The sequence below is a fragment of the Coturnix japonica genome, chromosome 20 (genome assembly GCF_054131305.1).
Source record: "Coturnix japonica strain WE chromosome 20, WE-NBRP24, whole genome shotgun sequence".
Classification (NCBI taxonomy): domain Eukaryota; kingdom Metazoa; phylum Chordata; class Aves; order Galliformes; family Phasianidae; genus Coturnix; species Coturnix japonica.
The window spans coordinates 8,134,504-8,205,320 of NC_140682.1; the positions used below are offsets into that span (position 1 = coordinate 8,134,504).

General features: G+C 44.0%; 3 protein-coding genes, 3 long non-coding RNA genes and 1 pseudogene across 6 annotated transcripts; 2 read left to right on the forward strand and 5 right to left on the reverse strand.

Moving 5' to 3' along the window:
• The first annotated feature begins 5,404 nt into the window (after positions 1-5,404).
• Positions 5,405-7,977, forward strand: LOC146757549 (maestro heat-like repeat-containing protein family member 7). Its single transcript, XM_085520751.1, has 5 exons — positions 5,405-5,456; positions 5,608-5,709; positions 5,827-5,929; positions 6,168-6,227; positions 6,494-7,977. Exons 1-5 carry the CDS (start codon positions 5,427-5,429, stop codon positions 6,640-6,642), a joined length of 444 nt encoding a protein of 147 aa, XP_085376877.1. The 5' UTR covers positions 5,405-5,426; the 3' UTR covers positions 6,643-7,977.
• An 18,862-nt stretch (positions 7,978-26,839) lies between these two features.
• Positions 26,840-28,153, reverse strand: LOC146757550 (uncharacterized). Its single transcript, XR_014936140.1, has 2 exons — positions 28,015-28,153; positions 26,840-27,000 (listed from the first exon to the last, which is right to left on the reverse strand). It is a non-coding gene; the product is annotated as an uncharacterized LOC146757550 (long non-coding RNA).
• Positions 28,154-28,605: 452 nt separating this feature from the next.
• On the reverse strand, positions 28,606-41,879 carry LOC146757551 (kinesin-like protein KIF20B). The gene is made up of 10 exons (XM_085520680.1): positions 41,870-41,879; positions 40,412-40,473; positions 39,277-39,472; positions 35,635-36,838; positions 35,056-35,194; positions 34,207-34,329; positions 33,647-33,808; positions 32,532-32,696; positions 31,778-31,897; positions 28,606-28,821 (listed from the first exon to the last, which is right to left on the reverse strand). Exons 1-10 carry the CDS (start codon positions 41,877-41,879, stop codon positions 28,621-28,623), a joined length of 2,382 nt encoding a protein of 793 aa, XP_085376806.1. The 3' UTR covers positions 28,606-28,620.
• A 295-nt stretch (positions 41,880-42,174) lies between these two features.
• On the reverse strand, positions 42,175-46,390 carry LOC146757552 (kinesin-like protein KIF20B; annotated as a pseudogene).
• Positions 46,391-47,079: 689 nt separating this feature from the next.
• On the reverse strand, positions 47,080-50,119 carry LOC146757553 (uncharacterized). Its single transcript, XR_014936105.1, has 3 exons — positions 50,003-50,119; positions 48,514-48,698; positions 47,080-47,130 (listed from the first exon to the last, which is right to left on the reverse strand). It is a non-coding gene; the product is annotated as an uncharacterized LOC146757553 (long non-coding RNA).
• A 207-nt stretch (positions 50,120-50,326) lies between these two features.
• Positions 50,327-52,341, reverse strand: LOC146757554 (uncharacterized). The gene is made up of 3 exons (XR_014936099.1): positions 52,243-52,341; positions 50,573-50,659; positions 50,327-50,450 (listed from the first exon to the last, which is right to left on the reverse strand). It is a non-coding gene; the product is annotated as an uncharacterized LOC146757554 (long non-coding RNA).
• A 1,283-nt stretch (positions 52,342-53,624) lies between these two features.
• LOC146757555 (zinc finger CCCH domain-containing protein 11A-like) lies at positions 53,625-55,389 on the forward strand (the record flags this gene model as incomplete). The annotated part of the gene is made up of 4 exons (XM_085520681.1): positions 53,625-53,793; positions 54,091-54,369; positions 54,683-54,753; positions 55,201-55,389. Coding segments are annotated over 4 exons (579 nt in total), but the record flags the coding sequence as incomplete, so codon positions are not given.
• Positions 55,390-70,817: the final 15,428 nt, after the last annotated feature.

Below are 70,817 nucleotides of genomic sequence, written 5' to 3' on the forward strand. Positions count from 1 at the left end.
CAAAGTGAGCATTTCTCAACTGGACTTTCTAGAAATGAGCTAGGCAGTGAAAATGGGTTTGAAGCATTCCTAAGAGCCCCGCAAGAGAATGCTGAGAGTTAATCTGGCACCCTCCTTTGGAAACGTCCGTTGTCTGTCAGCTCTTCAACTGTGCCCTAACACCTCCCATTGCGCTGCCACACCAGGATAGAATTCCAAGCCCACACTGAGTCCTGGAATGTTGTGGTGCCGTGTTGGAATCAGATGTGACCACGTGGTCTTGGCTCCCCGCCTTGTGGGGGGTCATGGTGGACCAGGCTGTTGGCCGTTGGTGATGTCATAAGCGGCTGGAATGAGGGGAGGAGCGGTGCGTTCTGTGTTCCTTTGTGGGTGAGCTAGTGGTCGGAGTGGTTGGTTGTCTTGTTGGTCTTGTGCCTTTAGTGCCGTTAGTGCTGTTAGTTAGTGTTGTTAGTGTTGTTAGTTAGTGGTGTTAGTGTTGTTAGTTAGTGTTGTTAGGGTTGTTAGTTAGTGTTGTTAGTTAGTGCCTTTAGTTAGTACCTTTAGTTAGTGCCTTTAGTTAGTGCCTTTAGTTATTGCCTTTATTGCCTTTTTCTTCACACCGTCGTGTGCAGCAGCTTGTAGGTAAGTTGAGCTGACGTGGGATGGATGGGTGGGCAGTGAGGTGTTGAGAACTGCTGGCTGTCGGAGCTCACAGCACCGTATTGCTTACTCTTGACCATCAGACGTAATTTTCCCCTGGTACACACGTTCCAAAGGGGGTATCAGTAAAGTTGGCACCTGTCCCGTGCTTCTTCCATTGTCTTTGCTCAGTAGTGGAAGCATTGTAAAGTTGCTGGGCGGACAGGCATCACGTAGCCTGAGACTCAGCATGTCTTGCAGCAAGTGGATGGGACGGTTGTGCTGTGTGTGTTATTCCATGGATGTCTTAGCCCTGCTCACTGACCTGCTCTTTCTCTCTCCTCTCCTCACCCTCCGCCCACTGCCTCGGTGCAGCTTTTGCTCTCATTCCATCTGAGCAAAGCGACAAGGAACTGCTGCAGATAGCTTGAAGTGATCTCACTGCCAGGTACGTGCCATGTTTTGTCCCCGCACATGGTTTTGCCGCAGGGTATGCGAGGGTAGTTCTGACGAATTGTACCCATACTGTGCTGTGTGAATACAGAAAACAGAAATGTGTTTCCGTTCTGTTCCAGCACGTCACAGCTGCTGTGATGGGCGTCGCGTGCATGGCCGGGGAGGAGAGTGGGGCTCCCCAGGACAGAAGATCTCCAGCAGAGCCCTACCAAGTTACGGAGGTGATGCCTCTGCATGCTGGTGAGTGAGGTTCTAAAGCGGGGTGGGCAGGGCTGGGGCAGCGAGTGCCCCCTGCTCCACACCAGGAACCCTTGTCACGGGCAGACTGTGCCAGGGGAGCGAGCCCAGGGCCGGAGAGGGCAGAGCTCCTTCTGCTCCCGCCTGCCTTTGGCCCCTCTATAGCACTGCTCTCTCTCCTTGCTCAGATGCTGAATTGCTGCCTCTGTCTGATGTGGAACAGGAGGCAGTGGACTTCATCCAAGCCAACACCATCAGCATGGAAATGGTAAGAGCAGCCATCTCCATCGTGGCTATACCTGCATCTCCAGACGGTCCCTCTGGCTCTGCCTTCAGGCTGCAGGAGGGCTGATGGCCGGGCAGAGCTGCTGCTGTCCTGCAGCTGTCCTGTGCTGCTCCACACCCCGCAACGCCTGGTCCCCCTGGCCATGGCTGTCCCCACTCACACTCCTCGGTCTCTGTGTGCTTGCCAGGATCTGGTGCAGAAGCTGCAGTTCCTCAATTCCATTTGTATACTGTGCAGCATGGCTGGACAGACGAGCCTCACACTGAGCCATGATATCTTCTGCTTGCTGAAAAATCAGTGCAAGAAGATTGAGGTGAGGGGACATGGCACCCAGGTAGCTGCACCCTGTGAGAAGGACAGGACAGGGGGAGAGGGAGGCAGGGAAATGATGCACAGACACCCAAGTGCCCCAGATGGGACTCCAGGTGCTGCTGAGAGCTCAGCAGTGGAGGTGGACAGCAGCACCAGTGTGCCAGTGTTTGTCAAGGGCCACTGGGGCGACTCAGGCCCTAGCGGCCGGTGGCAGGTTTGCTGTTGCTGGGTGCTGGCAGCTGCCAGGTGCCATCCTGATTGTGCTTTGCAGGTTCTGTTGCGTGAGGAGCCCATGGAGCAGCTGAGCACCGGCCTGAGATACTGCTGCATGAACACCATTGCTGCCTTGAGGTACCTGCCCAGCCCCTGCTTTTGCCAGCACATCCCCCAGGCACCATCCTGGTGGCCCTGATGCAGCTCCCCACTAAGTCTTGGCCCTCGCCCCAAAGCTGGTGACATCAGGACTGTCCTCTGACCCAGAGCAGCCCCGTAGGGGAGGAGGCACCTCCTGGCAGGGCTCCCCATCCCTCTCAGGGAGCCTTGCCCAGGGGAGGACCTGTTCCAGCCCTGCCTCAGCACCCAGGCACCGCTCCTAGCATCAGTGTCTCTCTAATTGCAGCACAGTTAATGCAGTTACAGAGGAAGAAATACTCCATCTCTTCAAGGTGTGCTGCAGCATCATCTTCTATCTTCCTCCAGCCAGGGCCTTGAACATTTCCCTCTACAACCAGGTATGTACTGGGCAATCTACTGTTGACCCCATGCCTCTGGGCTGCCGCTTGCATTACTTGTGTCCAGAGATCTATCAAGATGTTTGTGGGACAAGGTAGCAGCCTTGCTTGCCCTCACCCCTCTCACTCTTGCCTTGGGCTTGGCAAACACCCTGTGTTGTAGCCTGCTCTGAGTGCAGCAGCCTTGCAGGGTGCCCCTGTGCACAGATCTGTGGGTATCCTTCCTTGGCAGCCAGAGGGGTTCACAGCAGTCTACTGGGTATGAAAGGGAACCCTGAAAGACTTCCACAACCCACTGTTCTCTTTACAGACCCTGGAAGCTATGGACGACATGCTGCAGATTGTGCTAGATGTCTGTCCCATTGCCAGTGTCAAGAGTCGGCTGCAGGGAATCTTGGAGGTCTGTCTATTGTGAAGTTCTGCCCCCACAGCTCCCTTCTAGTAGTTTATCCCACTCCATGGAAACGGCACTGGCAGTAGTTGGAGCCAGCAAGGGACCCTGGCGGCAGTAGCCCCATGATGGGCTTGGCTTAAGCTCAGGGGAAGCCTGGATGGATGCTGTGATTCCAGCTAGGAGCTCAGCAGACCTGCAGTGGGCATCAGCAGCTCCCAGGCTAACCAGCAGCTCCTCTCCTCACAGGTGCTGCTGCCTTTCAGCATCTCCAAGACACAGGCTGTGTGTGAGAGGGCTTTGGGGCGCATCTCGAAGCTTAGTGGCTTCATGACCAGCAGTTTCTGGCAGCAGGTAAGGAGACATGAAAATTGTGTACCTGTGAGAAAAGCTGCGGCTCAGGTGTGAACCCTCAGAATGCTTTTGACATGAAGGGAGGGTCTTTATCCTTCCTTTTGCCTGTGCTCATCCTGCTCCAGATGCTATTCTCTCATTCTGTTTAACATGCCTTCCCTCCTTTTTTCCTTCTTACTGCAGCCCCTTGGAAAAAACCTTGCCCCTTCTCAGAGGACAGACATTGCCCTTGTAACCCTGGAGAAGATCATTGGGGACTATGGTTTTGATGAGAAGAAGTGGGCTGAGACTATGCTGGATGTGCTTCGGAGAAACCCTGGCACCTGGCTGATGGATGTAAGCAGAGTGAGGCAACCCTGCCCGCCACAGCTCTTGGGAACTGAAGCCATTTGAAGGCAGCAATGAGCTGTGGGAAGGGCAGTAATAACACAGCCTGGGAGGCAAATGGCTGCAGTCCAGTGGCAGCAGCAGTCTCCCTGTGTTCTCACAACAGGTGCCAGAGATTCTGGGATTCATCCACGCCAACCTGAAGATCCAGAGCACATCAGTTCAGCAGATCCTGCTCTCAGTGCTGGATATGCTGACCGTCCAGTTTCCCAGGGATGTGCTGAGGAGTGTGTTGACCGACCTCCCACAGAATGACAGGTATCAGCCCAGACAGCCCCACACATTTGTTCCATGTGAAGAGCAGGGCTCAGAAATGGTCTGGCTGCCAGAGCCAAGGAAAGCTGCAGGACATCCCAAGGAGCAGGCCCTCCATCCCACTGTGCTTTCCAGTGCTGGTGGGCAGCTCAGGGCTGCAGCAGCCAATACCAACCATGGCAGCCCAGAGCCCCCCATCAGGCTCCTGCCTGAGCCATGGTGCTGTGGCTAAGGCAGCCCTGCTGACACAGCATTGCTCTCTGTTTATAGCACTACCCTGGACATACTGAAGAGTGTGCTGACCCTGCTGGAAGCATCCAAGCGGATCTGGGATGAGCTCAGCAGTGTTCTACAGGACCAACAGCTGTGTGAGATATTGAGCATCAGCACAGAGGAGTTGGGCCTCCTTCGCTTGACTGTGAGTTACTGGACAATGCACCGTGCTCTCCTACAGAGCACTGGTAGCTCAGGCTGGGCTGTGTCTCCCTAGTGCCCTGCCTTGAGCTGCCAGAGCAGCCAGGAGCTGCAGGGTGCAGGATGTCCTGCTGCCTCTGCCTGCCTCTCACTGCTGTGTTGGTTTCAGGCGATGCCTCCCACTGAAGAGCTGGTGAAGGAGCTGTGTAAGCCAGCACTGCTCCAGAAGCTTCTGAATGTGGAAAGCCTGCCAGTGCTCTGGCTGGTGCTCAGACGTCTCGTGCTGCTGTCTGATAGACCTGAGACGGTGAGCAGGACCTTGTCAAACGAAGGCCTCATGTTGACAGCCTGGCGCTGGGGCAATGGGCAACACTGTGCCTTGGCATCTGTCCTCCTGATGGAAAGGAAATTGTGTGTTTTGTACAGGCAATTGAAATCCGGGCCCTGCTTCCAGGCGTCATGGAGAACCTGCTGTTTGCCAACACAGCCATTACTGTGAAGGTGCTGAATATTTTCAGGAATGCAATGCACCATCTGGGGAAGAGGCATGCCAGTCCGTTTGCTCTGGAGCTGGCTGAGAAGATCCTGCCTCTTTTTAATCACGTAAGTCTGATGAGGGAGGCTGAGCTCTGCGGGTGGGTGCTTGACAGGAGCGTCTTCTCCTTTCTTTCCTTCTCTGGGCTCTCAGGAATGACATGTCCTGTGGGCTCTGTAGCACTGCTGGCTGTGTCCCTGCTAGTGCAGCTTGGTTGTTCTTGGTGATGTCAGGCCCCTGTGCTGGGGCTCAGCCTACACTCATGCTCACCATGGGCAGTGAGAGTGTGCTGCTGAGGTCTGAGGTCCTCCTGTTCTCCCTCAGGCATCATCTGAAGTGCGAGAAGGTTCCATCCGCCTCTTCATGGATGTGATGGATGCTGTGCTGTGGTCTCAGAAGGGAAGCATGAAGAAGATCGTGCACAGGGCCCTGCTCCCTCTGCTCTTTCACATGAGTGACGAGACCCTGAGCGTAGCACAGGTACGAATTTCAGAGCTGAGCAGTGTGCAGGCAGTGGTGTGCTGACAGTTCAGCTGTGATGTGCAATTGAGAGCAAGTTCAGCAAGCATTCAGACACTGGGATGTGTGTCTGTGTGTGTGGTGCCATGTCCCTGCATCTGTTGTTCTGCAGGCATCTGGGGAAGCCCTTGTGTCCTGTGCAAAGTTCCTGAAGTGGAAGGAGCTCAAGCAGCAGACCCAGCAGAAGAACACAGTGGGGATCATGAAGTGTTTGGTGAGGACAATCTCACAGCCCCCACCTTTTTGCTGGGGGAAAGGGGATTCTGGAGGAGGGGTTGCAGCAGCAGCTGTGGCTGCTCTGCAAGCCCCATGCTCTTGTTCTCTTCTTCAGCTGCAGCAGGACAGAAAGGGAGTGGAAGGGTACCTGCAGCAGAGCCTGCCATACCTGGAGGATTCTCAGGCCTCCTTGCGATGCGAGGCTGTCAGATTCATTGGTGAGCCCAACCCCTGCGTCCCTCTTTGGGCCCTGCCCTGGCAGGAAGGCACAGCCCTGAAGCCCCCAGGTACAGCCTGCCCATGCCGGTAGCCACAGTGGGTGCCTTGCTCAGGTCCCCCCTCAGGTGCCGTCCCTGCCTGCAGCATGGAAGGGGAAGCAGCTGGGCTGGCGGGGTTGGGGTCTGAGCTTCTGGCAGCATGTTGGGGAGTGGGTGTCTGACAGAGCTCTTTCCCTAGGGCTGATTGGGAAGCACGCCAGGGAGCAGAGTGAGGAGATGCTGAATGAACTCTGCAGTGGTGAGTGAGGGCAGTGCTGTGTGTGTTGGGGCTGGGGGCAGAGCTGGGCAGCATGCAGCTGTGCTTTGCCCTGCTGCAAGGAAATGCTGCAGGGGCAGAGGAGCATTCATGGCAGTCCTGAGCAGTGTCTTCCACTGACCCGTCAGTCTCCCGTGCTCCTCCTGGCCAGGAAAAGCAAGGAGTGGGGCTGGCAAGGCCCAGAGTGGAAGCTGGTGGCTCTCTGTAGACTGGGGGTCCCATCTCTGCTCTGTTTCCTTCTGTTGCAGCCCTTCAGCCTTTGGAAGATGACCCCCATCTGACAGTCTGTTCTATGGCATCTGAGACCATCCAGAAGCTGAGACACCAAAGGCAGAAGGCGGCACCAGCACGGAGAAGGCTCCCAGCACTTTTCCGCTGGTCCTGCATAGCCTTCTGAGGGATAATTCTTGTTCATTAACGTTGCTAGGACACCTGTACAGCAACGTTGCTGGGACATGTGTTCCTGTCACGCAAGACAGACCCCCTGAACAACAGCGGGAGCCTTGGAGCACAGACATCTTGGAAGAAAGAACAGGAACCAAGCTGGTTAGAACTGGGTCTGTAGTTAGCGATTAATTAAATTGAAAAGCACAATTGAAAGCCTTTGGAAGGAAGATCTGGAGAATATGACCACTAGAGAGCAGCACGTATGCACACAGATGCAGAACTGATCATAATTACACTGACTAAATTGTAACTCCTCATATGAGTTCTTGGAACTTAAACAAGCAAGCAGAAAAGTTGTGGTTTATTCTAGCTTTTGCAAAGCCGGAATGCTGGGCAGCAAAGCTCCTGCTTGCTTATAGTGCTGTGTGCCTGGACATAAGTGTCATGTGGAAAAAGACAAAGAAACACATTTTCTTTGCCTATGTCTTGGAGAGCCAGGAATCCAGAATTCAAGATCTTTGCTTTTGAGTTTGCAATTCAAAACCGGATTAGAAAGGATTCTGCAAACTTTCTTTGATGACATTAGACTCTTCATTAACAACAATACTGTTTCTAATACTACTAATAACAGCAACACAACAACAAAATAATGGAAGATGAAGGAAGACATGGGGACAAGAGTCACTGGAGGAAATTTCTCCTTTGAACTGAATTGGTGTTAGTGTCCCCGTGCACAAGAACCAAGGAGAGAGCAAGCATGTTTTGTACTCTTCAGAATGCAGTGTGGTTCATCTTATTGTCATCCAAATGAGACCGGGATTTCACTGCATGGTTGGAAATGGGAAAACAGTGCCAAAGTTGCATGTTTTGAAGCGGAAAAATAGTAATTTTAAAAACCCACAGCAATAGAGTAGAGAAGATCACCAGCAAAGCCTGTATCACTTGACCTCAGAGTAAAAGCAACAGTCAACCAAAGAAGCGGATGCTGATCCATTTCATGCACTTTTGTAAGGATGTGAAAGCGAGCAGACTTACCTGAAGGTGGTGTAACGTTAGTGGTAAACATCACCAAGCTCCCTCCAAAAGTGGACTTGACCTTTTGTCTCTGCGACCATCTACGTACAGAGGGAGCTACTGGAGAGCTGTGCTCGGATCCTTCAGTTTTCATGTCTCTTACCATCTCTCTTCCAGGAGATCTTGCGAAGAAAGGCTTTTCCTGTGAGGATGAAACACAGATAGGAAATGTTACATCTAGTTTTGCTGTGGGAGTTTACCTCTGTGTGTGACACATTCATTCTTCTGACAGCTGCTAACACTCAGTTTATTAATAAAAATCATACCTTTATTACTTTGTGCCTTGCAGATTAATCTGAATGTAAGAAAATCGGGTTGACTTTGTTTGCTTCACTCAACACTGGCCACATCAAGATAACAAAGGACATTGTTTTCAAGAATAATTGCAGCTATCTTCCAGTTGGCTTGTGCTTCTGTGTTTCTGAGAAACACCATCTAGCAATTTCTTTTTCTTCTTTTTTTGCACGAGTCCTGGATGCTGGTGTGTGTTGTGCTCTGTTGTTTGCTGACCAGCAGGTGAGAGGACTGTGTTTTGTGTTGGGTGTTGAGTTTTGTCTATCTCAGGGGCCATCCAATTGGATCCATCCTCTTTTTGCAGTGTTTAGGGACAGTTAATTTGCTGTTGCCTGGAGCTATGTGTGAAGTGCAGGACTAGAAGCTGTGATCGCTGAATCTCCTTGGATGAGCCCCAGCTCAGGTTCTCTCACACCAACCAAGAACATTTTTGCCAGCCCTGTTGTATTGCTGCAGCTCAGTGACCCCGACAATCTTCCCATGGAGTGCCGAAGACGGAGGTGGGAGCCTCCTTGCTGAGATCTGCTAGCAAAGCCCTGAGCGGCTCTAAGGTCGGAGCCTGTTGGGTCGGTAACACTGTGTCATGGTTTTGTGCTGTTGCTGTCCATATTCCACATCATAACATCACATGCAGTATGAATCATTAATTGAGGGTATAAATAGTGGAATCATGTACAAAGGAAAAAGGGTTAAAGAGAAAGTAACTTTTTGTTTATAACTGAACAATACGGATTGCTAAGGGAACGTTATATGGTATTAAAGGTGTTTGAATGGGACAAACTGTTCTGATGGTATAAGAAAGTGTAACTGAGGGTATGTGGAAGTGTAATAGAGGGTATGTGGAATTGTGATCGAGGGTATGTGGAAGTGTGGAAGGAGGAAGGCTGAGGGACCTGGTCTAGGTCCTGCTATCCTGGAAAGGCAGCCTGGGGATCTGGCAGTGTGTGTGCCAAGTGGCTCCGTGTGCCTATGGTGTGTACTGAAGGGCACCCAGAACTGCCACTTCCCCTTGGGACATAGGCTTGGAGCATCAGTTGCTATGTTACTCTCTGAGAAGAGGATTCAGGCCCCAAGTCTTGCGTCCAGCTTGGTGATTTGGATTGACTCTGGGGCAGCAGTGGATGATCTGCAGCCCTGCAGCTGAGTGCATGAGGCTGATTGTGATCTCTGCTCTGCCATGTACCTACAGCAAATCCCAAGAGCACACAAAGATTGGGTCTGTACCCTGGCCTTCATCCCTGGCTGCCCCATGTTGTTGAGTGCGTACCAAGGAGGCGTGATCAAAGTCTGGAACATGGATAACTTCGGCCCAGTTGGGGAGATCAAAGGGCAGCCCCATCAACGCCATCTGCACCAACTCCAAGCACATCTTCACTGCCTCCAGGTGAGCCTCGGGCTTGGTGCTCCCCAGATCCTGCAGGAGGTGAGAGTGCCCTGTGTTGACTTGTCATCCCTGGGCCTGGGTGGGTTTGCACTGAGTGGGGCCAGGAGCCTGGAGGGCGAAGAGGGCAGAGGGGATCTTGCAGCTTTCTGGTCCCTCAGTGCCTTCCTCTCACCTTGCTGTCTTAGTCTGTCCCCTGCCCGCTCTCTGGGATATCCCCATGCAGGGTCCCCTCTTCCCTGGCGCTGGGCATCCCCTGCTGTTCTTGGGGAGCATTTTGGCAGCAAGACTCTGAAATCCACTCTCTTTTGTTTGTGCAGCAGCCGGAGCTGCGCATCTGACCTGGCTCACCCTGAGCTTCCCTGCACAGATCTCTGAATCCCAACTGCAACGTCTGCTGACCCTCTGCTCTTCCCTGGGTACCCACTTTGCTCTGCAGTGGGGTGGGGAAGGGCTGCAGATGGGTGAGGATGGAGATGGTTGTGCCAGGAGCGGAGTGTGGACGGGTTGGACCCTGATCCTGCACGACTCCCCCACGGCTGCACACCTGAAGGACAATCCTACAGAGAACGATGGTGCATGGCTGGAGCCCTTCAGAAGGCTGAAGGCTCAGCCCAGGAGTGTCAATGAGGACGCAGCCTCTCCAGCTGCCCTGCTCATGTTTCTCTGCTCAGGGGGCCGACGAGGCCCTGGTCTCACACTGGAGCTTTCTTCTACCTCTCCTGTGGTCCCTTGGAGCATCCCCTGCTCTATCCTGCCCTGCCCCGCGCTGGGCTCGTGGGGGAATGTGGGAATACAAGAAAAGCTGTTCAGAGCAGCAGCTGTGGAGCCAGATCAACAGCCTGAGAACCAAGGACACCTCTGGAAGGAGAAGAAGGGACTCACGGCTCTGATTGGATATGTTAGGAAAAAAAAAAACTTGTGAAGGTTTATAATGGATGTGAGAACTTGTAATAAAGGATTTGGATCATTCACATCTGAGTCCGTGCTTCAAATGCTGCAGGGGAATGGCTGCGTTGAGCCCTGGGAGTGGTATTCTCTCCTTATGCGCTCTCACTTCCCTTTGGTCACTGAAGAAACGACTTTTGAACTCGGACTTAAGGATTTCTCTGCATGATCCCATTGGTGCTGAACTCGGATCTCAGAGGAGCTCCAGGATGTGCCCCATAAAGCACAGACCAATTTCTTTCTGCTTTCTGCAGCCCCGTTTGTTTCGTGTCACCAGTCCTTGTTCAAACCACTGAAGGGTGGGAATTTCTGCACACCTTGAAACAGGAGCATCTCTATTGACTTGATGGAGTCTGTCTTTTATCATTCTGGGGATGGGGGGGGGAAGAAGAAAATGCAGTTTCCATGGCCTGGTGGAGGGCACGATGGCATGCGCAGGGTCACCCTGCCATGGACAGGATGGTGGCTGCTCCTGGGTCACAGCTGAGCCCCGTGCTGTGGGGCTGGGCAGGATGGATCACAGGACCCATGGTTGCCCTGTGACGCACAGCACTTTTACAAAGTAAAAGAATCAATTTCCTTAAATATTGAGCATCCATACGTAAATTGCAGCCTAGTGGAATCTTTTCCTATCCAAACAGAATTCTTTATCTATTTCTGTTACATAAGAAAAGCAAATAATTTTTTATCGGTCGACTTTGAAATTCAGGCAAGTGTTCACTTGAAGTGTTATGAAGTGTCAGCTTTTCTAGAGCATTTACTTTTCATGCTCTTAATTTCTCATTATCTCGCCTTATTCTCTTGCCACGTCAGTGTTTTCATTCGATGGCTTCCATGTGACAAGAGCTCTTGCTGTGTGAGCGATACAAATGTAGCTTTAAAAGTGGTACAACTTGCTATTAAGGCAGCTCCCCTCGGGAATTCCTTAAAGCTGCAGTGAGACAAGGGACACAAGAGAAACTTTGCTATGCACAGCAGGCTGAGCCCTCCTGCAGTCCCAGCTATGGAGTGCTCTGCACAATCTGTCTCTTTTTGCTCCTGATGTGCAGAGGTTTGATCTGCTTTTGCACCAGCAAGAGAGAAGTGGCACCTCACACTTATATTTCTGAATATTCTTGCTGCATTCAGTGGGATGTAAGCAATAAATAAAGAAATAAAATAAAAATATTATTGCTTTGGTTCTCAAAAAAAAAAAAAGAAATGCCCAGCTTAATTTTGCTCCAGATCCTTCACTGCTTTGTGGCCTTTCACTGGACAAGATTTAGGGCCTCAATATCTTTCTTATAGTGAGGGGTCCAAAACAGAACACTGATAAACAGACCGGTACTGTGATCAATAGAACTTGAGGAAGAAATTCATCTTTCATGAGGAGCTCCTCTTTGAACAGCACCAGGAACTAAGACAGGTGTTTGATTATTTCCTGCTATGAGGCAAAGATGGATCAGCAGATACAGCTGGAATCTATCTCTCTCCTCCCCACTTTATTCCCCACCTTCAATTCTTTTTGGAAAGGAAATGCTGCAAATCTGGACTTATTTGGGAAATCACCGTGCACACAATGAAGTGAGAAAGCACCGTGCACATGAACAAGGCAAGATCCTGGATCAAGCTTTCAGTGGAAGGGAAATGCCTGAAAGGATTGAGCAAAGTCCTGGCGAAAAATACCTGGGGTTCCTGTTGGTGGGAAGCTGAACATGAGCCAGCAGTGTGCTCTCACAGCACAGAAAGTTAACCATATCCTGGGCTGCATCAAAAGAAGCACGGCCAGCAGGGCAAAGGAGGTGATCCTGCCCCTCTACTCTGTGCTGATGAGGCCTCATCTGGAGTACTGCATCCAGATGCAGAGTCCTCAGTACAGGAGAGACATGGACCTGTTGGAGCATGTACAGGTCACTGATACATGCCATAGAACTGATTCAAGGGCTGGAACACCTCTCCTATGAGGACAGGCTGAAAGAGCTGGGGCTGTTCAGCCTGGAGTACAAAAGGCTCCACGGTGACCTGAGAGCAGCCATGAAATCCTTAACAGGGGAAAGTAGAAAGAAATACAAATAAAAGAGATTTCCATTAGGATATTTAGCAACACAGTCAGTAAGGGAAGTCAGTAAGGCACAGATGATTTGCTACATACTACCAGAAGAAGAAATAAATATTACAATTCAATGGTAAATTCAGTTGTATTCACTTTTACTTCTTCATAGACTAAGATCTGAATACATAGAAAACCAAGAGAAAATTTATTACAGAGATTATAGCTCTTTCATTAAAAATGTCTGAAACTTAATAAAGAAAGTCAGCCAGGGATGGATTTATTGACCATATCAAATATGACCCCTGACTTCAATTCTTTGTGTTGCTTTTTACAAGGAAATGTTCTCTTGGCAGTGGGGTCAGCATATTTGGTGTTGAAAGATGCTGTAGAGCAAGGACTGACTCCACTCAGACATCAGGATGCCCAGGACAAGTAGGGTTCCCAAAAGGGGAAACTACAAGCTGCCATCAACATCTCAAAGTAAAATCTCTTGGAGAAGGCAGGTTTGTGCAGAGCCAGAAAGATCATGAGGCTGCAAACACTTTCAAGGCATATTATGGTAAAAGCGAAGTTCTCCAGCACATGTAGATACCAGGAGGAGAGAGAAGGGGGTCCATGCACTGTCACTGTCTTTCCTCTGATATTCTATATAGTTCCATAGCAAATTAAATTCTTTGGCAGGTGAATTGCTGTAATAACAGAAGTAAAATAATAAAAAAAGCCATCGCCTGGGCACAATGAGGCACACTGAGAAACAGTGAAGGGACAAGAAGGAGAGACCTCAGCTTCCTCTGTTGTGGGTCTTCAAAGTGCACCTGCAGCAGTCAGCTATTTTCCCTTATTATTTGGCTCTTTTCAAGATTTTCTTTGTGATACTGTTTTTATTTTTTTATTATTTTTATTTTTCTGTTTCCTAAGAGTCTCTACATGTTGTAGGTACTTCCCTCATCCAAAATTTCCTTTCTTCTTACGATAAAAGAATACAGATTATTCCCTCAATAATGGGAAAGGACAAATAGAAGCTGCTTCACCCCATCTGAGGTCAGGCTGTTTCCACACATAGGAAAATTGCAGGTAAGTGGAGGGGATTTTATCTAAGTGTAGGAACCAGGGGTGAAAATGTTGATTTTCTCCTCTATGAGAAGGGCAGAGCCAGCCATGCACACCCACAGAGCACAGAGCTTTTCATTGCTTCTTCATTTTTAAGTAAAATCATAGGGAAACTGTCAGACAATCAATGTGCAGAAGTGGTACAATCTCTTGAAAAGCCACTTACAGATCTGCAAAACTTGCAAAAAACAATTTTCTGTTTATCCAATTGTTTTCCCATCTCCAGATAAGACCCCGTGCTCTGATCCATTTTTTGTGCGTGCATCAACAGATTTACAAAAAGAAACAAGTCAGCAACTGGCAATTTATTCAAGGTGTTGAAAGTATCAGACAGTTGGTAGATTAGAAAGCAAACTGATTCCTCCAGAATTTCTTGGGGGACTCTCAGGAAATGGGATCCAGTAGGAGCTGGTCTGAAGTGGGGACTACTCCATTTCTAAGGAACTGTACATCAATGAGGAACTAGTTCAATGCTTTCTCAATCAAAGAAAAACCTGACTTCAGTACACGTCTGACCAAATGCCCAAGCTGTACAAACCTAAGTCAAGGTGTGAATGCAACTCTCTGAAAGGAAATTTTGTCATTTATTTCATTTATTTCATTAGTAAACATGGAAGTTTGGTGGCCCTTCCAGGCAGGGGGGCTGGAGCTTCATGATCCTTGGGGTCCCTTCCAACCCGGGTCATTCTGTGATTCTGTGATTCATTTCTCTGCATTGACAAGACTATCTTCCTTGTGTAAGCAGAAAGAAGAGCTGCTGGAGAGGAGCTCTGCTGAGAGGGACCTGGGCGTCCTGGTGGACAACAGATTGACCATGAGCCAGCAGTGTGCCCTTGTAGCCAAAAAAGCCAGGGGTGGGTAAAAGATCTAACACACATCTCTATGATGGGGGTGGCCCAATCACAAGCAGTGCTGCGCTCAGTTGTTCTGCTTGCCTGCTCCTCGAGGAGTTAGGAGAAATCTATGCCTGTTGCGTGTTCGAGTGCATGCGCAATGCCATGTGGAGGGCTTATCGCAATAAAGATTGGCGGATTTGCTGCGTAGACCGGTCAGAACTCAGATCTGCGTTGTGCTTCCTGCGGCACCAAACGCCCAACAGTGGCAGTTCCGAGTATTGGCCAGCAGGTGGGAGCAGAGACCACGGAAAGAACGTCTGCGGGACAGACCCTGGGGATCCGTTCTCTTTTGATTATAGGGGAAATATATTGAAAGCTTCAGATTTCATTAATCTTTGTGGGAATCATATAATGTGCAACTCAAATCTACCTCTTCGTGCAGTGACTGCCTGTAAATTTGCTAGAGCCTGATATAATATGGCCTTGTGCTTTCCGCTAACTCACCTTCATTTCATTTTCATTAAATTTGCTTGGTAGTCAGATTTTGGTGTGTGGATATTTTAAAACAATCTAACTGACATTGGCAAAAAATTAAAAATAAAATTAAAAAAAAGTGCACAACAGCATCAATTGTATCAATTTTTATAGATAAGATAAAGAAGAGCAGTTTCCCTTAGTTTTCTGTGCCTCTTTACTTTCTTACCCTCTCCCCTTGTGTGAGAAACTCTCAAAGTCAAAGATTTCTAGTTAGGCAAAGATGGCAGCGATAGCAGCAGTGCTTATTCATTATTGTAATACTGCGCGCACATCCCCTATTGGCAAGGGAGAAACTGCACACCAGTCAGTGAAATCAATTCTGTTCTATGTCCTAAACCCAATGCAGGTGATGCTCTCATGGCTCTCATTGGTTGAGCATCTCAGGCTCACAGACTCCTCGAGACTGTTGCTAGGATTCATTTCCATAGAAGGTCAATTACCAACCTCTTGTTTTTAGGTCTGCCTTGTACTTTTCTGCGGACAGAGAAGGGCAATGTTTCCAAAAGTCAGTACATTCATTCTGTCCTGTGCTGGGCTCTACCCACCCTGCGTATTTATCTTGTGCTTGTCTCAATTCTCCCCATGTCAGAATGCCCCCAGTCTGAACTTAACTCTGTTCAGCAACTTTCTTGGTGCAAAAACTACTTATACAGCTGTTTTACAAGAGGGTTATACATTCAGTTAGGGCCTACACTATGTACTGAAAATACTGGAAACTTCCACTGCAAAAACACAATCTACCTCTCCCATCTGTGCAGCCTTGCAGACCCAGAGCATGCCAGGTTATTTCTGCTTTCATAGCATTTGCATGCTGTAGGGTGAGCAAAAGGTTCTGCTGCTTGATTCTTCTGCAAGAGCTGCCTACCGGCAAATGGTTGCAGGGATGGAGGATGTGACAGAAAGCATTTGTCTCCACAAGAGCAGAGTTACATTCAGTGCAGAGTGTGAGAGTCAGGTTGGTGTGGAAAAGCACTGACACGCTGGGGATGATGCAGTGCTCACATGTCTAACACTCACAGACATTACTGTCAGAAGGATGGTGCTGTGTTGTGCTTCTACCTTTGGCAGCCCCTGGAGAAATGCTGTGGCACACAGAACACCTTTGTATTGCACTGACTGCTGCCATGCAGCATGGATTTAACACACCAAATCCAGAGGAGCATGACTGCATCTAACTGCCCTGAGAAAAACTACTGTAGCTGAAGAGATGAGGAGGCAGCTGCTCATCTGCAGAACAAGCAGTACTGCCAGACATTGGGCCAGGTGAGCACCTCCTGCTGCAGCGTGATGATGACAGGGCTGGAGATGATCTGCAAAGCCAGCTTCAAAGTGGGAGACATGAGTCAACATGGCAGGAGGACAGAGGTGTTAGGGAGCAGCCAAAGCATCAAAGAGTATCAAAAGGCTTTGAAAGGTATCACAAAGCGACAGCCAGGAAGACTGGGATTATCATGAGCAGCAACCTGGATGCTAGAGATTATTTGCTGCCATACAAAATGGTAGAGATCTTGCTGCAGACATCCCAAAGCCAGGCAAAATGGGAACCCAGAGCTCTGCCTGCACGAACCCCACAGCCAGAGTGTTGCAAGCTGAGCTGCCTTGCTGTTTGTTGCATTCATCCCAATCCCTGTGAATGAAGGCTCAGAATGCAGTCAAGGCGATGATTGAGCATGAGAGTGACTTTATTCAATAAAAGACAGGAGGGCTTGAGAGGTCAAGGGTGAAGATGGGACTCCTCTTGTCAAGATGAGAGTGGCTCAGAGCTTGTGCTGCTGCCTGGTGCCTGGGACTGGCAGCCTGACTCTAAGTCCCCATCTAAGATGCTCAGCTTCACCTCACTGATGCTGCCCTGCTCCTGCATGGTGGTGCTGCTGCTGGGGCACTCGGGCTGTGCTTGGGATGGGCAGCACTGCAAAGGCGCTGGGTCACAATCCAGGCAGGTGACTGCTGTGTCTGGCAGGCTCAGGTCAGCATCTTCAGCAGAGCCAGGAGATATGAGAGCATGAACGTGGATGAGCCCCTTGTGTCCATCACTGTTACCATGTAGAAGGCTGTCATCCGAATTGCAGTGATTCGTGCTTAATAAGAACTTTCCATTGATGGAAACACACTGCTCGTGTGTTGTTTCACTGTAATCTGCTTCTTTGGGTCTACCTAGTGGGCAGCAGCACTCGAGCTGTTACTGATATCATTGAAAAGAACTGGAGACGATTGTACTATTCCTAAGAGCTTCAAGGTGCCTAGAAGCACAAATAGAAACCAGCAGTATTTCATCACTTCACCAAAAGGAAGGTCAAACACCTGAGCTGTGAAGAGCAGTTACAGAACCTATGCATAAGATCACACCAGACATACTTTGTTCTAACAACAGTTATGGCACATAGTCCATTTCCTTCAATATTCCCAAAATGAAATGATGTGGAGCATTACAGGGAAAGAAACACTGCACACAGAACTATGACTCTGATTATACTCAAGCAGCAGACTTAAAACAAGTCAGAGTTTTAGATTCCAGGATATTTCAGGACCTATCATGTGTGAAATTCAGTTACACAACAGTGCCTAGGTGCCTGCGTTTCAAGCAACTTTCAGATCACAGCCATGTAAAGTAAAAACAAATTCAGTGCAGAAATAGCAATCCTGTACCTTAATACTCATGAGATTATCCATTTTTTACAGCACTCTGACTAAGTTCTAAAACTTGCTCATCCCAGTTCACTTCAACAAGTTCCACCAGTTCAAGCAACGCAGTTCTGAGATCCTATGTATGTTATGCAGATAGAATTGAACAGTGCAGAAATAATCTCTGACAGCTTTAAGAGCTCCGTTCTGCTTACAAACTCTCAGTCCAAAACTATTTGCAGGTTTAAGGAAATGAACACCTGAAGCAGTTGGATCATCTGCCATTTGCTGCATTCTGCTTCTTGGCATCATGATTAGCACAAAGGGTTTTCTGCTGTCCTGCAGAAATGGACAAAGTCCTGCTTACAAATGGACCAAGTTCCAGTGTACAGCAGAGTTTGTACCAGACTAACAAGCCACGTCATTCAATTCATTTGCTCAGGTTGTTATGCACTCAGAAAGGAAACAGAACTAACTGTTGAATTCTGAAGGTAATCTGTGGGGTCCTGTAGAGAGTGCTTTTTCCAGCTAGTTAGCTGAGAAGGGTCGTAAACACGGTGCGGTTAATCAAGCAGCCATAACACCTGCAAGGACAGTGAGAACATCAGGATGCCCTGTGATGGTGAGAAACTAGCCATGGTTCTGGGAACTCAGCAAGGGAGTATCTTTCAGGATGATAACAACAAGCTGTTAAGATACTCGGGGATGGTATGTAATTGGGAACCAATGATGAGCTCCACTTTTGCAATATGTATGAGCTAATTATCCGTATTATAAAGGTACACACAGCCAAGGAATAAACGAGATTAGCTGATCATGTCAATGACAGGTGTGGTCGTCTGCTTTTCTCCCGCCGTTCTGCAACATCGTTGTTGTTTAGTGTCACAGGGTTCGTTAAACTGCTGTTCATTCTCAGATCGTTGGTTTTTTTTCATTATTTCCCTCCTAGACCCACTCACAATCTCCCTTCCCCTCTCGGCCGCGCCGCACCGCGCTGTTAGAGAGGGGAGGTTCTTTGTTCCTTCTCTTCCCAGGTTTGTTCCCACTGTCACCGAGTGAGCTCTAGAGAGAACTCCGTGACACAAACTCATTGCAAAGTCTAAGCTAGAAGAAGTGTCACCTTATTGTATCCCAGAAAAAGAACAGCGTTGAGATTTTAATTGTTTTTGGTTTTTTGTTTTATTGAGGGTGGGTTGTTTTTTGTTGGTTTTTTAGGGTTTTTTTAGGGTTTTTTTGTCTTTTTTTTTTTTTTGAGGGGGGGGGGTCGGGGAGGGGGGGGGGGGAAGGGGTGGAGGGGAGCAAGGGGAAGGGAGAGGGAGGGGACAGTTGTTTGGTTGTTTTTAATATACAATAAACCTATGCAGTTCCGCTGTCAGTCGCCTCAGAGAGTTCCCGAAGGAGCTCAACCACATTCTGCTCAACATCGAGTTGTTCCATTGAGTGGAGCAATGGTAGTCTTGCAGATGGAGCAATGCAGGAATTCTGACAGGATCTCCAGGTGTATCCAGTTCATCATCTGAAAGCTCCGCAACCAAATTGGAAGGGACCAGTCCTCTTGTGCCATCTGTCAGCTCTCCCTGAAATCAGCCATTCTCACCCACATCTCCAAAGACATTACGCATTGTCCGGCAGTCAGAGGAAGCTCGTTTTCTGGGTCCTCATTAGGACCCTCAACAGGAATGTAGCTGTGTCGAGCTAAGAATCTTCAAACTGCTGGTGATACCTGTCCTGGAGTATGCAGGATGAAGGACAAAAGCTCTGCTCTCACATTCAGGGCCATCCTCTGACAGAAGGCAGCACTCAGGACTGTTCCCAAGGATCTTTTTCATGGCTTTCAGTTCAAGCTCCTGGTCTTCCAGATGACCTTGAAGACTTCGGGCCTCTTCAATGGCAGAATGGAACGGACTGGAGCTATTACGGAGATTCTTGTTTGACTGGGTCAGAGTCTGTCTCGTTGCCTTCCCCAGCTCCATCTGCTGCTTCTGCTGCTCTCTTTTCCCTCTTGCGTGCTCTGTGAGAATGAGTTTCAGAAAGCACTACTCAGTGACAGGAAATAAGGGGAAACTTGAAAGACTTTGCAACCTAAGTCCTGGCAGTGTACTGCCAGCGGCTGATTTGGCCGTCCAGGATCCTGGCACCACAAATGCTTCATTGCCAAATGCAGCAATAAGGTGTTCTGGGGAAAGGCCAACTCACAGGTAGTCTTTGAGCACCCATATCACAACACCAACGGCCAGCACCAGCGCAGGCAGCAGCATCGCTGAGACCGTCACCGGAATGTGGCGCTTCCGCACAGATGTGTGAGCAGCAGCCTCTGTGCTTTTGCCTGTGTTCATCCCTGGAAGAAATGAGACAGTGTCCCACGTTACCTTCAGCTGTGCTACAGATAATCTCTCAGTGTGCTTCATGGACCCAAGAGGTCATTTTGTCAGTGGGTGCCTCCGTCTCTGGTGCCGAAGCACCGGAGGACAAGAAGGATTGCTTCCACCTCTCGTTGGGTACGGAGAGGCTGCACAGGCACTACCCGTGTCCTCCTCTGGGCCGAGAGCTGGGGCTGTACCCTGGGGTCTGGGCTTCGTCTGTGGGGAGAGCTACAGAGCAGAATCCCTCACGCTTTTCCCGGCATGCGTGTCCTGAGCTCTCCTGTGGGACGCCCCCCAGGCTGAAGGTCAGGCTTCAGCCAGCACAGGGCACAGCCAGAGCCAGCCCAGGGGAGAAACACTCCTGCTTCTTTTACATGTGCTCTATGCTCACACGCTCAGGTCTGGCTGCTGACCTGGTGTGCAAGAGCTGGCAGCAAGAGCCTGCAGGCACGCAGTGACTCTGGTTCGTGACACCGTATGATCATGGGACAGAAATTACCTGGCATGCCAGTTGGTGCTGCCTGCATTCCTCTGTCCGGGACGGGCAGTGTGGGATAACCGCCTTCCTGCAGCGCATCCGGGACCGGCAGTGTGGGATATCCACCTTCCTGGAGTGCATCCCTCTCACTTTGTTGGTCCGTTCCTTTAGAAAGAAAGCAGGGCAGTAGGATTGGGATGTCACGTGCCCTCATCAAAAACTGAGCTTCTCCAATCCCGAACTCAGGTAAAGTCCAGGGCCCCCCCCAAGTACACTGTGAGCCCCTCTGTTACCCAACGGCATTTGGGCCCTCCCAGCTATTGGACAATGCTGACTCCCTCACACCTCTTGAGGAATCAGCTCCTGTGCAAGGCCCTCACATACTGTGCTGTCACCAGCCCGTCACAGCCAGGTAGCTGCAGGCTGAAATCCAAGCTCTAACACACAGTCCAAGCCTTCAGAATTAGCATCTCCACCTCATTTCCAGCATTAGCAAAGGCAGCCAACCCTGCTCGGGATGCTCCTCCTGCCTTGAACTTGCTCAGCTGCACGGAGGGCTTTGGATGAACAGAAGCACAGCGCTTGCCACTTTGCCACTTGCTGCCATCTGGGTGCCAACGACTGCACAAAGCAGCTCTGACAAGTAATGGTTGTGCTGGGGGAGCAGCTGCCTCTGGGTCTTGGCTGGATGCAGACCATCTGGCAGCAGACCAGCTCTGGTGCTTGACAGCACCTGCAAGGTGATACACGGAACACGGCTGCAGCACGGCTCTGACCCATCCCTTCCTGCTGTGCAGGCTACAGCCTGCCCACACCTGTATATCACACCTCAGCTTCCCAGGTCCCACAGTGAACAGACTGAAGTATACCCACCACGCTCTGCCTTCTCCATTTCCTTCAGCAGTCGCTTCAGGAGACGGGATGAGCCCTGAGAGTATTTTTCTTGTTTGGATTCATCCTCTTCTCTTTCCGGACCTTAACAGAATGTATGAAGTTAAATATCATGTGCATGAAGATCTGAAGATCAGTGGCGAGTCAGCCAAGTCAGTGAAGACAGAGTACTCACTGCTGGGATTCCAGCTGGGCTCCAGCACAGGAGGAAACCGATGACCGGGCAAGGCCCACACTGGGGGCACTTCTGCAACCAAAGACCCATGAAAAGTTTTAGTCACACACTACAGCATCAACTGAGTAGCAGAGCGTACAGGGGACAGGTCCTGCAGACACAAGTGTGATCAGACACAGGTGAGGAGAGCTTCCGGCACATGTGGGGGCCTCCTTTTCCCTGAGTGACCTGTAGGGTCTGGCGGTGGTTGGGGAATGCCACAGCCCAAATACAAAGGTCTGGGCTCCCTCAGCTGCAGAGGGGCAGCGGTAACCTTCCCACTGAAACGTGGCAGCTCTCTGAGAGAAAAAATACTCATGGCTCATCTGTGCAAACCCTTCCGGGCACAAACAGGCTTGGAAGACCTGGAGAGGATCTCCAGTAAAATTGCACCCAGGTAAACCATGAGAGCATGAACGTTTCAACCTCCAAGGAAACAGACACAACTTACCCCTGGGTTGTCCCCCAGGCACAGGCATGAAGTCCGGATCCAAAGGAGCATCCGGAAAGGGAGCACGAAGCTCATCATCTAGAATCAAGAACAGATGAGATAAGTTCCCACTTATATGCACTATATGGTGTGATCTCCTTCTCCCTCAGTAACTGGATGTGGAGAATAACTCAGGTCATGATTTCCAAAGTTGCAGGGTGGACGGGATGACCCGTAGGCTGGCACCTGGCAGCGTATGCAGTGCTCTCTCCGGGCCACGTGCCACATCTCTCACAGATTACGTGGAAGAAGATGCAGCCCCCCAGGGCTTTCTTACTGGGAGGCCTCTGATGGACAGCAAGGTCACACTGAGGCACTGGAGGAAAGCACACCTGTCTCTTCCCCTGGGCTGTGGACTGGGGCTCTGGCTTGGAAACTGGGGAGTGCCATGAGCCTGAAGCAGAAATGCTCATGCACGCCCAGCATGCCTCTTCTGAACTCTCCCCGGGCATCTCCCAGGACGAAGGCTGTGCTGCAGCCAGCAATTAGCAGAGCTACAGCCTGGCATGGCTGGAGCCAGCCCTGGGGAGCAGCGCAGCCACGGGCTCTTGCCCGGCTCCTGCAGTGCTGCCCATCACCCCCTACCCAGCAACACCCCCATGGAAGGCAGGCCCCAGGCAAGTGTACTACAGGGCCGTGGGGACACAGCCTGACTTCTTGCTCCCAGAGCTGCTCAGTTTGGGTCCCATCTCTACCCACTCACCTGCTCCCCGTGCTCGCCACGGAGCAGCACAGCTCTCCTGGAAACTCATGGCCACCAATAGGAGGAAGAGGACAAGGCGGGCAGGGTCCATGGCCGCCCCCACACTTGCACCACGCTTCCAACACCACCGCTGCAGCCACAGTGAGTGTCGCACTGAGCCAAGACTGCGGCCAGGCCTCGTGAGCTCATGACGCAGCTCAGCACAGTCATAGGATGGGGCATTGTGACCTCACATCTCTGTGATTCCGGGTGGTGGCTCCCCGCAGGCTGCTGCTCTTGTGATACACTGCACCAGGGCTGTGTGGGGCTGGTGCTTACATCATAGAAATGCAGAATCATAGAATGGCTTGGCTTGCAAGGGACAGTGAAGAACTCAGAACCCCAGCCCCACTGCCTCGGGCAGAGATGCCACCCACAGAGTCTTGCTGCCCAGAGCTCCATCCAGCCTGGCCTTGAACACCTCCAGGGATGGAGCATCCACAACTTTGCTTGGCAAACTTTTGCAGAGCTTCAACAACCCCAAGAAGGCATTATTTATTTCCAGCCTGGTGCAACACCTCAGGCCACAGGGGTAGTGACGCAATATGCACAGGTTATCCACGCGTGTGAAACGTGCTGCAATTAAGCAAGCCAAGCAGATAAATCCTCTCCAGTGTGGAGGATGATGGCTGAAATACAAACACGGAGAAGCTGACCTTCCCACAGACCCGCCAAGTCAAGTGTCACGTGCTTACATTTTTGTTGATAGATCTGCAGTTTCATCTTTTTTTGATGGCTAAGGAAATCCCCTTTCCTGCACCAAGTGTATTTCCCACGTGTAACGTGCTTCCAAGTCTGATTTTAGTAGCAGATATTGAAGGCTTGCTAGTTGGCACCTCCCATCCCCAAAGTCCCAGTGAACTCACCCACTGCTGGCAACTGGATGCTTGGTGGCGAGAGAACCATCACCTATAGGATCCCACCCGGGTCTCCAGAAACTGTTGCACCTTTGGATACATGGCGATAAATACTGTGTCCATGCAACACCGTCATTGAATCAGAGCCTGCCACCTTCCCTACAACCAGGCAAAGGGCGCAAAGGAAGCTGAACTGCTGAACCAGGCACCAATGGGGCTTACGTGTTTGCATCAAAAGACAAAATACCAAGCAGAGAGCATGGGAATCAGATGTTGTTTCTGAAGCAGAATTAAGATTAAAAAAATCGATTTCACAGTCTGACATCAACCCTCCTCCCATTCCCCCCCCAGAGCACCCCTCCCTTCCTTCCCTCTTTGTTTAAAGGAAACAAGGGGCCTGGGAGAGCAGGAAGGATGCAGATAAGGAGTGAGACCTCACGGAAGACATCAGGCAAGAAGGAGAATAGATGTTGTAAATACCAGAAGAGGAGTTGCATCCCCCTGATAAGAACAAGAGGGGGTCTGCATGCTAAACAACTATTGAATATGTATCAGAATTCTGAGAAATCATTGACTATGTATGAGATGTACCTATATCTGTGTCACGATTTTACAAGTCCGTGTGCAAGTTTGGTGGAGCTATCCCCCTTGCACCCAGCGCTGGAATAAACATACCTGCTTTATAACCCATCTATGTGTTATAGAGTTTGATTCCGCAAGTCACTTACACCCCATATTTTCCCTAACAGCCACACTGGGTTATCTGGATTTGTTACATTTATCCATAGTTGCTGGCAGATGTTTCTCTCTCTCTCTCTGTCTTTAATCCCCACACAGCCCATCTTCCCAACTGTGGGTTTCGGTTAGGAGGTATGCACCCATAGGGTCCATGCCCTGCTTGTAGATATTTATCCTGCCCAGCCCCAGGTGCCCAATCTGAGGCAATAGTTTCACATCCCTAATAGGCACAGTAATATGAGCCTGGGTGGTTACAGTATCCCCTCCCTGGGTTTGAGCTTAGGCAAAAATAGTAACCCTTTTGGTTTAGACTGGGCTGTATAGGTACCAGGTCACACAGGGATGTAAGGAAGCTTGGTGTGGGTGGCGTTGTGCTGCTATACAAAATGTGATCACTGTGAGAATCCCCAAGTACCAATGGATACCCCTAAGGCCCATCTTTCCCCACAGTTCACTCCTCTGCCTCACTCGTCAACTGGGTTGCAACCAGCTACGAGGGGTTTTTTTAGTTCTTCTCAGCAGCAGTAGTGTTCTTCAGGGGAAGCCTTTACCTGGAATACCCATTGGGCTTGTCGCAGTGTGAGTTTCAAGTCGTCACCCCCGGGAGCTACCTCCCACTTCTCGTCACCGATGGGTCCTTTAACACGGCTGGCATGAGTCCATCCTCTCTCTGCGGTTCGAATAGCTGTTTCTGCAGTAAATAGAACAACATAGGGTCCTTCCCCTTGTGGTGTTAGTGTAGCTTCTTTCCAAGTTTTTATTAGGACCCCATCCCCTGCCTGTATCCTATGGATTGCTATCTCCAATGGGGACTGCTGTGCAATCAGATCCTTCTTGTAGTTCCTTGCACCCATTCATTAATTGTATAAGATTTTAATTGATCATCTTGTAAATGGGGGTGACCAAGAGGTATTTCAAGATTATAGGGCATACCATAATCTTCCCTCTTTGTTTAACAAAGACTTTGAATAAAATCATCATATCAATACTACAATTGCTGGCCTGGGATTATTATCGCCTCTTTGGGGTTCCTGGACAGGAGAGGTGCACCCAATTGATTTCAGCGGTCCTGCCTGGGTGGTGAGGTGACTTCTTGGGATGGCTGATAGGAAACTGTTACATAAAGGATGGGCTCTATGAAAGCTAAGGCACAGGTGTTGACTCCTGCAGTCCCGGTAATTTCGTGCACAGACAGAGGCAAGGGAATTTAATTCTTGCCTTGGGGGGTCTCTTGAGTCTCAGGTGAGTCTTGGGACTCAGGTGAGTCTGGGAGCGCGCTGTTGCTGTATGGTACCCTGTGCACTTGATGAAGTGCCAGCAGCACACCCCTAATAATCCGAGAATCAGAGCGAGGTACTCCAGAGGGAATGGGCCCTAAATCCAAGAATCGTGTGAGCTGAGTAGTTCGCAGCATCATTCTGGAGATAAGGGGAATAGGAGCTGCCAAGTACAAGGGAAAAGCATCCCCAGAATTGTGCCTGAAGATAAGCCCCTTGGGGAGAAGCTTCAGAATTGGAAAAATAATCCCAAAACTGGGGATAACGAAAAAGATGTTTAAATACTGTATACAAAAAGCCTAGAGAGCCACTATAGGGAAAATCATTATTTTGACCAAAATAGGGGTCTGACAAAGATTGGGTTTGTCAGACTTTGAATTTATATGTAAACAGTAATACTCCTTTCTCTGAAAAAGAATTGGCTTATGACATTGAATGGGTGCAAGAAGTAACAGTTCCTCACAAGGAGTCAAAGTTCAAAAGAAAAAAAAAGCAGAAAGATCATAAATGGGATCCCTTAGATACATTCCCTCTCCCCCCCCTCAACCCCCACAATTTCTAGATCAATGCAAGCAGCAGCAACCCCTCCAGAGAAGGGGACTGGCTGAGCTGCTGATCCCATGCAGGGCCCTAGAGGGAGGATGCACTCTCAATTACTGAGGGAACTGGAACAGCGTAAACAGGACCTGGAGAGTTCACCTTTCCCTAATACTAATCTTACAAATACTTCACATTATCCTCTTAGGGAAGTCTCCTTAGGTCAAAGGAAAATAGGGAATGCTAAGCTGCCATTTTTACTAGCAGAGAAGTCAGGAGATTCAAGGAGGAAATTGATTCCTTAACTGGGGATCCCGTAAGAATAGCAGAGCAATTAAATCAATTACTAGGACCTAATTTCTAATCATGGACAGAAATGATGCTTATCATGTGTAGAGAGTGTTTTTTTACAGTTAGTTAGCTGAGAAGGGTCGTAAACACGGTGCAGTTAATCTAACAGTCATGCCACCTGCAAGGGCAGTGAGAATAACAAGATGCTCTGGGATGGTGAGAAACTAGCCATGGTTCTGGGAACTCAGCAAGGGAGTAGCTTTCAGTTGATAACAACAAGCTGTTAAGATACTCGGGGATGGTATGTAATTGGGAACCAATGATGAGCTCCACTTTTGCAATATGTATGAGCTAATGATCTGTATTATAAAGGTACACGCAGCCAAGGAATAAATGAGATTCGCTGATCATATGTCAATGACAGGTGTGGTCGTCTGCTTTTCTCCCGCCGTTCTGCAACAAACACCTATATACAAATTTAAGAACACAACGGAGTAACTGTTACTGTTTATTAACAACCAGTTTTAATAATACGATAAAAGTACGTCCTGAGACAGGGGAACAAACATGCTTCTTCAAGGTTTTTTAGCTGTTCTGGATCTCAGCCGTCGCTTGATGATCAGATGATCACTTTCCTTCTTTTGTTCCTCAGATTCCTGAAGAAAACATTTCAAAAGTTACTCATCTTTTCACACAAGACTGACAAGCTCTTCTTGACCCACGCAAACATATTTCTTCCCCTAAATGGATTTCAGAATGGCATTTGCTTATTATATTTTATTCAGAAAACTATGGGATACCGAGATCATTTTAATGCAGCTTAATCACAAGGAACAAATATGGAGAATGTTCAAAATCCTGTTTATCTTAAAAAAGCACACACATCTGAGGAAAGCCTGAAGGCAGCTTTCATTTTGAAATACTTGTTTTCAAAAGAGTATTATAATACTTGTTTTGTGAAACATGAAGCGTTCAGAAAACATTTTTAGCCTCAATCCCTGTAGCTATAACTTGCTCAGAATTTCAGTTCTCGGTTCAGTTCCATGTTCTCAGAACTACAGTGAGAAAAGAAATTGTCTCATCTTCTTCATCCTCTAACAAAAAAAATATAACATTTTGGTTTCTGCCCCTATCATTTGTCAAATCATCAAAAAATTCAGAGGGATATTACAGTATGGGCAAATGATCACTTTGCTGAACAGAAAAAGGACTATAATATAATTAAAAGATGCAGTTCCAACAGAGCAAGAATGTTCTTAGCACAATAGCTGCCGACAGAGGCATCAAACTGGCACATCAGATCCTTTGCAAGTTGGCTTAGACAGGAGATCATAGTTTAAGCATACCTAAAAAGCTGTCTAAGTTGTGCTCTAGAAAAGCGTGTAGTAGAATAATCCCACTCCAACACATTGAAATTATCTATGATTCCAAATTAGAAGACATCTCCGTGATTGCTACATCACCTACTTAGTAAACTGTAAGCCAGCCAAACACAGAGATCTTTGAGGACAAACTAAAACAGAACAGCAGGAAGACGAACAAGAATGACTTGGTAGAATAAAGAAATACCTCAGTACTTTCAACCTCCTCCTGCAAACAGATGAAACCTCCAGTCTGTTTGGACTCCTTAGTAGTTTATTTTAAGCCAAGACTACAGTATAATCGCTTACCGAAGAAGCAGGTATATCTAGAGGGCCAGAAACGACAGTGGAATACAGCTTCCTTTTGCATCGTTTTGGCTTGGTCTCTCCTTCTTCGAGACTTTCAGGTTCGTTTGATTTAGGAGAACTTACTGCTGACATCAGCTTCTTGGCTAGAAGAAATTTGTTTTGATACATAAACCAATCAGCTTACTGGTTTTGTGAGTCTTTAAATCACTGAATGCAAAAAAAGCTTCGTAACAAACTTGGTTTATAAATGACACGTAAAATTTAAGTGAAAATACTCAGAAATTGTATTTGTTCATTGAGGTTCTTTATTGCTTCTATAGCTGAAACTGTTTATAGGTTCAGGTACGGCAGCTTAAAGCACGCATTAAAATGGAGTATGAAAGACAATCATGGCTCAGAAGTCGCTGGAAGTCAGAAACTTCAGCAGGAGTTAAACAACAGGCCTAACTTTCGTGCTGACAGAAGCACAAGACAGAACCAACTTTCTCTGTATACTTGTAGGTTTTCACAAATGTAATAATGAATCTCTGAAGAGACGAATAAATGCATTTACTTCATAAATCAAAGGACAACTTAACATGGCAGACAAGTCTAAGAACACATACATTAATAGCCTACAGCAGAAACAAGCCATTCTACAATGTCTAGAAAACATGGAATAAAACTTATTCTACACCAACCTTTAGAGTGTATAATAGAAGGAGAGCTTTGAATAAAATCTCCAACTTTTTGCAGTGTTTCATCCTTCTTTTTAGTCAGTCTTGAAGCATGTACTCGCTTTCTCAGGAAGTAGTCTTTTCCGGATTTCTGTTCAACAGAGATGTGAACATGTGAAACAAGAGCATTGTTTAAACTTCATTTTAGTTCAACGTTATTTTAAGTTGACATTTTGAGCTTTACTACTGACACCTCTGTTCATTATGCTGATGATACCACAACGGCAAGTAATGTAGACAATTTTATACCCTTTAGGGAGTTGTCAAAATCTCAGCTATTTCAAGGCATACGTTTCTTAAAGTTTCTTAATAAGGCAGTAGTTTCTTTAAAAGTAGCTCCCAAGCTGTGGAGTTGTTTCTTACATAAGCTGTTCTAATTACATAAAATAAACAAACATACAAAACAGAAGACAACAGATGGGAAAAATCTACCACTCATACTCTGACCATGCCAAGGATACTGCTATCACATGTGAACATCTGTTTTTAATAACTGCCATGCATATTAATGATATGAACCTTAGTTTAATACAAGGGCTTCACTTACAAAAGCACACGATAATACACTAAAGCTTCTCTTCCCAACTATTCAGTGTGCAATATCCTTCCCTCCAAATCATTACACAGTACAGCCATTACACGCTCTGGGGACAGACTGACTTGCCCTTTGGTTAGCTTATGGAATTTAATAGGAAGTGCTCATAAGCATGTAAGATTCCCATTCAGGTATACACATAAGGATAAGACACTGCTTCTTTCGTGTGACCACACAATTACAGGAAGTCCCAAGCTAGCTTCAAAACTAGAACAAAAACCAACCATTTTCTCGTCACTTGCAGAGGGTGAATTAAAAGCCATGACAGATTTTGTATTTTTCGTGTTCTCACTTTTCACAAAATCCTGGGAAAATAAGACAAGTTTCAGCCATGATTCTTTTGGAAAGAACAATTGATGTCACAAAAGTGAACACTTTAAACACTTTTGCTAATAGTAGGGAAGTATTTGCTAGTGGTAACTATTCCACTGTAAATCAAATAATAAATAAGCATTCAATTATAAAAACAGGACATTAAGATATCAGTATTAGACATCTTATGATGTCTAAAAAGCTGATTTATGTCTACAGGTTTCAAAGAAAATACACAATGGAGTTAAGAGAAATTCCCTTCTCTTAAACCATTATCACTGAGCTTGGCTATTAGTTTTGTTCATTAAAGCAGTTCATTGATTAAATTCTTCAACTACTTTACTGAGGTAGAAATAGCATTTTTTTAATGCTTAAATGAGAATGGTAAAAAGGCATCAGATATTTTGTTTTCTGTTGGGTCTAGGTCATACCTCATCCATGTCATCACTTCTTTTCTTTTTTGCCTTAGGCATTTTCACTCCTAAAGGTATCATGCTGCCGTGCTGCTTTATCTCCCTCTTATCAGGTTGCAGACGTGTCAGAGGGATTTCCAGCTCCGGTTTTGGGAACCGACTAGTTTTGCCATTTTCTGCGGACACTCCAGAAGAGTCGAGGACAGTTTCCAAATGCTCCTGATAGCACAGAAGAATTTTAAGTGCAAGTGTTAAGGTAGCCATGAGATTAAAAAGCTATAAAGCATCTGGAAAAGGATATGTAAGCATTCGATTTTCCTGCTGTAAGAACACTTGTAACAGAAGGAGTCTATTTCAGTTACAGCAGAGTTTTACCCCTCTTTCCTAGAACTTGTTACATTTAAAATTATTTCCAATCCATGATCACAAAAAAAGTTCTCCATGTTAAACTGAGCCTGATACTTTACAAGTCATTTTTTCTCAAGGGCACAGACAACTACACTTTTTTTTAATAGAGAATGGTGGTAGAACTGACACGATTTTCTTCATCTCAACTCTGCTGTGTCAGAACTGGGCAGGAACAGGAGCATTTGATTCAAGTGTTCGATTAACTTCCAGCTTAATCTTAGGGAATTTGCCCCTCCTCTTCTACACTAGAGATGTTATTTACATAAGTAAGGTCCAGCTGGCAAGGTGCAAGCCCAGTACAAGTCATTAAAGAACTCCATTGCTATCTTTTCCCTGGAGAGAATTCAGACATTCAAGCAATGACACCGTACTTAAGCTGAAGGCTATCATGTACCTGCTCATGGTCAAATGGCAACAAATGCACAGCTAAGTGACAGGGAAATGTCAGTATGCATTTCCCCAGCAGCACTTCCTGTCCACAATCCACCCAATCCTGTTTTTCTCAACAGGAACAACAAAGTCAGAACTGAGATCACCTGGACTCCTCCTTCTCTATGGCAGGAATTCAGCTAGCATATCAAAAATGAGTTCAGATGCTGGTTGAACACATGGAAGACAGGCTGCTGGGGACATCAGAAAATGGTAGATGGCTGCTTTTACTGCTGCTAGTAACTAGCAAACTCCAGTGTCCCAAACACAGACTAGCAGATTTTACTACTTACACTGTTCCAACCCCCTGAGGGGAGTCTTCTTCCTCTCAAAAAGTTACCAAAGATTGTAGAAAGACAAAAAGTAGTCAGAGCCACTTTATCAGGCTCTGCTAAGAATCTGAATGGAGTATCACCACCCACTGTATTTCCAAGAATTAAGCTGGTTAATAAATACTTTGTTTTTAAAATATATGTAACTGCTATTTTATGAAAGTTAGCAATTAAAAACTTATATAGGAATGATTAACATCATCTGCTAACAAAACAATATCCAGAAATCCTGCAGAGGAAGAAAATAAGTTCAATTTGCTGTGCCCGTTTCAGTGGCTCCATGAATTTTTTCCAAGTAACTTATCTAATCATGAGCCACTTCATAAGCATTAACATGAGGAGAGTTTTCAACAGCACCTGACAAAAATTCATCACACAATTGTTTCAACAGCTTTTATTCCTATCAAAGGCTATAAAAACAGGTGATCTGATCACCTTGAAAGGGATAAATAAATTAAAACTTGGGAATTGTTTAGAGAACATGAGATCTTTTCCTATTCATTCCTTATCAAAAGCAATACAATCACAACATTTTCAGATCTGAAGTTTCATACTAACCTCAGATTCATTTAATGAAGTGAGGCTCCTAGTACATCGACGTGACAAATAATTGTCTTCAGCTTTGCATCTTAATGGAATACTTTCTCTAGTTTCAGTTTTGCTTTGTTGTTTCCTAGGCTGTAAATATTTAAAAGGAGTAAAGATTAGGCTATGCATTAGACCTCCAAAATATCTCGAGTTTTCTAAAGTTACAGTGTAAAACCTCAAGCTCAGACGCCACATGAACACGTAAGCTGAAACACAGCACAAGTGTGGGAAGGTAGTAACATCTATTCATTGTGTGATCTTCAGATACACCCTACTGGGTCTCACTAACAGTCTCAGGCAGTATTCTGCCTCCAAAAGAGAGAAAGCGAGACATTATTTAGGGACAAAATCTGTAACGCTGGTCGTTTTGTCATCCATTCCCCCCATACTCTGCACGCTCACAGCTGCTATGTTAGAACACCAAAGGCTAAACCTCTGCCTAATCTTCAGCATCCAGATAGGAATACATGGAAAACTGCATGGAAAAGTTCCATAATGTACACAGAGAGATGGTGTTCTAGTAAATAAAATATTTTTGAGAAGATGAGAGCTCATGCTTGAGTGGAAGACAAAAAGAACCAACAAGTACTCATCACTGAATATGTAGTTAAAGGACTGTATGCTAAGAAAAATGATTCCAGCTCCAGTATCTCCTAGGAAAACAGAAGAACAAAAAGGGGTTAACAAGATGTTAAGTACTGACTTTCTATAAATATAATCATACCTTTTCATTTACAGAGTCATTCCTTCTACTTTGTCTTTCTTCAAGTAAAGGTATTTCTGGCAAACACTGAGGGCTACTGTGGTTAATGCGTTGTTTTAATTCCTTTATAAAGTCATCTTTGTCAGCCAGTTCTTTTCTTAACTCTTCTATCACAGTTGCATTATCCTAATAAACAGTAAAAACTGCTGAGTTGTGGGATTGGCAAAAGGAATTAACACACACAAGCAGTATTGCAATTACTTAGTAGCATCAGTTTTAGAATTGCAGGCTAGAACACTTAACTATTCAAGAACAGTAACATTTCACGGATTTGTACGGTCACTGTTACAAGTGCAGTAGTCACAGAATTGCCTGGGAAGTTGTAATACAATATATTTTGATTCTTCTATTTTACTTATGTGCTTCAGCCTTCATCTCTCTTAAGATATAATAACCCGAGCTTTTATTTGTTCCCAAATCCTCGGTACTGTGAGAAAGTCGGCAGTTGTAGGGGAAGTTTTGCTATGAGAACATCTTTCTTCTCAGAGAAAGTTAATCCAAACATTCTCAAAAGAGCACAACTCATTTAGTCTTCTGTTTAGCTTCTGAAATTCTATGCTACGGCTTAGATTGGCTATCCTGATTAAAAGCTGGATGTTGAAATAAGAAATGCAACTTCCAGAGATCATCCCCCCTCTGCTTTTTGATGCTTCCCTTAATCTCTCTCCACGTCCCCTTCTGTCTTTTCATGCCATTGTAGATACTACCTCAGAGAAAGCAAAGAAAGTAAGAAACCTGAGACAGAACTACTGTCTGAGTATTGAGCCTAGCTTGGGATCCGGAAATGCTGTGAATTATCAGAAAAAGCTACAGATGTCCAGTATGACTGTAGGATCATAAGCATCAAACTGACATCTGTTTATTTGAACTACTGAAAAAATTGAAATTTTAGTAATTAACAGAAATTCTGTTTCTGAATAACAAAAATAAAAGCTGGTGCTTTTTTTGGTTAGTTGCACATGATGTCAATACGACAGTGTTCAAGAACAGAACCACACCCAGAATACAAAGAGCAGGTACAGGAGTTTTACAGAATTTATGGGTAGCTAATCAGGTAGGAGGAAAGGAGAGCTGACCTTGCTTGAATCCTTTAAGGCAGATTGTCTCAGTTCTGCTATTTCTGTCTCTTTTTGTATGGCAATAGAAGCCAAAGTTTTGAGCTGTTCTTCCAAAGCTTCTACTAACTGATCTCTCTCCTCACGCCACTTTTGAATATTATGGTCCCTTTCCTCCAGCTCCTATATTTCATGTTGAAAGAAAAGCATACACAGTAGAAACAAGCAGAATCTTTAAGACAGCCTAGAATTAATAAGTTTTTCATATAGCATAAATAAGGACTCAAGCTGATAAAAAGAGTTTATGGTAAGACATTTCAATTAACATATCGTGATGTCACTCAACAAGATCAGGTTACATGCATGTATTACATATGTATTTACTATGCAGATTATTGTATTTAAAGCAATCTGCCAGTGCTCTGTAGTGACTAATTATTTGAATATCTTTCATGGTCTACCGCTAATTTCAGTTGGCCACTTTCATTTTGCTCCAATTTTTTTTTTTTTTTTGACCTTTTTCCTGTTGCTTGGTAAACCTGCATCATTCATTTAATAAAAATTAAGAGCAAGAAAAATACCTGTTTAAGTTGTTGGATAGTATAGTCTTTATAATCCAGCTCATCCTTAAACTGGTTATTAATCCTTTCAAGTTCATCCATCCTGTTCCTGAGGGATTCCTCCACAGAACGCATCGTGGACACCTGTAATGTAAGCACAGCTCACGGTTCATTAAAAGACTTCTGTAATCCAACCTGGCCAAATACTTCTTTGTTAAATAAAGAGGAATTCACAAACAAGTGCTGAGTAGGAAAATGACAGCAAGTGCAAGGTTACCAAGGAAGACATGAATTCATTTTTAAGCTTCAATTTTCCACCCCAAGCACACCCAATAAACTTTCAGACTAAGATCCTGCAAAATGGGTTTTAAAATATCTACTTGTTTAATAATTAAATTTTAACTATTAACATCACTGAAGCTGAAATTGAAGAAAAAAAATATACATGCTTATATTAAAGAGCCTCTGGAAATTAGTCTATTTCTCTTCAAGTAAATAGCATTCTTCCCAGTTATCAGCGTTTTTTCACAAGACTTAGGTTTTAAGCTTCGGAGTTACCACGGATACCAATGGCAAGTCACCAGTAACGTAGAGATAATAACAAGTCCCCTCCAGAGGCAGATTAGCTATTCTCTTCACAAACCTTATTCCAGACTACCAACCAACTTTACTTTCCTCTGTTCATTATCTATGCGAAACCATGTTTTAACTTCTGGTCCCCTCTAGAGCTTCAATGGCAACTTTACCTAAGATTTGCTGCTAGCCACACTAGTGTGAAATTTCCAGCTTCATAGTTAAAGTTTGAGAAGTTTTAACAGCAGAAAGCCAAGCATAATCTTACAGAAAAAAATATCTCAGTTGACTACAAACCTCGCTTTGTACTTGCTGAATTTGTTTCTCGGCATCAGAATGTTTGTCTTTTAGATCTGCATACTCTTCTTCTTTCCTCTGCAAATCTTTTTTCAAATTCAGTACAAGGGCAGAACTCTCAGAAAGAATATTTTCTAGCCTTATGTTAAAAATAAAGAGACAAAGAACATTACTGTTACACATCTCATGGAAACAGCAATTACAGCTTAATCCATGCCCTGCCTGTTGGTTTCTATTTGTAAGTAGACTCTTAAATCTATCTAGACCAGTGACAAGATTTAAACAATTACTTTTGAATTTCAGCTTGCTTCTCATAATCAGATTCTGAAGCAATAAATTATTCAGATGCTATTCTGAGGGATGTACAACAAAACCACCAGCAATCCCCATATTATTCTTTATTTCCTTGCACACTCCTGTTTTCCCTTGGAACTCAAGTAGCATACCAAAGCATCCTAAAGTAGTAGTTTGGCCATTGATAAGCATGCAGATGCATTAAGTCGAAGGGATGTTCCCATTAACTATTTTTAACTCTAGTTCATTCTCAAAGGGCTCTAAGTTAACTCAGTGGTTACTTACGATTCTATACGTTGCACTTTCTCCATTTCACTCTTTTCCTTTTCCCGAAGAGAATGTTTCATCTGCTCCAAGCTGTTTTTCAGCTGCAAAACTTCTTGAATCAGATTTGCTTCTTTGCTACTTAAGTCTTCAAACTTTTTGTCTGCATTTGCAGACTTCTCCTGCAGAGTTGCTGTAACTGTCTCTAGATTAACAATAATAGATCCTTTTTCTTTAAGTAATTCATTGAGTTTTGACACATTGTCTTCCATTGCCTTGGAAGCCTCCAGGCGATATTCAAGCTCTTTTATTTTTACCTCACAGTTGGCAACTTCCTCCTGAAATTGTGCAATCACTCTCTGATCTTCTGCAGTCTTTTCTTCAAAGTCCTGAGTTTTCTTTTCTATTTGCTCATGTAACTGTTTCACAAGATCATCTTCCTGACTAGTGTGAGTTGTAATCTCACATAGCTTCATTACAAGTTGACGATTATGATTTTCAGCATTATTCAGTCCCGCCTTTAGGTTTTCATTGTCTTGAAGCAGTGCTTTGATGTGCTGACTTTTTTGTGAGGAAACATCAACAATATTTCTGCATACTTCCCAAATCCTTTCAAGACTATAGTTAAAGGAGAGGTCCTGCACAAGATCTGAGATGGAAGAAGTCTGTGACTGAATGCATGCAGAACTAATTTGAGATGTCCCTGGCTCATCTTTTTCAGAGTCTGAGGAATCCTTTACACTGACAAAGTCAGTACCGATGGCATGAAACTCTAAGTGACATTTGTATAATTCATCTAATTTGGTTCGCATTTCTTTTACTTGTGACACTTTACCAATTATATATTCTTTGGCAAATTCTATGTTGTTAGTTAGTTGGGCATTTTTGTTTTCTAGTGTCATATTTATAGATTTCTGTTCATCCAGTTCAGAAGCAATTTCCCGATAGTCAGCTTGACCCTGCAGAATTTGTTCACGTAGGGCATCAGCTGTTTCTTCAGAAAAAGAAAGCTCAATACGCAGGCTTGTTACCTGCTTACTGAAATCTTCTTTTTTATTTTTTTCTCTTCCGCATTGTTCTTCAAGCACAGTTAAATGATGTTCCAAGATTTCAGTTCTTTCCCTCAGTGCTAGTACTTCCTTTCGGTACGCAGAGCACTTTTGTTTCATGTGTTCAATTGTCTTTTGCTCTACAGTGTTCTTTTTCTTTCTCTCATTTACAACTACTGTAAAACAAACAAACAAACAAAAAAAAGGGAAAAGGAATGTAGCTCAGATTGATTAAAATCATTATTACATAGCAGTTCACAACACCAAGTAGCAACTTCTAAGTGAAAAACTGTCGTAATATGCAAGCCATAGCCTCACATCACATAGTATTTGATACTAGTGAAGGAATTAAAGTCCTCTGAACACGTAATCAGGTGCCTCAGATTTCTATACAGAATTAACAGAAAAAGGTTTTCAGTCTGGAAGAACACTTTTACCATGGCACTACTCAAACCTTCCACTCCACACCAGTAGAAAATCTAATTAGATTTAAGAAACATGGGAACGAGATAGATAATTCACAGCTATATTCTTTCTATCTTCCGTGCTTCAGCAATCCCTATAAGGCAGCCAGGAATCACTCCATCTACATCTAAATGGTAGATAAACAGTTCTCTAAGAAATTTCATTCCAACTCACAGTCCTCTTACTTTCAAAAGAAAGATAAAACCCTGGACAAGTTGATCACTTAAGTGTTGATATCTGTCTCTCTTATTCAGTTGATCTCTAAACAAAATATGAGGATTCCTACTTCTGTCCACACTTACTCTTTTGCATATAAAGTTCACTCATAAAGTTGTACAAATTTGCAGATTCAAGTTTCCATAAATATTCCATTAGCTTGGGGCTGTTTTTTTCTTTAACTGGTGAGCAATTAGCTAAAATCACATGCATTTTCTATCAAAAGCGACTTCTGCTGTATTTCATCACTGCTTTAGAATCCAGTTATGTCCATTCCATAATATGCATACTTTAAGTATTAGAAAAATAAATATAAGTCAAGACTTACTAGGGATTGGGTCACCACAACAATATATTCCATGGTGATTCTTGTACAGTCCTTTTATTACTACAACTACAGAAATGCAGAATTTTATAGCACCCACGTGCAGCCTGCATTACATACAGATTCACATGTACTGCATGGAAACAGCCTCTTAACTCATCTAAGGAGTTTTATATACAGCCCTCAACTGATTTAGAAGTCATACTGAAGAAATAGCAGTGGCATATTCCACCCCAAACCAGGTTTTGGTTTTGATTGCTGCTCCCAGCAACACTAGTGAGGGGAATATGATTTATAAGTAATCTAAACACTTTATGCTGAAAACAACAAGCAAGCACTAAAGCAAGATAAATAAGACTAGGGAGAAGATGTGTAATGTTCAGTCTAGAAGCTCCTTACACAGGAAGTAGGGAAAAAGCATTATAACAGAGCATAGGAAACAAGACCTAAAAGCTCAGAGAATGGTGTAAATACACTGAACTTGAAGCTGAGATAACCTAGCATCTCCTAAAACACTTTTGCTCGTGCTACTTATATAACTAATTCTACAAAAGAACCAGCACAACATACCTGTGCTCATTGTTCTACTGTGTATATTTAACATAGCTAAAGAATATATATTAAGCGGTTTTTGAAATTGGATGCTATTAATACTCACAAATAGAAGAAAATTTTAACATGATTGAATACTCAGTACATCTTAACAGAAAACTTCATGCTGACATTGTGACTATCAGCTACCCATTTTAATTCCTATGTGGAGCATTGCTGTCATTAATTTTTAAATGAGAGCTTTGGTCATATGATTAGAACAAACCCACTACTATTTGGAGTATGGAGGAGTCCACATCCCTCCCTCAGTCTCTGGTAAGATGCTTATATGTGATGCCATTCAGTGGTCACATTAGGATTCAATATTTATGCCAAATAAAGGCAGCAGGGACAAATCATCCAAGAACAGCATCTCATCCAAAGAAGGCCTTGACTTTCTCCCTTGCACATATTTTGCAAGAGGAATACAAGAAAGGATGGGACTACAGCTAAGTTTTACATTTTCCCTTCTACATTGTATATGCCTTCCGTAATTCTAGGAACACTGATGCTCAGCTGTGCCCAGAAGTGAAGTTAAATGCATCAGAGCTTATCCAAATCATTTTTCTCAAATATTGCCCATGAGCGAGCAATTAGCAGGTCGTCAACAATTTTGATAGTTGCTTCAGGAAAAACAAAACAAACAAACAAAAAAAAAAAGCACTTGAACAGCTGATGCTACTCAGAAGATCAGCAACAGCAGTTGAAACAATCCTAAAGAAACTGCTTTAAAACTATTACCAAATCTGCAAGTGCATCAACAGATGAGGAAAAAGCAGCAAAAAGGAAAAAAATAGTGCAAAAAACTTTTATTCTTAAGCATTCAAAAATGAACAGCATAGGACCTTCTGAAAAAGGGATACTTACATAACAGTTACTTCTATTTACAGTTTAACACAGTGGCTTTTCTCCTTATACCATAAGGTACGCGCTTCACAGCCTTTTGCTTCCTATCCGGAATAGGAAGCAATTTATTATTTTGGAAGACACCCTGTTCAAGGATGGAAGAAACTGTACCTTTCTTTGGAGGTGGCTCTTCCACAGTAGGCTTATCTTCATCAGTACTGCGCTTTCTTCCCACTTCCAACTCAGTTTTCTCTTGTTTCAGTGCTTTAACTGAAAGCACTGAAAATTGGCTGCTTTCAGTTCCTTTATTAGTGTTCTCTTCTGCCGGTTCTGCTTTAATGGTAGTTAAATGGTAGGTAGTCTTTTCCTGTATTGATATAAGATCAGTTACATTGAAGCTTAACAAAAGGAGCACTTAAGTCTCAGTAATCTTCTGTAGGCAAATATTTACACAAAACCATACAGCTAAAATATTTACCCGGTGACTCTATAGACATCAGTTACAAATTTCAATAGCAGACAGAACAAGTACACCTTCAGATAATGACAAGTGCAATACTCGGTAGAGTATACAAGGGAAAGCAAGAGCCTAGCAGGTTACAAAGTAAAAGACTTGCACACAATCAAGAGTTTACCAGTTTATCAAAGAATTTCCTGTTTCCAAGAAGTCAACAAAATTACAAACATGGTCAAAGAGCAAATGGTCAGCTCTCATACAAGTTCATCACATCACACTTCTGCTAAGCTGCTAAAATCACTTTCATCGTGACAGATATAATCCAACCTTAAAGCTTAGTCAGCTCTGTCACGCATATTTTAGATTGTGTCCTGATATTTTTGTTGTTTGTGTTAACAACAACTACCTTCAGATAAATTTGAATTGTTTACAATTTCAAGCGAGTACCAGCTACATACAGAAAATCAGTTTTCCAAAAATGTGTTGATTACAAGCATAGAATTAGTGTTTTTCTTTTTTTGTATAAGGATACGGAGATGTGTAAAACTCACATAATCTTTTACTTTTTCTTCTAAATGAGATTTTAAGTCTTGTAGCTCTGTAATAATGTCATCTTTCTGCACCTTGATTGAGATTGGAAATAAAAAATAAAAAAAATTCAGTCATCAGTTTCTAATGTAGTGTTAAGTAGCTGAATTACACAATGCATTAAAGGCAAATTCAGTTAAGCTAAGCTCGGTAAGAAATCTATTAATTGAGCCTACTGGAATAGCATTTTAAGCTACCACAAGTTGGTATTAATTAATTAATTAATTAAAACAATTTTACACAACATCTTGATAAAGTTACCTCAGTTGCTTCTTTAAGTTGCTCAACAGACTCATCCAATTTAATCATCTGCATTTCAAAGCCTGTAACACACAGAAAAGGTTGTATTACATAAGTAGCCAATAGATAGTTTATTAAGTAATCAATTTTTCCAGATATTCTAATGTTTAGGTAGCTTTTGAACAGATTAATTAATTTGCATGTGGTCTTCACTTATTGGGAGTGATTCAAAAGTTTTCTATATTTCTTGGAATGAAAACATTGCATCAACAAGACATAAAGAAGAGTAGAGATTACAATATAAAAGTAAAAATCAAGATATAGACATTTAATCCCATACTTACGAAAGCGTAAAGCTGCTAGTTGCAGTTTAAAGGAGAGGGGAAAAAAAAAAAAGAAAAGAAATAACCAAAAACCGTGGAATTGCTGAACCTGAATATACACAAGGAACAAACTATCATTTATCTACAGGCTATGGTTCCAAAGGTAGAACATCTCCTCTAATTCCTACTCAAACTGGTTATTTCTATTTTAGATTAATGAACTATTTCTGTCTTCTACCTTTCACATTGCATAACTCACCTTTGTTCTTCTGCATCAGCTCTTCTTCAGTTTTAAGTAGTTTGCTGTTTTTCTCTGCTAGCTCTTCTTTGGTCTCCATCAGTTCAAAGTTAGTTTTCTCCAGCTGCTTTTCAAACCAGCCAATATCTTCCTTCGGGTCCTCCAGGGATACAATGGAACTATGTGCTGCCTCAGCTTGCTCTTTAATATCCATGACATCATAATGCACAGAATCAAGAATGCCCTCAGGATCAACACAGGTGTCAGGCACTATGCTATGTTCTCCACCCTGAAACGTAATTTATAATCAGTTAAAACTGGTGAATAGCTGACTACATAATAGCTGTTATTTCTACACATAGTCTGGATAGCCACTATGAACACAGCCATACAAGAAGTTTTTAATTTCAGCTTCAAAACCCACCTCACAAATTCACATACAACATGACAGTGATTCATATGGGGGGAAGATAAGTGGCATTCTAGTAACAGCTAATATATTTTATAGTATTTGATGTTTGGTCACTACTTAAACCAGTTTTCAAGAAAGTACAAAGGAGTTATTGCAGACTCCAATCCTGCTTTTAACCTCAAGAGTTTCACGAGGCAAACAATGTACAAGAACTGCCACTTCATGCAGCCATAGATTTCTGCTTTTTTTATGTTTTGAGTTTCCAGTTGCATTGAATGCAACTGATCATCATCTTTTCAGTTCTTTGTCTTGCAGCGCCACATTACCCTCATAGGCTGCTCCCTCTACTTTCACACTTAACCTCTTTCAGATAAGGCCACGATCCAAGGGCACACATCCATCAATTGTGCTTCAAACACAAACTCTCAGCACTTCAAAGTTTTCCATCAAGACTGTAGCACTGATCTGACAGCTTAACTTCTTCAGTGTTATATCATAGCACTCACTCCTACCCATTCCGCTTAACCCCCACTTTTCCACTGAAGCATCTGATGGCCATAACACAGCTTTTCAAACTCTTTACTGCTCCACTTCTTTTGTCAACACTTGAACTGGACAATATTCAAAATTACAACGGCAGCAACATATGGGGCAGCTGGATTTGCTTTCCTACATGGGATCATATTTTGAGAAGAGAGAAAAATTAAGTAAATAGCATAAAATCTCCTCCAGATATAACAAGTTGCTTCTTGTTAGGTTGAATACTTTTTAGGAATGAGATTCTCAGAAGATGCTTCTGCCCTCACACCCCAAAGAAACACAAAGACCCCAGTAGAGATTTTTAGAAAACTCTGTAGGAAAATTAAGCTCAACTAAAACACTAAATTAAAAATCCTGACTGCTGTATGGAGACAAACACCCAGATTCACTACAGATACTACACAAATAGATTCATATTCTTAGAAGAACAGAATTTTTTCTTTAAATGCAAATCATAAGTACTGATCAACAAAATAGACTACAACATACTCACTTTTTGTGCAATAGCTGAGAATCTTAGCACATTGAGTGTTTCTTCATAGGTTGAAGCACACTGGCTGATGTTTGCTAACATGTGTATCTTCCCTTTTCCACTGAAGAATCCCTGAAGAAAGTGTGTTAACTTACTTTCACGAAACGGTATGTGCTGCTGCACCCTTTGAAGACAAAAACCACAACAAATCCCATTAGCAGAAGTTAACAGCTTCATTTCAATGTGAGAGCTATCCAAGTGGAAGACAACACATTAATAACTGCACTAGTCTTTAAATCATTTTGAGTTGTGGGTTGTTTTGAATTTAATCTTTTTGCTAGTTTGCAGACAGGTTGTATGATTGTTCCAGCTACTATGCAGCCATTATCTTCTTAGACAACCCACGAGAACATTTAAAACAAAAAGTACATTCAACATCCAGCCTAAGATAGGTCATACAGCCTCACGTTAGCTTAAATTCTCTCTCACCTTTCTCTTTCCCTTACCACATCTGGCAAACTGACCTATCTACTTCTAAGAAAACAGTACCCATCAAAATCAGAGATAACCACTCTCTCAGTATATTGTCTCTAGGAAAGGACAATAGTAAATACTTTGGAAATAAAGAAGCATATACTTATCACAACATCTCTGGTGTTTCCTAAACCAAGGTTAAGTCACTGAATCAAACAGCTGGTGATGTACAGAAAATTAGGAGAGAACTCCTAAAGCGTGACTAAACACACTGTTCTCTAGTGAGGTTACCTGCTGGACTCTTTACAGCTACTGAATTCTGCCAACAGAGCTAAAAGCTTCACATAGCTACGCTCCTGTCACAACACACGTGACCCATAAGTAGCTTTAGTGCAGGAGTGGTAAATGAGTTCTTATTTTAAAGAAAATTACTATCAAAGTCATCACTACATTTCCCCCATATTGTTAAAATTTCAAGTGATCAGGACCAACAAATAAAACAGTTCTGAATAAATCAAAGCACTTTAAGCAGCAGCTAATTTTAAGGAATCCTTCTTCCCTAGAAAGGACAGACAGATAAGAGACTAATCCAGTAGCAAGGCCTATTTTCATCTACTTTTAAGCATAACAGAATTTGAATAGGCTACCAGGCACAGTGTGGCATTTCATGAACACAGAGCTCACCTAATCTTTGGGACAGAAAGACACCTTCAAATGAGAATCAGCAGAGAATTCTGCAATTATATCCAGCTGTGACTGTAAATAAATACTACATTGTTTAAAATACAGAAAGCTCTGTCTGCACTCATTTAGAGCACAACCTCAGACAGAAGTAGCAAGCAGGCTTTCTTCTCTCTGAATTTGGTTAGCTAGATCAGAAAGAATGATGAAGTTGCATCAAGGTTTGGAAAAAAAAATATATATATGTATATATGTAATTATATATATCTATATGTATATATGTAATTATATATATCTATATATAATTTTTCTTTTCCAAATTATATATATATATAATATATATATTCTGACCATGTCTCTTGGCTAGGACAAAGCACAGCAATATCCCTGAGGAAAACTGTTACAGCAGAACTAAATGATAAATGCAACTAAATAACAAAGGAGGAAAAGGTCTAACATTTCACACATTTAAAGTGAAAATAGTGAAAACAAATTTTATAATCTGCCCCAGGACTTGTTTGAGAAGGCAAGGCCAGAAAAAAAAAAACTAAACCACAACGCTAATTTGCTTAAGTCTATGATAACACATTCAGAAATTTAGAACTGGAATGGTTTTATTTGAAAAAACAAACAAACAAAAAACAACAACAAAAAGAAGGCAAGTTTATAGATCACTTTCTTAGATCATTAAGTCTTCACACATCTGCAGAAGCCTACAGATAGTTTTCACTCATAACATAGTTTCGTACTCTGCATTTTAAACAATAGTTTAAACATTGTACATGATATCTGAAATCTACAACTAGTTTACAGTTTGTACAAGGACTTACTTTGACTGCTGACTGATCTTGAGTGCACTAATACACTTGCTTAGAGTTAGGAGAGATGCATTGATATTTCCACTCTCTTTCAGTCTGTCACCTTCATTGCACGTCTTGGTATTCCTTTCTGAACCAGCAAGATCACACAGTGATAATCTGAAGGCAGATAAGGAAAATTAAGTTTTCTTGCCTTTGAATGTACATTGATTATTTATCATTTCCAACACAACCACTCCTCCTAGAGGAACAATTTCTTGAACCCTTTCATGCTTTTTAATGTTGCTTTCCTAGTGAAGTTGCACACTACTTCCTGCCAAACTCTTTTCCAACACAGCTTCCATTTTTCTGCCATATTCTTCCTTCTGAGGACTTACATTAGTTCAGAAGTTGAGTGAGAAGGATAAAGGAACACTGTGTGGAACAGTGGGCACAAGATATAGAACAGCATTACAACTTGATGGTTTAGTACTGCATGACAGGAAATGGGGAACCACCACTCATACAGGAGGCTGTATCAGGGAACCTAGTGTCCATAGCCCAATATCAATACATCAATACTGAAAGTAACTGACAATTTCATCCTAAAAGAAGAAGGGAACTCTGCTCTGAACTTACTCATTGACTCGTGTCACTCGTGGCATTTCAAGGTCTTCAATTCTTAGTACCTTAATTGTAAATATACTGTGGCTAAAAGGAGAAATGAAGCAAGGTCAATAGCCAGAAATACACACATTTTCTAAAATCTGTAACATCTGTTCAAAACACTGCTGGATTTATTCCAGATTCAATTAACAATAATTCTACTAGATGCATTAAACCTTTTAAAGAGACATTCCGTCTTGGTTTATTTTGCTTTTCTTCCCCCTCATGAACCACCATTACTTACATGGAAGAAGGCTTAGTTATTTTGTTGAGAGTTTTTGATAAAACACTTAGCTTTTGTATGCACTTATCTGCTTGAAGGACTAATCCTTCTAGTTCAAAGCACTACAATCACAAACTGTCACAAAATATCACATGGAACACTAGATATCAAGCCTTTTTAAAGCCTCTTCCCCGAAAAAAAGCCATAAACAATATTTTCATTCATCCCTCTTCCCCACACTATGTTACACCCAATGTTAGTGAAAGTTTCCCACCTTCAGCTGGAGCAAGTATTTAGCTTTGTGCTTGCAAAACTCTGGTGTTTCTGTCCCAGTTTAAAAAGTCTGAAAGCTTCTTTAGAATCAGAAATCTGAACCCACTGCAAACCTTTCAAAAGAAGGAAAAGTGATTTTTGCAAGCTTCGCTAGCAAAAGAGAAAGTGAACAAGAAATAAGGTATACAAACTAAGAACATTTAGTTAAGACAATAAAATACTTCATTAACTCTGACTCAAACATACGACAAGCTGATGGCAGATAAGACTAAGATTCTTCCTCCCACAGAAAAGGGCAAGGTATAGTATAGCACAACAGTTTATCCTACCAGTATACTAAAGTATGTTCCATCCAAATTAAGCAAGCAGCCTTAGTACTGAAAGTACAAAAGCTAAGTTCTTAAACTACAGAAGCCGAAAGTTTGTATTCATTGGTGCAGAAGTCAATCTGAGAAGTTTTTTGTTTTAGCTTGTAGTTTTTATTGGGGATGGGTTATCTGGATTTTGTCTGCATTATAACGACTGTATGGCTCTCATTTTCAAGGATGATGAAGGCAGTGGAGTTCACACAGGCTTTATGGGCAAAGTACAGGAATAAGGAGAATACTGTTGAAGATGCAGATACGTACATGTAGCTTGTTGCCTTCACATTCAAGCAGACACTTCTAGAGCTACACTGAACACATTTAAGAGTTTTCTATCTCAGAAGAAACATGTTACACTATTCCATGACAAGCTTGGCAGTTTGCAAAGTATTCTAGTTACCTTTTACGTAAGAATATCCCTTGATGTCTTGAGCAAGGCAAAGTGTCCTTTTTTTTCTGTCATTTGATAAAGGAGCCAGTAAATCATAAAAACATTCATTGTAAATCTCAAAAAATGAAACCCAGAGAACTTCACAAAATCATCTATAGATAATCTGCTAAGTTGGTCTGATCCTTCTGAGAGATTTTCTGCACCTGCAAAGTAGAAAATATTACAAGTCAGTGTAGAGACAGTAAAACTAGCTGCATTTAAAAATAAGTAATAGTTAAGCTTACAGCTTAAAACTTTTCCCAGAACATAAACACAGAGAATCCCCACCTCTCATACAAACACCAAGTATCTGGAAGTCAAGACGCTTGCCCTACACATTTGCAAAGACACGCCTGCTATAAAGCTTGCTTTTTCACTTCCAAAACCTAATCTAACATCTATAGTTGGGTTAGAAATATTCAGAACTCTTCAGTCTTTACAATATAGAGAACTGAACTAGTAAGGACACTTCGTTCTGACTTTTTAGGGAAAAAAAAGTATTTAGTGAGTTCTTAAGTGCCCTAAAGGCCTGTCGGAAAACCACTAGGGATCTTATCAGAAATCATACTCTTTTTCTTTGTTTTACTTTCACCTCATAAAACCAGGTTATGATAGATGTCCCAGTAGTCTCCTAGCCATTTTATTCCTTCTGTTTTCTGCCCAGATGTCCTGCCCATTATTCCGTTCTGTTACAAATAAAAGCTAAATAATCCTTTTATTATCAGCATTAGCCAAAAAAGCCAGTCGTTGACCTTACAGAAGCTTTTCTAATTGCTACTGTTTAATATAAAACATACCCTTAGAATCAGCTGGGGATTTGTCATTAGTGCTGTTGTGATGGTCTACCTACGAAAGAAAACAGAGACTTTAGGATTTATTATTGATGTACAGCACCAATACACCACTGGTTGCTTTTATTTATTTATTTATTTATTTATTTTAAAAGCAGCTGTATTGCTCTACCAGAAAACAATACAGTAGAGTTCCAAGGTGCCAACACAAAAATCCTGGCTACACGTTTTGACTGGTTTCACCTTACTACTCATTTCTGACAATTCCTTTACTATAAGATCTGATGCATTTCAGCTTCCTGATTCAGAAAGAAAAAGAACAAATAGGGAGAGAATCCCCAACAGGAAAAGGAGTTATTTAATAAGATGATTTTCAATAGCCCATTTATAATCTGCATTTTACCCTTCATGAATCCTGGACTCCTGAAATATTTTTCTTATTGGGATTTTCTTAATTCAGGACTTCCATATCCTATGGCTTATTAGGTCAACTCTCAGAAAAGGAAGTTAAGGTAGAATACTTGATCACTTAATGTAGATAAGCAGCTTATTATTTCTTAACTCAGGCTATCAAAGTGTTACACAAATGAAGTTATGACTAAATTTTGTAAATATAATATTTTTAAGTAGTTTGGTCATAGAAAATACAGAATAGCTCCCAACATGTAGATCTCATGATGTTCATAGATGTATACTCAGTTCCCAGGCTTCAGGTTGTGTTGCTTTTTTATAGAGCACAAAAGTAGAAAGAAATTCTCATCTACTGAAGAGGAGGAATCTCACCTACCAGATACAGTATGCTTAGAAGTAAAACTTTTAACATAGAAGTTTTCATCTACATGACACTCACCCAGATCTGGCTTTGTATAGTCAGCAAAGCTTGTGCCTACTTAGCTTATAAGGTCAAGTATTTTACCTAGGAACACGGGTCTTGAAACTAGAGGAGGCACCTATATCGCACGATCACATCTTAACTCTCTAATGGAGTAGGATGAGATCAGCATATAGCTGTTCACTGCATTTTCTTTCCACATACTCACTAAACCTAGAACAGTTTTACACATCTTTGGTTCATGTAGAAGACAGGTGTTGTTTTTCCCCGAAATACTTAAAGATCATTGGAGCCAGACTTCATACTCAGCTGTGCTCTTGAAATAATTCAGAAGGAATTTTACTGCCACCTGCCTTTCACACTGTGAAGTCCACACTTAACCACCTCATCAGTAAGATCAAGTTAACATACTCCACAACTAAAATACCCCAGTGTGGTGTAGCACACCACTAATAAGATGCTTCATTCTTTTTCAGCAGGAACAGAAAGACAAATAGAAAACTGTGTGTAAATACAGAACCCTCTTTCATTACAGAATGGAAAGGATAACACTGAACTATCACAAGATGCATGTACTCATCATTTCTTTATAAAGTAGATTCCTACCTCTTTTGTCAGACGAAGCAACAAATTTTTAAGAGCAATTTCTTCTCTCACTTTGTCATTAGTCAGTTTTACGTAATCTCTCCACCGAATAGGTTTCAGATCCATTTTTGTGTATAGCCTTCCTCCAACAGTTTTAAACAACATATCCATCGTCCTTGGCAAAATACCAACATCATCTTCTGTCCCTGTAAGCAATACACAAAAGAAGGGCCAGGTTACTATTGTAAGCAACATATAAACATAAATGAAGACAAAGATTACTGATTCTAATCTCAAAGTATACACAAAGAATTTAGAGGCCAGTTACAGTCTGAAGCAATGTTTGCAGTGTTACTAGACTGTTCCCTGAAAAATACTGGCTTTAAGCAACAGCTCACATCCCATTCCTTAGACATTACAGGGCATCACTTTAAAACAGCCAGAATATTCTGCATAAGCTTAGCCTTAAGAAGAAAAAATAACCCACAGCAAACTCCCACATTTAACAGACGTGCAGATTTTCAACTGTTTACCAGGCTCCCTTCCCGCTCTGAAACAACCCTGAAATAACAACCAGAGTGATGTCTCTGCTACAACATTCCCTTCGTCCCACAAACCCTATTTAGAAATATCTACAAGTCTCATAAAAACTGTTAGAGTAACTCAGCTCCTTTCCCATTGCCTTTTCTTGGAGCACACAACTACCTCCACATCTTGCCTACTTCACGCCTTAGTTTTTCCACTGTCACTAAATACCAAGCAAGCTTCAGTGTTTTAAAGTCAGTCATGAACACAAGAGAGGACAATACGCAGAAGAATTTCTATAGTGCTGTATGGAAGGTGCATAGAAAGATAATTTTTGAACATACTACCCTGTTGATTCTTAATATTTAAGTCCTAAAAAGGTATTACTATGGGAAAGTCTTCAGCTCCACGCATATAAAACTATTGGAAATACATAGTAACAGAACACTAAATAACAGAAATAAGGGGAATTTGTTTCCTGTGAACCCAATCGTTTCATTTGTTATGACAATATTAAACATAAAAAACAACTGCTCCCAGCCAGAAAGGACATTGATGTATTATTTCTGTACTACTAAAGCTCAGGGAACACAATCTTCTATGCTGCTGTTATTACTAAAACCAGAAATTTGAAAAAAGATTGAAATACCTTGATCAAATGTTTCAGAATGTTTAATTTCTGCCTACAATAAATCAAACAAACTCAGACATACTTTGCCTTCAAATAAAGAACAGCATTTAAGATGCACGCATTTATAGTAGGAACAAAAACCAAAGTTATTGTAGTGTATGCTGTCTTACACACTTGTAAATTTAGTAATATTTGTTATGGAAGAAGACGACTTTTCAAGGCTACTAGTATTCAAAAGAAGGAAACGTACAAGGCCTGTTGAGTAACTAGGTAAGAAGTCATAACATCTCTCTCTTCTAGAAGTAGTTCTCACTTTAAGAAATTAATTCAAGGAAAAAGCATTTCTGCTCATACCTTGGAATGTGTAAGTTTTCCCAGCATTTGTAATGCCATACGTAAAAACAAGGCAATTACATCCTTCTAAGAACTCTTTCACTGGTTGCTTCACAGTACCTTCAAAGAATTCTTATTGAGTTGCTTCAGGTCCAAACACCTGAATGTTACCAAGAAGCTGGTTAATCTCTTTATTTTGTTTAAGCAATATTTAGGTACTTGTAAGGAGTCAGATACACGTTGATAATTCTAAAGACAGTTAAGAAAAACTTGTTTGCTTTATATGAAGTAACAGAAGACAAGCAACTTTTTCCATAAATAACTTAAAATCATTTAAAGACAATTAATTTACCCGTGAAAAGGTGAACTTCTGCGTTGCCTGTCCTAAAGTTTTATCGCTCATTCTTCCCAATGAGCTCTTAGGGGACTTCAGTATAATGCTTGTTGAGTCCTCAAATGAAACACATCCCTATTACAAGGAAGCACAAGTAATGCAGGCATGAAAAAAGTTTTAAAAGGTCATCTTACAGGAAAGAAAACATATATACTTTAAGGGTTGTTTTTTTGTTTATGATTAAATAAATGCCTTACCTGTGACCCATTTGCTCTCTCCCGTGCCGTAAAGGGTTTAATACGCAGGCAAACTTGTATGTGTCCCCTAGGCTCCAAACTAGACCTCTAAAATTAAAGAGCTGGAAGTTAGAAATCTGACTAGATCCTCTGTTTGATGATTAGCACATTAAAGCAGCATTATTTTCATCATCCTATTGTAACAGACTCATTTGTTAACACAGGAAGTAATAATATTTTACTGTTTTCACAAGTGCTTTGGACCCTGCTAAACTTCTTAGTCAGAGCCTAGAATTTCAGAACAAGTACTACTGCAACACACTCCTGTACTGCATTCAGGCCAACTATAAACAAAAGTACTCCATTATTGTGGTCTGAGACAATGTTAGCTTCATCCACTGATACCGGTGCTCCTCATAAGGTATCAAAGCAACACCACACATCTTGGTCTAGTCTATGCGCAGTCTAAAAGCATAGTGAAGATGATTTTCATCTTCTCTGTAAGATTCTAATGCTTCTTATAAAGAAAAGAATTAAGTGTATTTTTTTTTGGAGAAACAAGCTGCCTTTGTGGTCCTGAGGGCCCCTTTTTGTCACCTGTTGGGCACAGCAAGAGAGCTTTTCTTGTACAAATCTATGCCCTGTGTACCTTTCTCGATCCCAAAACCTAGAGTTGTGGTGCAGACACTGGATGCTGACCAGAGCAGTAAAAGAACAGAAGAGGGGAAAAGCAGATACAGGTAAGACACCTAAAAGAAAGAAAAAGAGCAGAAGAGAAGGAAGGATACGGTTAAGAACAAAGAACAGAAGATGGAAAGTGCTATAGAGGATTGGACTGGACATGAGCAGATCAGAGCTACACCAAGGTGTGGCTTCTCCCTGTGTCCCTATCCACCACTGGCAACATCCCCCAATGACAGGGATGCTGCTGCCCCAGCAGCTGATGGGGTTGTGGTCTGGGGTTATGTTCTATGCAGAGCCTCCACAACCTGCTACAGACCCCCAGTTCCCTGACACTTCTTTTTTTTCCAGGTGCCTGCACACAAGGAACAGGTGTTCCCCATGCCCTGCATGCTGGTAATTAGTGTGGGCAAATACTGTGTGGGAATTGGGGGAGGGAAATTCAGGGGTGGGATAGTGAGGATGAATTGGAGGGGGCTGGGAAATTGTTTGGGTGGGACTGTAGAGATCAGGCATGACTGCTAGGATGGGGGATATTTGGTTGGAAATACTGTCATTTCTATTACTCATTGCTTTGTATGATAAGTTATTAAATGCTTTATGTTCCCTCTGCTACATCTTGCTTGCAGTCATTTGTGCAGTGACAAAGGTCCTCAGCTCTACATGCCCCTCCAGGGCAGGATGGAGCACCACAGATGGCAGTGTTCCACAGCTGCCACCAGCAGCCCCAGCTCGTCCCTCCACACCTGAGGTGTGAGTGGCTGTGAGAGGAATGTCTCTGTGGAAGTGCAGCTCATTCCTCCCCTCTGATGGGGGCAGAAGGCATCTGCATTTCCCTCATGGCTCTTATTTCCTGTGTTACTGTGGCAAATGAGCTGAGCCACTGTGCCTCTCTACTATGGCAAGCTCTGCAGCTCTGCCACTGTCTTTATACTCAGCTGTTCCTGTGTGTAATGCTCCACACTTGGACCCTGCAGAGCCCAAAGGCCTCCTTGGCTGCTGTTACTCACCTGGACATTGAGGGTGCTGTGTCTCCAGTCTGTACCTGCTTCCAGGTGTCACTTGCAAGACACTGCAAGTCCACCTGGTTGGAACTGCAGTCAACAAACACAAATGTGAAAGAAATAAGAAAGGATTCTTTCATTTCACAGGCTTTCATCTCCATTGAAAGATGTTCTGCTGTGCAGCACAGCTGGGAGCATTTCATATGTGCAAAAAAGGGGGATAGGCCCTGGCTGTGCCGGGCCCCAAAGCAGCCCCGACTGTGCTGGGTTCCCCTCTCACCTGGGCCCTGCAGTGGCCTCAGCTGTGCCTGGTCCCCCTCTGCTCTGGGCCCTGAGCTGGCCCCAGCTGTGCCTGGTCCTCCTCCATCCTGGGCCCCAAGGCCCTGCCTCTGCCTGCTCCCCCTCTGCTCTGGGCCCTGAGCTGGCCCTAACTGTGCCAGGCCCCCCTCTGGCACAGGCCCTGCCTCAAGCCCCGCCCCCTGTGGGCAGCAGTGCTAGTGCCTGTTGGTTTTGCTCTCTTCCCTCTTCTTTCCCTGTTCTCTTCACAAATGCATTCAGATCCCCCAGGATGACGTGCACTGTCACTGCTGCCTTCTTCCTGCACAAACTTTCTGGGCAGCTCAGCTTTTTCTACAGAGCAGCGTGCCTTTGGAAGTGCTTGGAGGATGTAAACTAACAGCAAGAGAACACTGAGCTCTTCTGGGTCTTTCTAGGAATGGCAAAGAGACAGGAGAGAGTGCTCAGCCTCGAGTGGTTGCTTGTATGCAGAAATCACAGTTGTCAACATCTGTGCTGTTTTGCTGTAGGCAGTAGTGTGTGACAAGAAGCCTACAATTATCAATTTAGTGAACGTAATTAATTGTAACAGTTCCCCTTTCTTCTTCCCATGACACTTGGGTTATGGAGTTCTCCTATGCTATGTGCCGGTGTAATACCTCTGAGCCACAGCACTGTTGCGTTTAGCAAAGCTCATGGCAACAGGCTTTGGCCAACCTCAGAGCTACGTAGATGATGATAAGATATCCGATGATAGGAGGGAAAATGAACAAGCTCCAAGGTAAGTGTTGTTTTTTCCTTCTAGTCAGCACGCCATCGCTAAATCTTCCATGCTGTGACTTTTATCTTGATAGTGATGATCCCTTAACCTCACACCTTTAGCACAGCACTTTCTGTGGAGATTCCCACCAGTGACAAAGTATTAGTACCGCTTTTCTGCCTGTTTCTTTTTTGTCTGTATTTTCCAGAATGTGGGTATTTCTAAATAGGGCTGCATGAAGGGGTGCGTGTGTGATGGAAGAGTGAAGGAAGTCCACTGCAGATCTGTGCTTACTGCAGAAATGGCACCATGCTGTAGCAGCAAAAAGGCAAGTGGTAGGAACTACACTTGAAGAGTGGAAGTTGGTGGTTGGCTGCGCTCAAATCTTCCTCCCAGGAGATGCTCTTCAAGTATTTCTTGTTCCTTTCTGCCAGAAGCTGACACAAGCGGTCTTCCAGCCAAGAGCAGCCTTGCGGAAAGTCTGGGGAGGACTGCAGCCTGTGACGTGGCACCCAGGAGAGGTACAGATGCACAACAGGCATCAGGGTTTGATTCAATGTCTTTCTAGTTAGGCTTTCTGTCCATTCTTTCTTCATACTCCTTTTGCTGCGTGTTGCTTGAGGTCTTCATCCCTGGGATTTACAATTACCTTCCCTGTCCAGATTTGAAATGCAAACCCACCCTTCAGCTCAGATCCTAAGATCCGCTACTGTGAACACGCAAGATGAGATTTCCTAGTATTGTGGCCCATTTTGCTACAGAAATTAGCGTTGGTCGCTCTTTAAATCTTACTGCTTCTCCTTTCTTGATTATAACAGATGTATGCCTGGAGCCAAATGGAAACATCTATGCGAAAGTGGTGCAGGAAGTGCTTTCAGAGAAAGCTCATCTTCAGGCTGGAGGGCTTCCTGTAACAGCAGGTCCCAGCTCTGTCTCCAAGACCCTGGCTGGGTGTAAACGCAAGGGTTTGGACAAAGAGAAACAGACTGCAGCACAGTTGCCTGCTACCAAAAGAGCCAGAGGCCAGAACAGAGACAGTGTGCCGGCCCCAGCAGCACACCCTGGGCCTGCCCCAGCACTGAGCTCCAAGCAAAGAGGTAAGAAGGTGCTGCGGTACCGTCCTGGTGAAGTGCAACACATTGAGTTTGCTTAGGGCTTGCTTTTTCCTGCTCTGTAGAGGGGATAAGAGTTGAAGGCTACAAAGTCCAAAGGCAGTGAGGTGCCAGAATACCTAAATGCATCTCTTTCTGTTAATTTCACAGTGGTCTTCTGTATGTCCCCCTGGAAATGTCTGAGAGGCTTCCTAGTCCCATTTGCTTTGTCTTTGGACTGCCATTTGTTTTCACAGCACCCATGTTTCTGCAGTTTTGCTGTTAACAAAATGAATTCATTGGTATTCTTGCTTTATAGAAAGAAGACAACGACAAAAAGAAAGGAGAAGGGAATTGAAAAAGGCTTCTCAGGGAGCTGCACATATAGAGGTGAGTCCTTGGTGAACACAGACACACATTCTCTTGTTGGTCTCAGTGCCTCCATCTGTCAGATATGAAAGAGATGGTAAAATCCTGAGGGAAGCAATGGAATAGAAAAGCAGCCAGCTGTGTGTTTGAGGAAATGACACTGTCAGTGAGAGCTGCCATGGGGAGCTTGGACGCCTTCCTCTGGCTTGAGAAGGATGTGGTTGGTAACAGCCAGAAGGTTTTGCTGTGATAAAGAAGCTTGCCATGTCGGGCACTGCAACCTTTGAAACAGCCTTCCCACAACAGAGCATAGGCAGTGTGTCCTGGGAAGTAGTGTCAGTGACCTGAATGAAAGGAACATGCTGTTCCACACGGGGCCATTCTGGATGTTTACTGGTCAGAGTTTCTTCATGAGATCTCCCTAGATTGTTTCTGTCCTACTTCTACGCTTGCTTTGTTTCTTTCCAGTTCTCTGCAGCGATGAACAGCCTTGCAGAGATGATGCAGAAGCTGCAGCTGAAAGACTGAGAGGAGAAACATCACAAGGCAGCGGCTGCAGTGTGCGGTGTTTCAGTTGCTGCCCAACTCAGTACTTGTAGTTTGATTGCAGTCAATCAATAAACCATCACAATTAGAGATTCACAAAGAGCGCACAGCCTGATTTGTCCAGTGACACTCCATGAGCTGCTGCATGACTTTTGGTCCAGAGTTGCATCTACCATCATTGGTCCACTATGCATCTTTGGCCCACCACAGCCCATCCCAGCACTGTTCTTCCTTTGCACACCCATGTGCCCACACAACATTGCATGCCCTTGTACTGATAATTGCTGCTATTCCTTCCCAGATTCAAGACTCTGCACTTGCTTTTGTTAAACCACTTCTTGTTTATTAGTGCCCAGCTCTCCAGTCTGTCCAGGTCTTGCTGAATGGCAGCACAGACTTCAGGTGTGTCAGCCATTCCTCCCAGCTTTGTATCATAGGTGTACTTACTGAGCGTGGACACTATCCCCTCATCAAGGTCATCAGTGAAGATACTGAACAAGACCAGACACATCAACAAACCCCGGGGAACACAGGTCTATAACTGGACGCTGTGCTGGTGATCAAAACCCTCTGAGCTTGGCCAGTCAGACAGTTCTCAGCCCAGCTTACCATCCACTCATCTATCCCACACTCTCTCAGCTTTGTTACCAGGATGTCATGTGAGACAGTATCAAAAGCCTTGCTGAAGTCAAGGTAGATGACATCCACTGCTCTCCCCACATCTACCCAGCTGGTGATGCCATCACAGAAGGCTGCAGGGTTGGCTGAGCATGACATTTCCCCGGTGAATCCAAGCTGTCTACTGCTGGTAAACTTCTTCCCTTCCAGTTGCCTGGAGATGGCATCCAGACCAAGCTGTTCCACCACCTTTCCAGGGAGAGGTGAGACTGACTGCCCTGCAGTTTACCGGATCCTCCTCCTTGCCCTTTCTGAAGACTGCAGTGTCACAGGCTCTCCTCCAGCTTTCAGGCACTTCTCCAAGACCTGTCAAAGATGATAAAGAGTTTGACAATCACCTCTGCCAGCTCCCTCCACACATGTGGATGCATCCCATCAGAGTCTATGGATTGTGCACGCTGATCCCAACCAGATGCTCTCAGATCACCCCCTCCTCACCCAGAGGGAAGCTCTCCATTTCTCAAGCTCTCTCTCTTCCCTCCAGGGCCCAGGAGTCCCAAGGGGCAGTCACTGAAGTGAAAAACAAAGTAAAGAAGGTGTTCAACATCTTCACCATCTCAGCATCACCCATTTCCAGGACACCCCCCTTCCCTATTTCCTTCTCTTAGGGATGCACCAATCCTGAGCTCCGAAGAAGCGCTATTTAAATGCTGCCCAGCTCTCATGGCCCCCTTACCTTTGAGCACTCTAGCCTGTGAGATTCCTCCAAGTAGGCAACAGCAAAAAATCAAAGTAGGCTCTCTGGAAGTCCAGGGCCAAATTAGTTCTAGGCACATTGTTACCTCCACAGGTTAGCTGGGTGCCTGGCACTGACCCCTTCCAATCCAGTACTTTCGACCCCAAGTTGCTGGCTCCAGGGGGTGTCTCTACTGCAGTTCTGGCTGAGGACTTTGCCCGAGGAGACAAATCACGCTGCTTTTGAAACTCCCAAGTTTCAGGATTTCCTGCTTGTTTCAACACGCCAGGGAAACACGTGGGTGGCATGAGTTGGGCAGCAGGGTGCTGGCTGCAAGCACACAGTGACAGCAACTGCAGCCATCAGCATAGTCTGAGCCTGCCTGCAAGACCTTGCACACAGACCTCAGTGCCACGACTCCCCTAACTGAACACAGCAACCTGGAAATCCAACCCAAATGGAAATGTCCTTAGAGTGCCATCACCCTGCACTCCACGCACTTCATCGTGTCCCAGAAACCAGAATCAAACCACACAGACCCTGACAATCACAGCTATGTCTGTTCTTCCCTAAAGAATCAAAGCTGCAGCAGGCCAGAAGTTTCAAGGAAGAAGAAGCGGCTCTTTTAACCATTTCCTGAGCAGTTTCTGAGGCTGTACATGCAGTTTGATCACAGCCCAGCTGAGTCCTGGTCACACCCCGCTCCCTCTGACAACTAAGGGAATCAGCACAACGAATCTGAAGACAGAAGTGATAATGCAAACAAGACGAGAAGATATTTGCTGAGTCTGGATCCTCAAACGCATTTCAGCTGGGAAAAAGGACAGAGATGCCCACCTTGTAAATTTGGGTCACCTCCTCCCAGACGCACCAACACATCACCATTGTGAGAAACTCAAGTTTGGAGTTGTGCCAGATGTTCTCAGGTAAGTTTTGGACTGTTTTGTGTTTGCTTGAGACAGCTGCGTTCCCAACCAGTTCTGGAGAGTCCCTGCACAAGTCCATCCCTTGAACACATGGCAGGTGCTCAAAAACCAGCTCTGAAAGAAAGCAAAGTTGGTGTGTAATTTGTGGTGGAGCTTGCAGATCTTAACAGCCAAATTAGAGTGACAGCAAAGTTGGAGGACAACTGGCAGAGCAATTGCTTTACCAGCTTTTCTGAAGTGTATTTTGACCTTAACAAAGTGTATAGGAAACTACTGATCACAGCCTGAACTTCTGATTGACCACCTGAGGCAAGCAATGAGTCAGCTGCAGGAGCACAGGTGAAGGTAATTCAGCTGTGCTACTGGAAGGGGTGGAGCTTGGCTCCAACTCTCCCAGATCTCATGTAAGGGCTGACCAGCTCTAAGGCAGGATTTCTTTCTCTGGTGATTTTTTTTTTTTTTTTGACTTTACTGTGGACCTTCAATGTTGGTGAGCATTTTCCCTTTATCCTTCTATCATATTAATCATTTCTATGAAGCATCTGTATGCCCTGTGTTTACATTTACATTATATTACCTATTGGCTGTCTAAGTGTTCAGTTGTATAACTATACACACAGGGTCAAAACTAAAACAACACGTGTTTTATGTCTGCTCTTAGCAGCTTGGAAGGAACCAGGCTAGACCTTGTGGTAGGGCATTCTGTGCTGGGAAGTCAGCAGCACTGTGCGCATACAGCTGTTTATGCCAGGTGAGGCTGTGTGCACACGGTGTGTGGGGGCAAACGCTGCATTGGGAACATATTAGCATGAAGCACAGAAATACATGCTCAGAGGTACTATGGGGCATGCTGGGTTTGATTGTTTCAAGACGTGAAATTAAAAGGCTGAACAGACATCATGTGCTTCTAGTTTGGAGAGGGGATTTTAATAAATGTATTTGAAGTTCTACAGAAACTTGGTTTTACAGCAGGCAGTTTCACATTAGTCCAGTCTTTTTCCTATCATCCTGAGGATAATATCACCAGATTAAATTGCTGGTACACCTCGATCCTCTGAGTTTTAAGAGCTTATGCTGTAGTTAAAAGTTGCTTTCAGACTTCCAAAGTGGGTCACCAGCACATGTACTGGCACTGTGAAACCACACAAGGCACAGCTGTTTGCTCTAAAACATTTATGATTACACAAGAAAGATAAAGCAATTGTAACTACTCACTGCCAAGGTAGGAATGAAGTGATGAAGCAAGCTTCCCAAATATGTGGGCACTGCAAGCTGGAATAATCCACTAATGGATTATTCCATTAGACCACTAATGGTCTTCTAATGCAATTCCTTCTAGATTTGGTTTTCCAAGTCCTGGGTGAAGGCAATAAACAATTAACAGTAACTGCTGGCAAATTCTTGTTTGAAGACTGCATTAGAAGAGTCTGCCTTATAAATACTAGACTGCTGCACACTGGTTCCTGCTGCATGAACAGGCAGGAATGGGAATCAGCAGAGCACACAGTCCGGCACATGGGGAAAAACCAGTAAGAACCAAACAAGGTAACACTTGATTTGGATTTGTTGAGATAGCTTCTATTTCTTTTCTTCAACAGGGTGCTAGTCTGAATTGTTCTGTGACCAGAAGGAATACATTGGGCAAAGAAACTTCTGATTAGCTTGGAAACCATCAGGGAGAACAAAAATGTTCCTGAACTGACTGATCCTCTCTACAAGCATTTCCATCATGTGGACATTCAGGTGCAGATGGATTGATCTAAGAGTAGAGTAGAGGGTGTTATATGACAATATACAAGCTTTTGGCTGTGGTTAGACCCAGAAGATGGCTAAGCACCATGCCATTCTGTACAGAACACCCCTTTGGCCAGCGTAAACCAGGTGTCCTAATTCTGTTCTTTCCCAGCTCCTTGGATCCTTTCCTGAGAACAGCTTTGTCTGTGCACAACATGCTTAGCAGGAGCTATAAACATTGGTGTGTTATCAGCATTGCTTTTCTCCTAGAACCAACACATTGCATCATACCTGACAAGCTGAAGAAAGCAGGTCTGTCCCAGCTGGAAATGAGCCACATTTATATTGCTTGGGCTTTTTGTTGTGTTTGTTTATTTATTTTGTAGTTGTTGTTGTTGGGTTTCTTTTGGGTTGTGCTAACGATGAGATTTGGTAGTATCAGAATGTATCTGGTGAAGGGGGAAACAGTATTTGTTGAGAACTTCTCTTAGTTGTAGAACTGTATCTGCTTGGATGACACTGACCTCCCTGAGCACCGACTTTCTTCCAGAAGTATTTTCTTGTCTTAGAGGAAAATGAGCGATGTTGTTAACTTTCTCCTACCCGATTCCTTCCTGGCTGTTGGCATGCACCAGCTGTTCCAAGTATCAGTTTGTACGTTAGGTATAACTTGTTTTTCACTTTGCTTGTAGGTCTTTCAGGTTGCAGCCTATGAAGAAGAGGCACGTATAGCACTTGCAGTGCTGGATGCAGTTGAAGGCAAAACTGATGATGCTTTCCTAGCATTTGAAGCTATGAAGAATGTGGTTCACACTGGAATCTTGCCGAGGTTGGTTCCTAGCTTGCATTACCCCAAATGCTTTTTGTTACTTGCATTCCAGCTGATTCTCATTAATCTAAATACTGTTGCTTAGCTTTGGCAAAGAAAGGCAGATGAGTTTATGAATGATGGTGTGTTGGCAGAAGCACAAGAAGTGCACAAACCCTGTCTTCAAAGAAAGCACTGCCTAATGAAGATCATTGATGAATGCTCCTCAGATCTGTCAGTAGCTGACAAAGTCATTCTTGCTCTACAGCTTGTTTGGAGAGATGCCGTGGTGTTGCTTACAGCTACACTGTGGCACTGTTTCATGCCAAAGCCCAAATCCAGCTATGTGGGAAACACAGTAATGGCCCTCTCTTACTGAATGTGCTGCAAGTTTCAAAGCCAGCCGTAATACTGCACAAGAGAAATGTGGATCTGTCTTTGCTAAAAAGGCAGGAAGGTCAATGGGACTGTATAATCTGTTTGGTGAGAAACAATCATGCTGCCTCCTAATGCACTGCCTGCCGGAATCCAAGCAAAACTAATACCAGAGCTTCTCTTCAGCAATTCTCCTTTAAACTTGAGCAAGTAGATGCTCCAAAGACCACTCAGAATTACTCAAAAATGACTTTTTCTTTAGCTGTTCTGTATGCCTAGTCCAAAATGAAGCAAGCGATGAAAACTGTTGATCCTGTCAGAATCCTAACTCACAATGTCAACCTAGTGTGCTAGTATCTGTTGTTCAGGTGCGTAATTACATGCGTTTCAAATATCTAATACCTATAATATTTGTTATGCACCTGTCTGTTACATTTCAGAGACTGAGAGCAGTGTTCTGGTTGTCTCAGGAGCATGCAACTAAAGGATGACTTCTTGAACAGTAAAAGTTTCAGTAACAGCTACCATGGTAATAGACTGAGGTTAGTTGGCAAGAAGCACAGACTTCCCCCAAATAATTTGAAACCAGTCCTCGTCAGTTGCTGGTTAATGTTTTCTGGGATGTCAAACCCTCACAGTTACTCAGTGATTCAGTAGTACACATTGCTGCAGACAGCTCAGCTCAGAAATAAGGGCACTGTGGGGTTAGTGTTGCTGTTCTGAAGTAATTCAGTCTTCACGTTTGGCTCAATTTCTGTCCAAAGCTGAGATGACGACTGTGCCATCAGACAATCCTCCATCTGATGGTGCTATAATTGCTGATGAACCAGCACCTATCCCAGAGCAGAGAGCTCGTGCTGGCTTTCTCAATGCGCCTTCGATGTTCTTCTGTTATAAGAATAAGCCTGGATACGTACCTGAAGAGGGTGATGGTAAGGAGAGACCAAGTTGATTTTTGTGTTGCCTTTTTTGTGGGGAAAGGACATTTGGAACCAACAGATGCTGATACCGTTTGGACTGATGGGCAGCAATACTGCTGCCTCCTTCCTTTTGGGAGAGGATCATGCGTCTCCCTTCCCAAATCTGTCTCGTGGCTCTCTTAATAAAATTACCAACACACTATTTTCTCTGGAAACACAAAACCTACGCCAGACCTCTAGGCTGAAAAGCTGTCAATAGTGTAATAAGGCACCTGTACACAAATAGGAATGGGAAGCTTGCTTGCTGACGCATAAAGCTCTTAACACTTATTCAGAAGTTTTTTATATGCTTGCTGGGCTTGTAAGTCTGAAGGGCGTAACAGACTTAGACTTCTCTGTGTTTGGAACATCACTGAGTAAAAAAGAAGCCTTTACAAAAGCTTTGGTCACAAAATTCATAGGATTATTCTCACACCTCTGAGACGTGACTATTTTCACTCTGTGAGGAATAAAACGCAGCAGAAGAAACACTCTCTGGCTCCTCTCACTGCACCTCAGGTCTTTTCAAACACTGGAAGGGAGACACAGGTCTTACATTTCTCAGGGAGAGAAAGGAGTCACAGCTGTTTCCAAACCTGGATCCAGCTTCAGCTACTAAAACTCCAACCGTGTTTGAATTAACTGATTTCAGAGAGAGATTTCAGAGGAAAACAGTACATGATTTTATGGAGTGATACTACTTCAAAGGTATAGCAGTCAACAACCTTTTTTTTTTTTTTTTTTTTTTTAATAGTGCCAAATTGGCATTAAGTGAAAATTGAACAGGTTTTGGAGCTATTTCAACATTTTCCCCTTGATTTTTGCAGCTCCATGGAAAAGAAGAAGCTCTGATGGAGCAAGAAGCCTCTCTGGATAATCTGAAAGAGGTGCAGTAATGTAAGGACGCTTATTGCAACTTGGCTTGTAATCGTTTCTAAAATGATCTGGTTCATCCTGTTTGGAATGTGATATTTCTACAGCAGAAGGATGCAGAAGTGAAAAGGATTGAAATGCTGCTGAAGGAAATTGCCGAATGTCAGGACGACCTTGAGGAAGCAAATGAATCCATATGAAATCCAACGAGAGGAATTATTTCCTATGATCAGTAACTCTCCAAGTCTGAGTTAACACTGCTGGTTGTCTGAACGGGATGTCTGCAAAGCTGATGACTTGGTTTTTCTGTGACAGGAAGGGTGTGAATGCAGTCAATTACTTTCCCCGTCTGTGTTTCTGAGTTCTTGAGGCATTTTTGCAGCGTGGTCTCTACTGTTCTGTCACTTGTTTACAAGAAGAGAAAGGGTAAAGCAGTTGTTGGTTTAATCACTCTGCTGCTCAGGAACTCCGTCAAAGGATTTCGGAGTGTTGTTTACCAAAAAAATCGAGTTTTCTGTACACAGATATTTGACTATTTTTCTTTTATTTCAGGTAAATGACGGGATTCTAGGGAAGAAGTACTCAAATCAATAGATAAGGACAGCAGAAGCTTGTTTCATCTATCTTGAAGGTAAGGTGTTTTCTTATCTGGATAAGATTCCTTTGTAGGTCAGAAGAAAAACAGAATTCCTTGTTCTGTTTTGTTGTAGTGTAAATATCAGTTTATAGTGGCAGAGATGCGTAAGGATACTGGTGAAGTGGCACAACAGATGCCTTTCATGCAGGAGGAAGTGAGGGCAGCATCAGGAAGGGATCAAGTAAGAGTTGGGCAAAGTGGGAAATTCACTCAAAAGCCATTCAGCAATGGAACATTCTCTGCATACCTGTTGAAATAAGGAAACTTTTCTAATTTCATTTGTTTCATGAGTTAATTAGTTGGAGAAAGAATAGATTCTATGAGGGGGAAGTGGGTAGAGAAAATAAAGCTTGCTGCTAGGACCATCTTTTGAATTTTATGGGGTGTCTGTATCTACTTCTTATTTGTTTGACATATCATGCATCATTCAGTGGATAATGAGCAGAACTGATGTGCTCTGGCGCATGCCCATCTGCTCAGGTTTTGGCTTGGAAGATCATCAAGTTGAAAGCTGAAATAGCTGATGATGTGACTATATGTCATGGTTTTGTAATTTTGTAATTTTGTAATTTTGCTATCAGTATTCCACATCATAACATCATGTCAAGTATGGATACTTCTGTTGAATGTGCAGTCCACAGAAGAAGACTACATATCCCAGAGAACAACAGGAGTAACAATAAGTCACGGGACCAGGACTCTATATAATCTCGTTCCCAGGCTGGAGTGCCCTCCTTCTTCTCTCCAACTTCTCGGAGAGTGGGAAGCGTTCCAGCCGTGTCGCCTAGAGTTCACAGTAGGCCTCTCGGTTTTCGAAGGCTCTCTCTCTCTCTGTTTCGTTCAATTTGTTAGCCTTAATTATATTATATTGTGTTATCTTGTATTTCGATATCATATTTAGTAAAATAAGTTTTTCCTCCTTAGATTGTCGCTGTTTTATCCCAATCCCCTTTTCCCCCTCCTTTCCGGGCCCCGGGGGGGGGGCCATGGGGTGGCTTCCCCTGTCACGGGCATAGGTAAATCTAAGTAACCCGTGACAGATTTTTGGTGGAGGATGCGGGCATAGAGCTTTTTAGCTTTTAGAACGACTCTCTCTTTGCTCTTAAAGAGCTTCGTTACGGGAGTGTTGGGAGTGCTATCTTTCCGTAGCTGCTCACGGAGAACGTGACCTTGAAATACCAGACAAATTGTCAACATTAAGGGCTGCTGCACATTCTCAGCATTGCTATCTAACTTTTGTGTAGAAAACAAAGGGATTTCTTTCTCCCTTAGAGCAAAGCTAGCTAGCTCTGACTTTTACAGAGCCTGCCAGCTATGAATCCACTCTTCATCCCAGTTGCTCTGTTTAAGGGATTGAAAGCAATTATGATCTTCTTAAAGTATTGGTCAACTATTAACACCATAATTTGGTGTTGTGGAATTGTGCAGGTATATAGCCTAATAAGGTGGATACTGATGGAGACACCTGCCTGGTACTTTTACGAGATGTGGTATGGTCAGAATTTTGGCATCTACACCCCAGATGGAATTGTGAATCTTACAAACACTTGCATCCCAGATGGAACAGGCAATTTTACAAATACTTGCATCCCAGATGGAACAGGCAATTTTACAAACACCACCATGTTTAATTCATTGTACAGGCTAAAAAAACCCTTTTTATTTAGGTTGTACTCTCAGATTTCCACATGCTTTTCAATAACTGAGATAGGGTTCATACTTGCATTCATGTTATCACTATCAATGCATGCATATATGTTCCTATGCATTCATTCTATGCGGAAGTCTCCTCCAGAACCAGAGAATGATGACTGGCAGGGAATATGGAAAGGTTTAGGAAAAGTCTTAGAAGCATGGGGACCCGCAGTGTCATGGGATTTCACTCTTGAACACCTAAGGGACCCTAAGAAATTAAGTGAGTATTTGGGTCAGAGATCTAAGGAGGTAAACCTTATGTGGGGTTTGGCTTATGCATACCGTGCTTTGTATCATACTATTCTGGAGAGAGAGAGTTTCCGATCTGAGATTCAAGCCCAAGTTAATTCTGATCAGTCACAGGAGGCATCAGTAGCAATATCAGTTGCCCCTGTGGAAGGCAAGAAATGGAAACGGGTGTCCATGCGTCTAGAACGAAAAGAAGGAGAAGCACAGGGGGGGGCAGCAGAAGACCCAGGTGCCGGGCATGGAGCAGTACCGAAAAAAGCAAAGGCAAAAACCAAGAGGCATGAAGAAGAGACTGATGATGAGGAGGAAATCACCTATTGTCGACCTCTGAAGCTGACTGAAATCCAAGGCTCAAGAAAGGAGTTCACACGGCGTCAAGATGAAGGCATCCTTGCTTGGTTGCTTCGCTGCTGGGACAACGGGGCCAACAGCTTGTCTCTAGATGGTAATGAAGCTCGCAAACTAGGAAGCATTGCCCAAGATGCAGGTATCGACAGAGGGATTAGCAGATGTTCGGATGGAGCTGCCACTCTCTGGTTGTGGCTGTTAGAAGCCGTGAGAGAAAGGTACCCCTATAAGGATGCTTTGAAGCCTAAATTTGATAGTTGGAATACCGTCCAAAAAGGTATTCAGCGCCTGAGGGAATTGGCCATGGCGAAAATGTTGTACAGCCCTGATCCAAGCGAACTTGACCCTGAGTGAGTGAGGGCCGATCCTGACATGTGGCAGAAAATCACAAGTACAGCACCAGAGAGAATTGCACAGTCATTGGTAACAGGTTCTAAAGGGTTCGTGGACAGATGGCCCCAAGTTGTTGAGCTGATTATAATGCTTCAAACCACCGATCAGCAGCTCCCCCAACTGCATGCCACAGTTTCTGCCATCTCACGGCTAGAAGACCGAGTAGATGAAATGTGAAAGAAATTGTTTCCATCAACTAATTGTAATGATCCCGTAATAGTATCAGAAACAACTGATGAAGGTCAATCCTCGTACGGGCCACCAGGTCTAATGAAGAATCTGATCAAACTAGTCCAGTCCTACTCCTCACCTGCATCATCAAAAGTCTCAGCTGTTAAACGCACACGCTTCCCAGCTCAAGCAAAGAACAACAGTACGATTGCACCGCGTGTTTCCATGTGGCGCTACCTACGTGACCGTGGAGAAGACATGAGGAAGTGGCATGATCAGCCCACTTCTGCACTACGAGCACGGGTGAAAGAACTACTAGACATACCAACCACCAGTGGAGTTGCTCCAGTCATCACAGGTAACCAATAGAGGGGCCCTGCCCTCAGTCAGGGGAGGGAAAGGGATAATAGAGTTTATTGGACTGTGTGGATTCGATGGCCTGGCACATCAGAACCACAGGAATATAAGGCGCTGGTGGATACCGGTGCACAGTGCACCCTAATGCCCTCCAGTCATGAAGGGACAGAATCAATCCATATTTCTGGAGTGACTGGGGGCTCTCAAGAATTGACTGTGCTGGAGGCTGAAATAAGCCTCACTGGCAAAGACTGGCAAAAACATCCTATTGTGACTGGCCCAGGGGCTCCATGTATACTGGGTATTGATTACCTCAGAAGGGGGCATTTCAAGGATCCTAAGGGGTATCAATGGGCCTTTGGGATAGCTGCTGTAGACATGGACAACATTAAGCAGCTGTCTGTTTTGCCTGGCCTGTCAGAGGACCCGTCTGTTGTGGGGCTGCTACGAGTAAAAGAGCAGCAGGTACCGATTGCTACAAAGACAGTGCACAGACGGCAGTATCGCACCAACAGGGATTCCTTGCTCCCCATTCATGATTTGATTCGCCAGTTGGAGAATCAGGGAGTGATCAGTAAAACTCACTCACCTTTTAACAGTCCCATATGGCCAGTGCGTAAAGCCAGTGGAGAATGGAGGCTGACAGTAGACTACCGTGGCCTGAATGAGGTCACACCCCCATTGAGCGCTGCTGTGCCGGACATGTTGGAACTCCAGTACGAGCTGGAGTCAAAAGCAGCCAAATGGTATGCCACCATTGACATTGCCAATGCCTTCTTCTCTATTCCTTTGGCCGCAGAATGCAAGCCACAGTTTGCCTTCACCTGGAGGGGCATTCAGTATACTTGGAACCGTTTGCCCCAGGGGTGGAAACACAGCCCAACCATTTGCCATGGGTTGGTCCAAACTGTACTGGAACAGGGTGGTGCTCCCGAACACCTGCAGTACATTGATGACATTGTTGTGTGGGGCGATACAGCAGAAGAAGTTTTCACAAAAGGAGAGCAGATAATCCGGATTCTTCTACAAGCTGGCTTTGCTATTAAGCGAAGCAAAGTAAAAGGACCTGCCCAGGAAATTCAGTTCTTAGGTATAAAGTGGCAGGATGGACGTCGTCACATCCCAGCAGATGTGATCGACAAAATCACTGCCATGTCTCCACCAACTAGCAAGAAAGAGACACAATCTTTCCTGGGTGCAGTGGGCTTTTGGAGGATGCACATTCCAAACTACAGCCTCATTGTAAGCCCCCTTTATCAGGTAACGCGGAAGAAGAATGATTTTGCATGGGGCCCTGAGCAGCAGCAGGCTTTTGAACAGATTAAACAAGAGATAGCCCGTGCTGTAGCCCTGGGGCCAGTACGGACTGGACAGGATGTAAAGAACATCCTCTACACTGCTGCTGGAGAGAAAGGCCCCACTTGGAGTTTGTGGCAAAGAGCCTCAGGAGAGACCCGAGGCCGACCCCTGGGATTCTGGAGTCGATCATATAAGGGGTCTGAAGAGTGCTACACTCCAACTGAGAAGGAGATCTTAGCCGCGTATGAGGGGGTTCGGGCTGCTTCCGAAGTAGTCGGGACTGAAACACAGCTCCTTTTGGCACCTCGACTGCCAGTGCTGAACTGGATGTTCAAAGGACAGGTTCCCTCCACCCATCATGCTACCGATGTCACCTGGAGCAAGTGGATTACGCTGATTACACAGCGAGCGCGAATGGGAAACCTCAATCGTCTAGGAATCCTAGAGGTAATCATGGACTGGCCTGAAGATAAAAGGTTTGGAACATCACCAGCAGAAGAGGTATCACGTGCTAAAGAGGCCCCACCATACAACGAATTACCAGAAAATGAAAAGAAATATGCCCTATTCACTGACGGATCGTGTCGCATTGTAGGGAAGCATCGCAAATGGAAAGCTGCTGTGTGGAGCCCCACACGACAGGTTGCAGAGGCCACTGAAGGTAAGGGAGAATCAAGTCAGTTTGCAGAGGTAAAAGCTGTCCAGCTGGCCTTAGATGTTGCGGAACGGGAGAGGTGGCCAATGCTGTATCTTTATACTGACTCATGGATGGTGGCAAATGCCTTATGGGGGTGGTTACAGCAGTGGGAACAAAATAACTGGCAACGGAGGGGAAAATCTGTTTGGGCTGCTGAACTATGGAAGGACATTGCTTCCCGAACAAAGAATAGGGTTGTAAAGGTGCGTCATGTGGATGCACATGTGCCCAAAAGTCGGGCTACTGAAGAACAACAAAACAACCATCAGGTAGATAAAGCTGCTAGAATTGAGGTGGCTCAAATCGACTTGGATTGGCAGAATAAGGGCGAATTATTTCTAGCTCGATGGGCTCATGAGACCTCAGGCCATCAAGGAAGAGACGCAACATATAAGTGGGCCAGAGACCGAGAGGTGGACTTAACCATGGACGCTATTGCGCAGATTATTCATGATTGTGAAACATGTGCCATAATTAAACAAGCCAGAAGGATGAAACCTCTCTGGGAGGAAGGGCGATGGCAAAAGTATAAATATGGGGAGGCATGGCAGGTTGATTATATCACCTTGCCACGATCTCGCAGTGGTGTTATGTACTCACTATGGTAGAGGCAACCACTGGGTGGCTTGAAACATACGCAGTACCCCATGCTACTGCTCGAAACACCATATTAGGTCTTGAGAAACAAGTCCTGTGGCGACATGGCACCCCAGAAAGAATTGAATCTGATAATGGGACACATTTCAAAAATTCTCTTATAAATACTTGGGCCAAAGATCATGGCATTGAGTGGATTTATCATATTCCCTACCATGCACCAGCTTCTGGTAAAATTGTACGATATAATGGGTTGTTGAAAACTATGTTGAAAGCAATGGGTGGTGGAACATTTAAGCACTGGGAGAAGAATCTGGCAGAAGCCACTTGGTTGGTCAATACTAGAGGATCTGTCAATCGTGATGGTCCTAGTCAATCTAGCCCCCTACACACTGCAGAAGGAGATAAGGTCCCTGTTATACATGTAAAGAACATGTTGGGAAAAGCTGTTTGGGTCCTTCCAGCTTCTGGAAAGGGCAAACCTATCCGTGGAACTGTCTTTGCCCAGGGACCTGGGTGCACTTGATGGGTAATGCAGAAGGATGGGGATGTTCAATGTGTGCCACAAGGGAATTTGATGCTGGGGGAGTGCAGTCAATAATTTTATGTATCTATATATATATATATGTTTGCATGTGTAGTGTATTTTAGTTATTATAGTTGTACATTTAGTTATGTTACATGCAATTCTACTATTTAGCTATCACAATTTTACATACATGTATATATATGTATATATATATATTTACCATGATGTAATAATGTAGAATAAGGGGTGGAATGTCATGGTTTTGTAATTTTGTAATTTTGCCATCAGTATTCCACATCATAACATCATGTCAAGTATGGATACTTCTGTTGAATGTGCAGTCCACAGAAGAAGACTACATATCCCAGAGAACAATGGGAGTAACAATAAGTCACGGGACCAGGACTCTATATAATCTCGTTCCCAGGCTGGAGTGCCCTCCTTCTTCTCTCGAACTTCTCGGAGAGTGGGAAGCGTTCCAGCCGTGTCGCCTAGAGTTCACAGTAGGCCTCTCGGTTTTCGGAGACTCTCTCTCTCTCTCTGTTTCGTTCAATTTGTTAGCCTTAATTATATTATACTGTGTTATCTTGTATTTCGATATCATATTTAGTAAAATAAGTTTTTCCTCCTTAGATTGTCACTGTTTTATCCCACTCCCCTTTTCCCCCTCCTTTCCGGGCCCCGGGGGGGGGCCGTGGGGTGGCTTCCCCTGTCACGGGCATAGGTAAATCTAAGTAACCCGTGACAAACGGATACCTCCTACTTTGGTGTAGGGTGAAGGGAACACTAGCAGTAACTCCTATCACAAAATGTCGCATGGCTCAGACAAAATGCCATCAAGAGGGCTTAATTAGGAGCACCAAATGGTCACAAGATGGTCTTAGGGCAGGGAAGTAATCTATCTATGTGATATATGTTGGTGCTATTAGTTCTTCACAGCTTGACTCTAGAGGGACTGTTGTTCTTTGGTCGCCTAGTTTTAAAAGAATAGATGGCTCCTGTCTATTACAATTTTTAACGAATTATTTGTTCACTGATGCCATAAATGTGCCTGGCATAGCAATTGGCCTTGTTATATTCAGTGAATGAAAGCAACAGTTGTTGCTCTAAGAAATGCATTACTAAGCTAGGTCTGCCTGTAGCTGGCAGCCATCAGCTTGCTCCTCAGGCAGGTTCTGTCTGGATGGAATGAAGGGCATGAAATACTGATGTGCTCATCAAACGCTGCTTGTTAGCTTAGAGACAAGGTGTTGAATAGGTTTGTTCATGTATTGCAAACACGTTACTTAGCTGCCTTCATTTTAGCTTCAGAAGAACATGTGCAGAATACAGAATTGTTTAAAAGAAATAAGAACTGTCTGCATAGAACTTACTCTTTCCTTACACAGGAGAATCAAGCAGATGTTTGTATGTGAGTACCTCCAGAGGTGAAACTCGATCACCCAAATGTAATAAGCAGAGACATTACAATCAGCTCTAACTGTATCTTAATGCTGTGCTGAATAAGCCTGAGTCAGGATGTAAACCACTTTCTCTTT

Bases quoted from the DNA above. Each gene is read 5' to 3' on its own strand.
- LOC146757551 (XM_085520680.1), bottom strand. The intron at 36,839-39,276 runs GTACAGTTTCTT...TTTGTTTTACAG, and splicing joins AGAGCCACCTCCAAAGAAAG to TAGTTGTAAATGAGAGAAAG. The intron at 34,330-35,055 runs GTTTGTAGTCAA...CTTACATTACAG, and splicing joins TTCAGCAAGTACAAAGCGAG to GTGTCCACGATGCGTTCTGT.
- LOC146757549 (XM_085520751.1), top strand. From the start codon at position 5,427: ATGAGTGACGAGACCCTGAGCGTAGCACAG. The intron at 5,457-5,607 runs GTACGAATTTCA...GTTGTTCTGCAG, and splicing joins AGACCCTGAGCGTAGCACAG to GCATCTGGGGAAGCCCTTGT. The intron at 5,930-6,167 runs GTGAGCCCAACC...CTCTTTCCCTAG, and splicing joins CGAGGCTGTCAGATTCATTG to GGCTGATTGGGAAGCACGCC.